The 72,089-nt window shown below is 47.8% G+C and overlaps 1 protein-coding gene and 1 long non-coding RNA gene across 2 annotated transcripts; one reads left to right on the top strand and one right to left on the bottom strand.

Moving 5' to 3' along the window:
* The first annotated feature begins 15,896 nt into the window (after window positions 1-15,896).
* On the top strand, window positions 15,897-44,451 carry LOC123180742 (pentatricopeptide repeat-containing protein MRL1, chloroplastic). Its single transcript, XM_044592869.1, has 19 exons — window positions 15,897-16,318; window positions 19,551-20,232; window positions 20,323-20,545; window positions 20,678-20,741; window positions 20,815-20,959; window positions 21,041-21,156; window positions 36,785-36,913; window positions 37,229-37,420; window positions 37,516-37,680; window positions 37,778-37,918; window positions 38,119-38,218; window positions 38,701-38,809; window positions 38,884-38,975; window positions 39,145-39,235; window positions 40,388-40,619; window positions 40,699-40,791; window positions 42,969-43,017; window positions 43,752-43,845; window positions 44,066-44,451. The coding sequence occupies exons 1-19, from the start codon at window positions 16,001-16,003 to the stop codon at window positions 44,292-44,294; spliced, it is 3,264 nt and encodes a 1,087-aa protein (XP_044448804.1). The 5' UTR covers window positions 15,897-16,000; the 3' UTR covers window positions 44,295-44,451.
* A 1,151-nt stretch (window positions 44,452-45,602) lies between these two features.
* Window positions 45,603-46,720, bottom strand: LOC123180743 (uncharacterized). Its single transcript, XR_006491208.1, has 2 exons — window positions 46,393-46,720; window positions 45,603-46,267 (listed from the first exon to the last, which is right to left on the bottom strand). It is a non-coding gene; the product is annotated as an uncharacterized lncRNA (long non-coding RNA).
* Between the last annotated feature and the right edge of the window lie 25,369 nt (window positions 46,721-72,089).

Consider the following 72,089-nt stretch of genomic DNA (forward strand, 5'->3'; position numbering starts at 1 on the left):
GATGTGATATAATTTGTTGTATGAGATGATCATGTTTTGTAACCGAGTTATCGGCAACTGGCAGGAGCCATATGGTTGTCGCTTTATTGTATGAAATGCAATCGCCATGTAATAGTTTTACTTTATCACTAAGCGGTAGCGATAGTCGTAAAAGCAATAAGTTGGCGAGACGACAACGATACTACGATGGAGATCAAGGTGTCGCGCCGGTGACGATGGTGATCATGACGGTGCTTCGGAGATGGAGATCACGAGCACGGTGCTTCGAAGATGGAGATCACAAGCACAAGATGATGATGGCCATATCATATCACTTATATTGATTGCATGTGATGTTAATCCTTTATGCATCTTATCTTGCTTTGATTGACGGTAGCATTATAAGATGATCTCTCACTAAAATTTCAAGATAAAAGTGTTCTCCCTGAGTATGCACCGTTGCGAAAGTTCTTCGTGCTGAGACACCACGTGATGATCGGGTGTGATAGGCTCTACGTTCAAATACAACGGGTGCAAAACAGTTGCACACGCGGAATACTCAGGTTAAACTTGACGAGCCTAGCATATGCAGATATGGCCTCGGAACACGGAGACCGAAAGGTCGAGCGTGAATCATATAGTAGATATGATCAACATAGTGATGTTCACCATTGAAACTACTCCATCTCACGTGATGATCGGACATGGTTTAGTTGATTTGGATCACGTAATCACTTAGATGATTAGAGGGATATCTATCTAAGTGGGAGTTCTTAAGTAATATGATTAATTGAACTTAAATTTATCATGAACTTAGTACCTGATAGTATCTTGCTTGTCTATGTTAATTGTAGATAAATGGCCCGTGCTGTTGTTCCGTTGAATTTTAATGCGTTCCTTGAGAAAGCTAAGTTGAAAGATGATGGTAGCAATTACACGGACTGGGTCCGTAACTTGAGGATTATCCTCATTGCTGCACAGAAGAATTACGTCCTGGAAGCACCGCTAGGTGCCAGGCCTCCTGCAAGAGCAACACCAGAAGTTATGAACGTCTGGCAGAGCAAAGCTGATGACTACTCGATAGTTCAGTGTGCCATGCTTTACGGCTTAGAACCGGGTCTTCAACGACGTTTTGAACGTCATGGAGCATATGAGATGTTCCAGGAGTTGAAGTTAATATTTCAAGCAAATGCCCGGATTGAGAGATATGAAGTCTCCAATAAGTTCTACAGCTGCAAGATGGAAGAGAATAGTTCTGTCAGTGAGCATATACTCAAAATGTCTGGGTATAATAATCACTTGATTCAACTGGGAGTTAATCTTCCGGATGATAGCGTCATTGACAGAATTCTTCAATCACTGCCACCAAGCTACAAGAGCTTCGTGATGAACTATAACATGCAAGGGATGAATAAGACAATTCCCGAGCTCTTCGCAATGCTGAAAGCAGCGGAGGTAGAAATCAAAAAGGAGCATCAAGTGTTGATGGTCAGTAAAACCACTAGTTTCAAGAAAAAGGGCAAAGGGAAGAAGAAGGGGAACTTCAAGAAGAACAGCAAGCAAGTTGCTGTTCAGGAGAAGAAACCCAAGTCTGGACCTAAGCCTGAAACTGAGTGCTTCTACTGCAAGCAGACTGGTCACTGGAAGCGGAACTGCCCCAAGTATTTGGCGGATAAGAAGGATGGCAAGGTTAACAAAGGTATATGTGATATACATGTTATTGATGTGTACCTTACTAATGCTCGCAGTAGCACCTGGGTATTTGATACTGGTTCTGTTGCTAATATTTGCAACTCGAAACAGGGGCTACGGATTAAGCGAAGATTGGCTAAGGACGAGGTGACGATGCGCGTGGGAAATGGTTCCAAAGTCGATGTGATCGCCGTCGGCACGCTACCTCTACATCTACCTTCGGGATTAGTTTTAGACCTAAATAATTGTTATTTGGTGCCAGCGTTGAGCATGAACATTATATCTGGATCTTGTTTAATGCGAGACGGTTATTCATTTAAATCAGAGAATAATGGTTGTTCTATTTATATGAATAATATCTTTTATGGTCATGCACCCTTGAAGAGTGGTCTATTTTTAATGAATCTCGATAGTAGTGACACACATATTCATAATGTCGAAGCCAAAAGATGCAGAGTTGATAATGACAGTGCAACTTATTTGTGGCACTGCCGTTTAGGTCATATCGGTGTAAAGCGCATGAAGAAACTCCATGCTGATGGACTTTTGGAATCACTTGATTATGAATCACTTGGTACTTGCGAACCGTGCCTCATGGGCAAGATGACAAAAACACCGTTCTCCGGAACTATGGAGAGAGCAACAGATTTGTTGGAAATCATACATACAGATGTATGTGGTCCGATGAATATTGAGGCTCGTGGCGGATATCGTTATTTTCTCACCTTCACAGATGATTTGAGCAGATATGGGTATATCTACTTAATGAAACATAAGTCTGAAACATTTGAAAAGTTCAAAGAATTTCAGAGTGAAGTTGAAAATCATCGTAACAAGAAAATAAAATTCCTACGATCTGATCGTGGAGGAGAATATTTGAGTTACGAGTTTGGCCTACATTTGAAACAATGCGGAATAGTTTCGCAACTCACGCCACCCGGAACACCACAGCGTAATGGTGTGTCCGAACGTCGTAATCGTACTTTATTAGATATGGTGCGATCTATGATGTCTCTTACTGATTTACCGCTATCGTTTTGGGGTTATGCTTTAGAGACGGCTGCATTCACTCTAAATAGGGCACCATCGAAATCCGTTGAAACGACACCTTATGAACTATGGTTTGGCAAGAAACCAAAGTTGTCGTATCTTAAAGTTTGGGGTTGCGATGCTTATGTGAAGAAACTTCAACCTGATAAGCTCGAACCTAAATCGGAGAAATGTGTCTTCATAGGATACCCAAAGGAGACTGTTGGGTACACCTTCTATCACAGATCCGAAGGCAAGATATTCGTTGCTAAGAATGGATCCTTTCTAGAGAAGGAGTTTCTCTCGAAAGAAGTGAGTGGGAGGAAAGTAGAACTTGATGAGGTAACTGTACCTGCTCCCTTATTGGAAAGTAGATCATCACAGAAATCAGTTTCTGCGACACCTACACCAATTAGTGAGGAAGTTAATGATAATGATCATGAAACTTCAGATCAAGTTATTACTGAACCTCGTAGGTCAACTAGATCAAGATCCGCACCAGAGTGGTACGGTAATCCTGTTCTGGAGGTTATGTTACTAGACCATGACGAACCTACGAACTATGAAGAAGCGATGGTGAGCCCAGATTCCGCAAAATGGCTTGAAGCCATGAAATCCGAGATGGGATCCATGTATGAGAACAAAGTATGGACTTTGGTTGACTTGCCCGATGGTCGGCAAGCCATTGAAAATAAATGGATCTTCAAGAAGAAGACTGACGCTGATGGTAATGTTACTGTCTATAAAGCTCGACTTGTTGCGAAAGGTTTTCGACAAGTTCAAGGGATTGACTACGATGAGACCTTCTCACCCGTAGCGATGCTTAAGTCTGTCCGAATCATGTTAGCAATTGCCGCATTTTATGATTATGAAATTTGGCAAATGGATGTCAAAACTGCATTCCTGAATGGATTTTTGGAAGAAGAGTTGTATATGATGCAACCGGAAGGTTTTGTCGATCCAAAGGGAACTAACAAAGTGTGCAAGCTCCAGCGATCCATTTATGGACTGGTGCAAGCCTCTCGGAGTTGGAATAAACGCTTTGATAGTGTGATCAAAGCATTTGGTTTTATACAGACTTTTGGAGAAGCCTGTATTTACAAGAAAGTGAGTGGGAGCTCAGTAGCATTTCTGATATTATATGTGGATGACATATTACTGATTGGAAATGATATAGAATTTCTGGATAGCATAAAGGGATACTTGAATAAGAGTTTTTCAATGAAAGACCTCGGTGAAGCTGCATATATATTAGGCATTAAGATCTATAGAGATAGATCAAGACGCTTAATAGGACTTTCACAAAGCACATACCTTGACAAAGTTTTGAAGAAGTTCAAAATGGACCAAGCAAAGAAAGGGTTCTTGCCTGTACTACAAGGTGTGAGATTGAGTAAGACTCAATGCCCGACCACTGCAGAAGATAGAGAGAAGATGAAAGATGTTCCCTATGCTTCAGCCATAGGCTCTATCATGTATGCAATGCTGTGTACCAGACCTGATGTGTGCCTTGCTATAAGTTTAGCAGGGAGGTACCAAAGTAATCCAGGAGTGGATCACTGGACAGCGGTCAAGAACATCCTGAAATACCTGAAAAGGACTAAGGATATGTTTCTCGTTTATGGAGGTGACAAAGAGCTCATCGTAAGTGGTTACGTTGATGCAAGCTTTGACACTGATCCGGACGATTCTAAATCGCAAACCGGATACGTATTTACATTGAACGGTGGAGCTGTCAGTTGGTGCAGTTCTAAGCAAAGTGTCGTGGCGGGATCTACGTGTGAAGCGGAATACATAGCTGCTTCGGAAGCAGCAAATGAAGGAGTCTGGATGAAGGAGTTCATATCCGATCTAGGTGTCATACCTAGTGCATCGGGACCAATGAAAATCTTTTGTGACAATACTGGTGCAATTGCCTTAGCAAAGGAATCCAGATTTCACAAGAGAACCAAGCACATCAAAAGACGCTTCAATTCCATCCGGGATTTAGTCCAGGTGGGAGACATAGAAATTTGCAAGATACATACGGATCTGAATGTTGCAGACCCGTTGACTAAGCCTCTTCCACGAGCAAAACATGATCAGCACCAAGACTCCATGGGTGTAAGAATCATTACTATGTAATCTAGATTATTGACTCTAGTGCAAGTGGGAGACTGAAGGAAATATGCCCTAGAGGCAATAATAAAGTATTATTTATTTCCTTATATCATGATAAATGTTTATTATTCATGCTAGAATTGTATTAACCGGAAACATAATACATGTGTGAATACATAGACAAACAGTGTGTCACTAGTATGCCTCTACTTGACTAGCTCGTTAATCAAAGATGGTTATGTTTCCTAGCCATAGACATGAGTTGTCATTTGATTAACGGGATCACCTCATTAGGAGAATGACGTGATTGACCTGACCCATTCCGTTAGCTTAGCACCCGATCGTTTAGTATGTTGCTATTGCTTTCTTCATGACTTATACATGTTCCTATGACTATGAGATTATGCAACTCCCGTTTACCGGAGGAACACTTTGTGTGCTACCAAACGTCACAACGTAAATGGGTGATTATAAAGGTGCTCTACAGGTGTCTCCAAAGGTACTTGTTGGGTTGGCGTATTTCGAGATTAGGATTTGTCACTCCGATTGTCGGAGAGGTATCTCTGGGCCCACTCGGTAATGCACATCACTATAAGCCTTGCAAGCATTGCAACTAATGAGTTAGTTGCAGGATGATGTATTACGGAACGAGTAAAGAGACTTGCCAGTAACGAGATTGAACTAGGTATCGAGATACCGACGATCGAATCTCGGGCAAGTAACATACCGATGACAAAGGGAACAACGTATGTTGTTATGCGGTTTGACCGATAAAGATCTTCGTAGAATATGTGGGAGCCAATATGAGAATCCAGGTTCCGCTATTGGTTATTGACCGGAGAGGTGTCTCGGTCATGTCTACATAGTTCTCGAACCCGTAGGGTCCGCACGCTTAACGTTACGATGACAGTTATATTATGAGTTTATATGTTTTGATGTACCGAAGGTTGTTCGGAGTCCCGGATGTGATCACGGACATGACGAGGAGTCTCGAAATGGTCGAGACATAAAGATTGATATATTGGACGACTATATTCGGACACCAGAAGTGTTCCGGAGAAGTTTCGGATAAAACCGGAGTGCCGGAGGGGTTACCGGAACCCCCCGGGGAAGTATTGGGCCTTAGTGGGCCTTGAGGGGAGAGAGAGGGCAGCAGCCAGGAGGTGGCGCGCCCCCTCCCATGAGGAGTCCTATTAGGACTAGGAGAGGGGGGCGCAGCCCCTCTTTCCCTCTCCCTCTCCCTCTCTTTCCTTCCCCCTTCTCTTCCTAGTTGGACTAGGAAAGGGGAGTCCTACTCCTACTGGGAGGAGGACTCCCCCCCTCTCCTTGGCACGCCTAGGGCAGCCGGCCTCCCCCTTGCTCCTTTATATACGAGGGTAGGGGGGCACCTCTAAACACACTTGATATACGATATTTTAGCCGTGTGCGGTGCCCCCCTCCACCATATTACACCTCGATAATACCATTGTGGAGCTTAGGCAAAGCCCTGCGTCGGTGGAACATCATCATCGACACCACGCCGTCGTGCTGGCGAAACTCTCCCTCAACACTTGGCTGGATCAGAGTTCGAGGGACGTCATCGAGCTGAACGTGTGCTGAACTCGGAGGTGCCGTGCGTTCGGTACTTGATCGGTTGGATCGTGAAGACGTACGACTACATCAAACGCGTTGTAATAACGCTTCCGCTGTCGGTCTACGAGGGTACGTGGACAACACTCTCCCCTCTCGTTGCTATGCATCACCATGATCTTGCGTGTGCGTAGGAAATTTTTTGAAATTACTACGTTCCCCTTCAATCCTTCCCAAGGACAAGCAGAGCATGATATCCATGACAGGATATAATGTAGAAAATCCTTTTGGTAAGGGGAGGGACATTTCATGACGTTACCCATACAGCGGTGTTTGGATAATTGAGCAAGAAACATTTAGCATTGTGCTTCAAATGTTTTTATTGAAGATCGGAGTAACACAGACATGCTTCGAGATAGCATTGACATGGTCATTAGGTAAGATCAGGCTATGGATACACAAAGGACTTATTAGGAACAACTTATAGAATAAGTCTTACAATTTCCTCATGGAAGAATGGTTAACCTTGCTAAAGAGGAAACTATAATAATAGGTCCTCCGGCCAGGTGTGCTAGGCATGACATAACCTTACCGGGTCATATAAAGACCAACATTATAACTCTTGGAAATATGTTCCAACCATCACATCTGACAGAGATTCAGATCTGATTGGTGTCACGATACCTCAGACTTAGGATGCCTGAGAAGAAAAGGTGCGGCACAATTTGACGAGATGACATTGTAAGATTCTCGGGAAATGAACTATGGAAGCGAGTTCCGAAACAAGAGTCCATCAGTATACCAATGAGAGGATGAGGAGGTGGCTGATGGAATCAGCGACAATTCATCGAGATTAACAAAAGATGGATTTCCACAACTATGTGAACAAGGAGATAGCTTTTGTCAGTTCAAATGATATAATGAGGTATGCTCGAGGAAACATACGCGATTGAACATTGGTTGACGGTGCACCCGAAATATGGGCTAGGCGGCACAATCAATGTTCGAATGATAATTCAACAAGCCATAGACGTAGAATGAAACTATAGACCAATAACTTCAAAGCAATAGGGTTGCTAGAAGTTTAGAATTTACACATCACAAACCATTTGTCGGTATTCCGGTTAGAAACAACACGGGGACCAAGAAAAGAATGGTGATGTTAAATAAGTATCACTTGTATCAAGAATTCTTAAGGGTGCTGAATTTCCCATGACATTCTTGACATAAAAGATAGCAATACTCCAAGGTAGAACATAACATAATTTGGATAGCAAGGATCTCAAGGTACAACACAAAACATGAACAAGTTTGTATTGAAGGGAAAGCAAGAATGTTGCCGATGATAACACAAATCATCGAGGGGCAAGGATGGTATTTCTCATCATGAATTCAATTGATATCCTGGAGGAACTCAGAATGTTGATGATGATCATGACAAATTTTGTCGAGAGGTTTCATGGAGATGTAATCGGTCGGCGATGACATCAAGTCAAAGGAATGATGAAGCGAAATGTTCTTGGGACCATGAGTACGACACAAACTCGAATTCAAGCTTGTCGTTCAAGGTGGAACGATAAGACGAGGAAATCGGCGTAAGCTTAGCTCATCATCTAAGGTTGCGCTCCGGAACTAAGGACCCGGTAGCACAGCTAAATTAGCACGATAATGATGTAGCCGATCAGGCTAGGAGTGACGTGATGGAGTATTAAACTTCTCAACAACAAAGTACTGGGAGTACCGAATCTCAGTGTTGATTTGATTCACAAATCGGAGTTCTCGGTTGACGACAACCCAGAACCCGTGGAGTGACTATGATGGGGAAAGGTACTACTTCATCAGAAACTCATAAGATGAAGTGCAATGGGTTGATATCCTCGAGATACCAGGGGGTAATACTCGAAGGTAGAACAAAATAGAGGTTGGGAAGGCGTACTGATCTGCAGAAGGCAAGTACTTTAACTTGTCCGAGAAATAGAATCAAAGGAGAACAATCATGGTCGGAACCACGGTTGCAAAGGATCAATTCACAGATACCACATGATATTTATCAAGGAAATACTTATTATTACAAGAAGCTTCCATGATAGGATCTACATCGTGTCCATGGGCATGAACACAAAGGTTCAAGTTCGACTCCCACTTCTCCAATGCATAACCTTTCATTCACTTCTCATTTTTCAAAGAAGTTGTAGTGTTGAAATTTTATCTGGCAAAATACCAGAAGAGTATGACTTGTGAAAACCTTCGGGTTCATACAGTTTTTAGGGAAGGTATAGGTTCAACCCATCAGGGCATCTTAGGAACATATACCACAAACTTCGGAGTAAATATTACAAGCTCGAAAGTAGAGCATTGTTCAAAAGCAGATGATACAATTTACCAAAGGCATTATATACCCATGGAAAGGCTCACAAGGTTATTCAATATGAAGGACACTGTCGGATAAAATCCAACAAAGGAACCGATGGTCCACAAGGGATCTCATGTGAGCATCGGTACTCAACCAGAGGAAGAAGAATGCAAGGAGATCTGATTATAAAAACAACTGTCTAATTCAAAGTTCAAATGCAAAAGAATCATGATTTCCAAATGAGGGGATCAGGAGCAACGCTTTGATCAAGGATGGATAAGTTAAGTAGGCTTAGGGGTACAATCGATGGCAAATTGATTGGCCGAGATCCAGCTCACGTTTAAAATGACGTCTGAGCCAGAAGGATGAATTCTAGGATCTGATTGAGGATTGCAGCATTCACAACAAATTGAATCAATGGACTCAAAATGATAATGACAAGAGATGCCAATAAGATTACGAGCCTTAAGATTAATCATAATGCAAGTAAGCAAGAATTTCAAGAGCAAAAAGGCTCCTGAGGATTTTCGGAAGATCGAATGGTATTTTGAACACTTTTGTGAAATACTTGAATCAACTGGGGATGAGCGGATACTCGGTAAGTGCGAGAATTATCCGTATGGGTATTCAGGTGACAAAGAACAGCAAGGCAGTAAGCTCAAAGGATTCTCGGAATAACAAAGAGAATTTTGGGGTATCTTGTAATAACAAGATCAACTGGGAAACAATGTATGAATGGCGAGTATACGTGGTTATCCATAGGAGTTTATCGATGAAAGGGAATTGCAAAAGCGATGAACACAAGTTCTCGGGTTATCAGCGGAGAGTATCTTCAGGGTCTTCACGTGCAGCAGACGATCATCAGTAATAAGGGGCTCTCCGGGTGAAAGTGATAACGAGATCCTAATGTTAGATTTAGCAAAATTCATTTAACCCGAATAGGAGAGAGATCAGAGTCCCAGAGTAAAGGTCGAGGAGTAAAAGATCCTAGTACCACCCATTGGCGACGTGGGCCCGTAAGACACACAGCCATGTTAGTAAAAACTTTTCCAATGACTAGACTCGACTTCGGCCAAGGAGTTGGAAAGGGGGATTCCTACAGGCAGTCGGCTCTGATACCAACTTGTGACGCCCCCGATTTGACCGTACACTAATCATGCACGCAAATGTGTACGATCAAGATCAGGGACTCACGGGAAGATATCACAACACAACTCTACAACATAAATAAGTCATACAAGCATCATAATACAAGCCAGGGGCCTCGAGGGCTCGAATACAAGTGCTCGATCATAGACGAGTCAGTGGAAGCAACAATATCTGAGTACAGACATAAGTTAAACAAGTTTGCCTTAAGAAGGCTAGCACAAACTAGGATACAGATCGAACGAGGCGCAGGCCTCCTGCCTGGGATCCTCCTAACTACTCCTCGTCGTCGTCAGCGGGCTGCACGTAATAGTAGGCACCTCCAGTGCCGTAGGAGTCGTCGTCGACGGTGGCGTCTGGCTCCTGGACTCCAGCATCTGGTTGCGACAACCAGGTAGAAAGGAAAGGGGGAAAAGAGGGAGAGAAGCAACCGTGAGTACTCATCCAAAGTACTCGCAAGCAAGGAGCTACACTACATATGCATGGGTATATGTGTAAAGGGCCATATCAGTGGACTGAACTGCAGAATGCCAGAATAAGAGGGGGATAGCTAATCCTGTCGAAGACTACGCTTCTGGCCACCTCCATCTTGCAGCATGTAGAAGAGAGTAGATGGTAAGTTCACCAAGTAGCATCGCATAGCATAATCCTACCCGGCGATCCCCTCCTCGTCGCCCTGTTAGAGAGCGATCACCGGGTTGTATCTGGCACTTGGAAGGGTGTGTTTTATTAAGTATCCGGTTCTAGTTGTCATAAGGTCAAGGTACAACTCCGGGTCGTCCTTTTACCGAGGGACACGGCTATTCGAATAGATAAACTTCCCTGCAGAGGTGCACCACATAACCCAACACGCTCGATCCCATTTGGCCGGACACACTTTCCTGGGTCATGCCCGGCCTCGTAAGATCAACACGTCACAGCCCCACCTAGGCTCAACAGAGAGGTCAGCACGCCGGTCTAAACCCTATGCGCGCAGGGGTCTGGGCCCATCGCCCATTGCACACCTGCACGTTGCGTACGCGGCCGGAAGCAGGCCTAGCCCCCTTAATACAAGCGCGAGCTTACGGTCCAATGCGGCGCGCGCCACTCAGTTGCTGACGTCAAAAAGAGCTTCGGCTGATACCACGACGTCGAGTGCCCATAACTGTTCCCGCGTAGCTGGTTAGTGCGTATAGACCAAATGGCCAGACTCAGATCAAATACCAAGAACTCGTTAAGCGTGTTATTTTGAAGTAACCGCGGACGCCAACCAGGGCCAGGCCCACCTCTCTCCTAGGTGGTCTCAACCTGCCCTGTCGCTCCGCCACAAAGTAACAGTCGGGGGCCGTCAGGAATCCCAGGCCCACCTCTACCGGGATGGAGCCACCTGTCCTTTCAGCCCCCTCATCAGAATCACTTGCGGGTACTCAACGAGCCGACCCGACTTTAGTCACCACATGTGTCATGTATATAAAGTATATAGTATATACCCGTGATCACCTCCCGAAGTGATCACGGCCCAGCAGTATAGCATGGCAGACGGACAAGAGTGTAGGGCCACTGATGGAACACTAGCATCCTATACTAAGCAGTAGGATAGCAGGTAAGGGTAACAACTGTAGCAACAATGACAGGCTATGTAACAGAATAGGATTAACCAAAAGCAGTAACATGCTACACTACTTTAATGCAAGCAGTATAGAGAAGAATATGCGATATCTGGTGATCAGGGGGGGCTTGCCTGGTTGCTGTGGCAAGTAGGAGGGGTCGTCTTGGATGTAGTCGAACACACGAACATCGGCAGCGGTCTCGAAGTCTACCGAAAAGAAGTAACGGAGGGGGAACACAATAAATAATAGAGCAATCAAATGTAACACAAAGCAAGACGCGGCGATACGTTGTGCTAGGGGTGACCTAACGTAGGGATAGGTGATACCTGCGAAAGGGGAAACATCCGGGAAAATATCTCCGGTGTTTCGCGTTTTCGGACAGATGAACCGGAGGTGAAATGTTGCAGGTTCGCTATGCTAGGGACGCGTGGCTGGCGAACAGGTTGCGTATTCGGATTCGTCTCGTCGTTCTGAGCAACTTTCATGTACAAAGTATTTTCATCCGAGTTACGGATTATTTTATATGATTTTTATAAGTTTAAATGATTTTCTAAATTTCCAGGATTTATTTTAATTCGAAAATAAAAGAGAAATTGCTAAATGTACCCAGTCCTGTGTACACAGCAGTTTACACAGGGGCTGACATGTGGGCCAGGAGGACCCAGTTGACCAGTCAATGTTTGACTGGTCAACAGGAGGTGGGGCCCCCGTGTCATTGACAGATTAGGCTAAACAGGGTTTAATTAAGTTAACCAGTGATTAGGTTATTCTAATTATGATTAATTAAGTTAATTAATTCTTTAATTAATTAATTAATATTTTTATTATTGTTATTATGTTTTTTAAATTTTTTATTATTTTTTTTATAAAAATGTTCTGGGCAGTGGGCCCCGTTTGTCATAGGCCCGAGGGGCCTTGGCGGGTTTGATCGCTAGCGGGCGTGGGCGCCAGCCCACCCGATAGGGCGCTGCGGCCAGCGGTGAAGGGGGCCGGCGCGAGGCCCAGCGTCGGCGACCGTGGCCGGAGCGAGGCGGCGCGGCAAGGCCAGCCGGAGCGAAGGGAGGCGCGGCGGCGTGCGCGCGGGCCGCGCGGGCGCAGGGGGTTGCGGGCGGTGCGGTGGCGCGGAGTAGGATGCGCGGGGGCGAGGCACAGGTCGCGGGCGGGCAGGGGCGACCACGGTGAGGCATGCGAGCGGGGAGACGCGGGGAAAGGTGGCCAGCAGCGGGGTCCGAACTCGGCGGAGGTCGATCTGCAATAGCACGCACGGTGGAGGCAAGGCGAAGGGGAGGCTCACATCGCAACGTGTAGGGGGCCCAGGGGAGCCGGAGGGACCCTGCCGGCGAGGTCCGGCGGCCGGACGGGCTGGCAGGCGCGAGGGCGAAGTAGAGGTGCGGGTTGAGGGAGGCCGTCATGCGGAGGAAGAGGAGCCGCGGGGACGGAGCCGACGAGGAAGGCGCAGGAGGAAGGGAGCTGCGAGGAGGAGGCCGGGGAGGCGGCGGCCGTCCTCGGGCGCGGGCGCGCCGAGAGGAGGGGAACGAACAGGGGTGCCCCTCCTCCGTGCGTCAGCGTGTGTATGTGGGTGACGGCGCGGGGAGGGAGCGAGGGAGAGTGGGGGTGTCGGTTAGGTTTCCCCCGAGTGGGGGGATATGGAGGAGGGTGTGGGCGCCGGTTGGGCCGGTGGGCTGGCCTGGTTGCCACCTGGGCCGGATGGCCCAGTGGGGGAAGGGTTCTTTTCTTTTGTTTGTTATTTTTATTTATTTGCTTTGTATTGTTTTAGTTTAACTTCCTATTACTTTTAGTTTTAGTAAAATATACACGTAGCATCTAAATTCACATTTCAACTTAGTCCATAGTCACAAAAAGACTAGTCCTCAAATAAATTAGTTTGACATTTTATTAATTACAAACGGTATTTAAATAATTGTTTTTACCGAAGTTTTATTTATCTTATAGTATTAAAACATTTTATAAAGGTGTGGTTTCTCCTCCATAATTAGCTATGTAATATTTGGTTCACTCCGAACATTATAGTTTTAATATTTGAAAACGTTTATTGTTGCTTGATTTTGAATTTGAATTTGGAGCGGTTTCGAACTAACGCGAGATTAGCAACAGTAATCGAAGTGACATGGCATCATTAGCAGAGGGTTACTGTAGCTCAATTATCCGGGCGTCACAGTTTTCCTTGTCGTCACCGCTATTATCTTTTGGTGTATCTACCATGTATAGGTCATATGAGGAAGTGGCCGTCCATCGTCCCGTGAACGGCGGGTTTTGGGCCTCCTCTTCTCCGGCATCGCCGTCCATACCGTCAATGTCTTCGGAGTCATAGTCGAGCGTGTCGGTTAGGTCTTCGACAGTGGCTATGAAGTGGGCGATGGGTGGGAAACGAGATTCTCCATCATCAGCCTCGAGTTCAAACCGGATACAATTCGACTGTGAGTCCTCCGCCAAGGACAGGTTCTTTAATGAGTTTAGCACGTCGCCGAAGGGCAAGTGTTGGAAGATGTCTGCGGCGCTGAACTCAAAGATCGATAAACGATCGAGGTCGGCGTCCGCGGACTCACATGGTTCGGAAGTTATAACCGGAGATGAGTCCGGAGTTCCGGTAACACAGATATCATGTGAGGTTAAGTCCATGTGCGGCTCCAACGCCGAGGAGTCTGTGGCCTCCGTGTTGGGGTTGAGCCTCCCGTCCTTGGATGGCGTAGTCTGCTCTGGATCTAAAGCCAGAACGGTTATAGGAGTTGTCTCCTGGATGCGACCCGATGACAGATTTAGGTCATGTTCATCGGGGTGACCAGGAGTGGTTGCCGCGGTCTCGAATCCAGCGAAGATCAAATCTCCACGGATGTCCGCAACATAGTTCAAGCTCCCAAATCTGACCTGGTGGTCAGGGGCGTAGCTACCGATCTGCTCCAGATGGCCAAGCGAGTTGGCCCGCAGTGCGAAGCCGCCAAACACGAAGATTTGTCCAGGGAGGAAGGTCTCGCCTTGGATAGCATCGTCGCTGATGATTGAAGGGGCCATCAAACCTTTAAGGGACGACACAGTGGAACTCTCAATGAAAGCACCAATGTCGGTGTCAAAACCGGCGGATCTCGGGTAGGGGGTCCCGAACTGTACGTCTAAGGTCGATGGTAACAGGAGACAGGGGACACGATGTTTTACCCAGGTTCGGGCCCTCTCTATGGAGGTAATACCCTACTTCCTGTTTGATTGATCTTGATGAATATGAGTATTACAAGAGTTGATCTACCACGAGATCGTAATGGCTAAAACCCTAGAGGCCTAGCATGTATGACTATGGTAATGTCCCTCTCCCCTCCAGACTAAGTCCTCCAGTTTATATAGACACCGGGGGGATCTAGGGTTACACAAGGTCGATTACAAAGAAGGAAATCTACATATTTGGTCGCCAAGCTTGCTTTTCACGCCAAGGAGAGTCCCATCCGGACACGGGTGTAGTCTTCGGTCTTCGTATCTTCACAGCCCATCAGTCCGGCCCATGGCTAACAGGCCGGACGCCCGAGGACCCCTTAGTCCAGATCTCCCTCAACAACCGCCGCCGCCCCCTCCCGGAGACCACCGCCACCACCACCCACATCGACCGCACGGGCGATGCCGCAGCCACCACCAGATCTGCAGCCTCCGCGCCCATACAGCTATGCCCCGCCACCAGCGCACCAGCCGACACGCCTCACCATGCTAGAGGCCGGCCCAGCCTAGCCGGACACCGCCCCCAGCCCGCGACCCTTGTCGCCGGGATCTGACGAGGAAGCCTCGAAGCAGCCAGCCACCTCGCCCGCCCCACGCCCAAGCCCGCGCCTCCAGAACCACGCAACCGCCGCCGCTCCGCCGCACAGCCGCGCCACCGGCACGCCGCCCGGGTCGCCGCCGCGCCGTCCCGCGCGAACGACGCGCTCCTCACCGCGGCCCTGCGTCCCGCGCCGCCGGAAGCCATGGGAGAAGGGGAAGAAGGCCCCGCCGCCGCCCACGCCAGCCGGGCTTCGCCCGGCGACGCACGCCGGTGGCGGCAGGTGGGAGGGAGGGATGGGGGAGGGTCGTTGGCTGGCGGCGGCTAGGGTTCGCCTTGCCGCCCGCGAGAGCGGCACGGGCGAGAGAGAGGAAAGGGGAAAGAGGAAGTCCTCCTATTAATTACAAAGCCAGTGTTCACTACGGTGGACGCGGCATCGCCAAGAGTTCTTTATTATTCTCCTATTAATTACAAAGAGGTGGAATTGAGGCTTTTATTGACACCTCTAATTACCTTGATATTTTAGCCTTTATAACAACAGTAATATATTTTGTGGACGGCGGAATACTGAGTGGGGCCTTCACACTCATGAAGGCTATTAAACCAACAAATTCAACAAAGAATATCGTTGTTAAAAAGAAAAATGGGTCGCCTTGGACTAATTTGAAGGACTTCCTCCGCACCACAGACGCGGAGCGCCTCGCAAACTCTGGATAAAACTCATCATCTCATCATCATCCTCGATCCTAAACCCCGCCGTTCTCCTCTGCTCCTTCCCCATTCCCCATGGAGGTCTCCGCCTCCGCCTCTACGCCTCAAGCTCTCACCCTACTCACTTGCCCCCCTTGCTTCCTCTCTCTTTACCCTTCCGCTCGCCGGCACGGCCGCGCCGGCGGGGGAGGGCTCCTGCTGCGGCCTCCGCCTCAACGGAGGCTGGAGCTGGGGTACCGTGCCCGCCGCCCGGTGGCATGCTCTCTCAGCGGCTCGTCCTCCACTGCGCTGGACGTGTTAGGCGGCTCGGTGGTCGCCGCGGCCGCTCTCCTCGCCGCGTTACAGCTGGTTTGGCTCAGGTGGCGCGGCGCAATGCATAGGGAATCTCCGGAGGTGTGCTTCTTCTTGATACTGGTTTTCTCCCTCTTACCTTAGTTCTGCTCGTTGAAGAATGATTTGAATTGAACTCAGGCTCCTCTTTAGTATATATGCATATGCACGGTACTCCCTCCATTTTTGTATATAAGGCCACAAACTCGGATTACAGGTACCAATGTAAAATTTAATGCCTGCTTTACAAGTCAACTTTTTTTCTTGTTTATTGGGATCATTAATACTTCGCATGCATGCAAAGAAACTGAGTGGAGGAAGTAGCTGACTGTCATTATGACTGCATGCATGCAAGTGTTAAACAGGTTGTTAATACGAGAAAATATCATTAATTGTGTCTCGATTACTGTTGGTGGTCTTGTATAGATGCAAAATGTATATTTCATAGTGGCCTTGTATATAAAAATGGAGGGAGTAACTTAGATTATCGCGCATGCACATTAAATAAAACGGATTTGCTAATTCTCCAAAACATTCAGAGTACTAGAGCATCAAAGTGCATGTAAATTTTTGTACAAAGACACGATCATACAAGAAAGAGAAAAGATTGTACCCATTTTTTCTAATATGTGTGTTTTCTGTACAGTACACAAGTGGTCGTATTTTTTAACAGAATAAATAGAATTTTCTTGACTTTAAAACCAATTACATCCATATTAGAAAGATGCCAGTTCTGGGCCATCTAAGTACAATTCGAGAAATTTTAGTTTTCCGATGTTTACTCCTCGAAGACAGGAAAGTTTATTGGGGATAAGTGTTGGTGATGTCAATGCTATCGGTAATGTCTTAAGTCCAAAGGTTGGATCCAAATTTGCCAGTGCTGATTCCTTTTTCTATAGATATTGGTAATTCTGAGGTTAAGGCATTAGACCAGTTGCTATCCCTTGATTGAAGACTTAGGGATATTTTTGGAGATAATGGAAGCTTTATTACCCCGACCTCTACATCCGATATGCATACAACCCAATTATTACACGTTTATTATAAATTTACCAAACAATGGCCTCACCAGAAACGGTAAAACCAAGACAACGAAACATCCCAACTACAGTTGGTAGAAACATGTAAATCAAGACAACTCTAAAGACTAAGGAGCCTATCAGTCGCATGCCATCCGAACCGGGACATAAACTCCCTGGTAATCTATGTGAGCTGCTTGACGTGAAGCCACATCAGCTCCTTATGTTGCACCTTCTATAACAACACCCATGACTGTAGCCAACTGGTACACGAGAGTAGCACCTGCATACAACATTGAACTTTCTTTTTGTCAAAAATAAAATCAATTCTGCATAGCCAAATAGACCAAAACACCATTGCAACCCCCCGCCACAATTAGTGTTCCTAGAGATTTGTCACCCCCCTGTAACCAAGAGCCAAATATATTAGAAATACTACAATGTGGTGTGATATTAAAGGCTGACTACATAGCATGCCGTGCAATTTGTGCGAAACTGCGATCAAGTAAAAAATGTTGTATACTTTTCTGCTTGTAATAAAAACTACAATGAGTGCCCCCTTGTCATTTGCGCTTAACCAATTTGTCCTTCATAAGGACTACTTGTCTGCAAAGAAACCAGATGAATACTTTGATTTCCGTTTTCATCGGAACCTGACCCACATATCCATTAGTGCCGCATACATGGAGTATACAGAAAACACCCTTGGCTGTCTGAAGAAGATCCCACCTAAAGGGTCCTGTTCCAGAGTTAGTAGCATCCCTAGAACTCTCAGTACGATCTCATTTCAGTTTATTAAATTTTGGCGAATGAGAGCCTGACGGAAATCAATCAGCGGATTAGGCACTCCAATGACAGAGGCAACTGTGCGGAATAGCTGTGGGTACATATCTGAAAACTGCATGTCCCCGATACGTTTATCCTCCCCAATCTCAATTATTCACTATTCTCCACACTAAATGAGCCCAGTTGTATAGAAGTGTCTTTTACTCCCATTAAGCCCTTCCATAACGAGAGTCCGTTAGTTAAGCTTAGGGATATTAGAGTCATTGGTAAGATTTACAATTGGCAAGACTATCCTCATCACGCTTCTCGAATCGGCATAGGCTTATAAAATTACTGGAAGCCTAATCACTTGCATTATCCATCATTCAGCGTTGTCGGATAGCGAGTAATCAGCATGAGGAGTTTTGGGCCGTGGTGTGGTCGTCGTGTTGCTTGCAAAATGACGATGTAGCCATCTTGGCATTTCTCTTCTATGTTACTGATACGTCTACCATAGACGTATCCTTGAAAATTAAGCATTGCTTGCTATTTCTCACAAATAAAATGAAATTGTGTTCATTGATTGGATGAGGTCAGCTTTGAGCCCTTATCTTTTTTGCTTTGGTGATGGATGGCTCACAAGGGATATACAAGGAGATATCCCATGGTGTATGCTCTTTGCGGATGATGTGGTGCTAGTCGATGATAGTCGGACGGGGGTTAATAGAAAGTTAGAGCTATGGAGACAAACCTTGGAATGGAAAGGTTTTAGGCTTAGTAGAACTAAAACTGAGTACATGAGGTGCGGTTTCAGTACTGCTAGGCATGAGGAGGAGGTTAACCTTGATGGGCAGGTGGTACTTCAGGAGGATACCTTTCAATATTTGGGGTCAATGCTGCAGAAGGATGGTGATATCGATAAAGATGTGAGCCATCAAATGAAAGCCGAGTGGATGAAGTGGTGCCAAGCCTCTGGGCGATTCAACCCGCCATGTTGTATGGCACTGAGTGTTGGTCGACTAAAAGGCGACATGTTCAACAGTTAGGTGTAGCGGAGATGCGCATGCTGAGATGGATGTGTGGCCACACAAGAAAGGATTGGGTCCGGAATGATGATATACAGGATAGAGTTGGGGTAGCACCGATTGAAGAGAAGCTTCCAACATCGTCTGAGATGGTTTGGGCATATTCAACCTAGGCCTCCAGAAGCTCCAGTGCATAGCGGACGGCTAAAGCGTGATGATAATGTCAAGAGAGGTCAGGTTAGACCAGACTTGACATGGGAGGAGTCCATAAAGAGTGATCTAAAGGACTGGAATATCACCAAAGAACTAGCCATGGACAGTGGTGCGTAAAAGTTAGCTATCCACGTGCCAGAACCATAACTAGGTTTCGAGATCTTGTTGTTGTTGTTGTTGTTGTTGTAGTTAGTCTTAATTTGACGAATGAAATGTGATTCACTATGTCTGGTAGTTGTTTTCTAACTTGCAGTCATCTTCAATATTTGTCAGGTTTTACATACACAGGTCAAAAGCAATGTAAACAAGGCCCTCGGAACAACAACACAATCCGTACATGATAGTAATGATGCATGTTGTGCAACTCATGAAAATAGCTTTTCAGAGCTATCTATTTCTGAAGGAATGACTATTAATGAATTGGAGTGCCGGGCTAGTATTTCATGCATATACCCTGTAAATAAGACAACGCAGGCGGTTTCTGTAACTAATCCAGGGGCAATGTTACACACATTAGTTGATGTATCTCGGCAAGAAGAAGTTGGTTGCTCAACTTCAGCAGAAAAAAGAAATTCTACAGAAAATGTTATGGATGTTCTTGCAACGCCTTATTCCGGTCCACCAGGACAACATAAAAGCAAGTATGTCTCTAACAGAATTGGCTGGCAAGGTGGGCTCTCATACCAATTTTTATCCCTTTCAGAACTACAGAAAGATGCTCAAAATGGCAATGGTCTTGGTGACAGCCAAACAAACAGCAACAATGCTCATTTACTTCGATGCCATCAGAGTAATGATGATGAAAATATTGATTTGACATCTTTTTCATCCTTCAAAAGAACAGTGGAATGCCCTCTCAATTTTGTTCCGCAAGTCAGTATTGGAAATTTGTTCAGACCAAGAAAAGGAATTGAGTTTGCTGATTCATATGTAGGGGGCTCTCATCTGACACCAGGTTTGACTTTGGAATTTAAGCACTCTTCTTGGCACTTCTGCTGATATCCGTGATTTCTTCCCTTTCCTTATGAGCATACTCTATATTCAGGGAAATTAGCTCTATTTGCATGCTTAAGGGAGGGTCCTGCCAGCAAACAACAGAAAGCAGTGAAAGACCATGATGATGCAAAAACTATTGGCTGGAGTATTTCTGATATACTGAACAAAGAGAATCTAGATAAATTCATTCCAGCGACAACAGCTGGATTAAACGGCACAGTGGATTCATCAGATTACATGAGGCGGTACAAGAGTTCTTTAACAGATGGAAGGTATAATATTTGGTAGATGATTTTAACATATTGTCCCAGAGCAGGCCTTAAGTTACTGTATGTTATATCCATTCAAATGTAATCTTTCCACATATCAGTTTTTCAGTTGACACATCAATTTGGTATTGTCAGGTTGAAGGACTGTGTGGATTTGTTGGAAAGCATGGAGCAGAAGGGATTGCTTGATACGAAGAAGGTGATTAATTACCAGTTACGGTTTAGCTTTTGTAATGTACTCTTCAAATTTCTCATTTACATCTGTTTCTTAGATCCACCATGCCAGCTTTTTGAGTGCATGTAAAAAACAAAGGGCTGTTATGGAAGCTGTTCGCTTCTGCCGATTGATTGAAAATCCGAAAATGAGCACCTTCAATATGCTTTTATCGGTTTGTGCTAATTCAAAAGATTTTGAAGGTAACTCATCAGCTTTTCTTGTCAGATGTGCTCGAGTAGAAGATGAGAATTGAGTATGACCAAATGGTTTTACCTTTACAGGGGCCCTCCAAGTTATGGTGCTCCTAAAGGAGGCTGGGCTAAAACCCGATTGTAAACTTTACACCACATTGATATCAACTTGTGCAAAGTGTGGAAAAGTTGATGCGATGTTTGAGGTAAGCACATAAGACAATCAAATTCTCACCCTTATTAACAGTGCCAGCTCCTGTTTGTGACCATGAGGGGAAGGCGGCCATCATTTGCTCTACCTTTTCCAACCTCATGGGGATTACTATTATTTTGATCTTAGCACCATTGTTCAGCAGATTGATGATCTTGAGGCTCTCTCTGTCTCTTTCTCGTTTGAGGAAACTTATTGTACGGTTTGCTAGCAATCCAGTTGATGGTTGTAACGGTCTCTTCACCAAAAAATATTGGGATATTATAAAAAATGACTTTAATAAACTAGTCCAAGACTTCTTTGATGGGTCGGTCAACCTGCAAAGTATTGATGATTCCTTCATCACCCTTGTTCAAAAATTCCAACTCTGAGGGTCGTGGTGTTTATCTCCCTATCTCCCTCCTGAATTCTTGTATTAAGCTTATCACCAAAATTTGTTCCAATTGCCTTTAGAAAGTCATTCTCTCTCTGGTTTCATTAAATGTTGCATGATCAAAGACTGCCTCGCGGGGAGCTTCGAATTCCTTCACAAGTGTCATCAGTCTAAGACATACATTTGTTAAGCTTCATGCACTAGCCAACGCAACCAAAAGTCCGAACTGATAGAAAGGGCTAGGCAATCCACATATACACGTCAACACCCCCTCTCACGTGTGACGCGGGAAGTCAACACATGGATAGATTCAAGAGGTATGGCTCAAGAGGCCTATACATGGACACAAAGGGGGGCAGCAGCAATTTTTAGATAAATTGCGAAAGCCAGGACTTGAACTCAAGACCTTAGCTCTGATACCATGTCAAGCTTCATGCACTAGCCAACACAACAGTCCGAACTGATGGAAAGGCTAGGCAATCCACATATACACGTCAACAACATTGTCGTTTTTAAGCTCGACTTTGAAAAATCTTTTGACACGGTGGAACACTATAGGATCATCTCCATGCTTAACAACTATGGCTTTGAGGATTGGATGGATCAACTCTCTCCTCGGCTCTTGCACTTTTGCTGTGCTTCTTAATGGTGTTGCCGGCAAGAAATTCTGCCAGCATGGCTTTAGGTAAGGGGGGACCTCTTTCTCCCCTCGTCTTCGTGTGCTGCTGATCTTCTGCAAGCAATTACCAGCAAGGTTTTGTACCTCGATCTTCTGCATTTCCCGATCCCTATGGCTGGTGAGGACTTCCCTATTGTTTTGTGATGCAAGCATGTTCTGTTCAACTTCTATGTCTCAAATGCCTTCTGGAAAGCTTTGGTCGATCTGTTGGCTTCGGGTTAACTTTCACAAGTCATTCATCCTTCACATCAATTCCGGAGGATAAATTAGCCAATTTAGCTGGGCTGATTTTCTGTAAAGGGGGCAACTAATTGTCGGTCAACCGCCCACCAGAAGAAGTGTGGTCGGTTTCAGACACAATTTTTTCCCGTTTTAGCAACTTTCTACATTTGGCACTTTCTGTATATTGCAACTTTCTTGTTCTGGTAACTTCCAGAAAATGCATGTTTAACCTTTCAGAAAAGTTATCTCTTAAACCATTAAGCCGATTGATGATCCTCCCATGTCAGCATGTTTTGACAACTTTTTTTCGTTAGTACTTGCCAGATTCTTGTCACTTAGGTACTTGCCAGGTTATTGCCACTTAGTTGCAAGTACTTGCCAGGTTAGTAAAACTTCAATATACACATGTATAGATATTGCTTCATGGTACTTGTGTGGGTTGATGCCGCCCTCTTTTGTTGGTAACACCTGAAAACAAACTCTCTTGCTATGCGTAAATGTTGCATTGTATAAAAACACACACAACTATTGCCTGGTAATTGTACATAATTATCGTGACAACTGTTCACCACTAACATGCCAGCTATGTTGACATACCCTGAGAACTAGCGTCGACTATTTTTTTTCACCGAAACATGATAACTGTTACAATATATGTGGATTGCACTAGCCCTTTCCATCAGTTCGGACTTTTGGTTGCGTTGGCTAGTGCATGAAGCTTAACATGGTATCAGAGCTAAGGTCTTGAGTTCAAGTCCTGGCTTTCGCAATTTATTAAAAATTGCTGGTAGCCCCCCTTTACCGAAAAAGGCTTTCGCCCCGCTTTATATATAAAGCAAACCGCCCAAGCCACAAACAGACAAACGAGTTCAGCCACAGCACGCCCAAGGCGCGGAGGTCCAACACACACACACACAAGCACGGCACAAGGTACAGGGTTAATGCTGAGGGCACAGCTCAACAAGCCCAAAGAAAGAAAAGAAAAAGGAGGCCGGCACACCGGAGACATCTGGACGCCTAATCTGGCTCTGGAGGAGGCGGCGGAAGCGGAGGCGCCACACGGAAGGCCATCGCTCGAAGGTCAGAGATGAGAGTGTTGATGGCGTTCCGATCCTGGATGCGGCTAAGCGGCCGCCAGAGCTGCAAGAAACCACACATTTTAAAAATGGCGTCAGTCACACGACGAAGAGGAGAGCGTTGTATGACAAGCCTATTGCGAACGGTCCAAAGGGTCCAGGCTAGCACCCCAACACAAAGCCACCTAAGGTGGCGGTGACGGGGGGCAGAGGCCTGAATCTCCGCCAGCAAGTCGGGGAAGTTGGTGTTACACCAAGTTCCCCCAACCACGTCGCGGAAGCAGGACCAAAGGAACTGGGCGGTCACGCAAGAGAAAAAGATGTGGTTAGCATCTTCGGCTACGCCACAGAGGGGGCACAGGCCGTCGCCAGGCCCGTTGCGCTTTCGTACCTCAACACCAGAGGGCAAGCGACCATGGATCCACTGCCAGAGAAAGATCCTGATCTTCAAAGGGAGGCGGATATCCCATATCAAACTAAACGGCTCTGGAGCCGTAGATGGGGCAATCGCTTGATACAGGGACTTGGTCGAGAAGCGGCCCGAAGACTCAAGTCGCCACGAGAAGGAGTCCTCAGCGTTGCTCACGTCGAGAGGCTGAAGGGCGATGACCTGAAGGAGAGCGTCCCAAGCTGCGACCTCAAGAGGGCCAAAAGGTCGACAGAACGCGAGGCGCCCTAAGTCAATAAGGGCCACCTCCACGGAGACCCGAGGGTCGACCGTGATGGCGAAGAGCTCGGGGAAGCGGGCGGCAAGAGGGAGATCGCCAACCCAACGGTCGAACCAAAACAAGGTCGAGGCACCAGAGCCCACAGTAATGGACGTGCCGATGCGGAGGACTGGCATGAGTTGGACCACGGCTTGCCAGAACTGGGATCCTCCCGAGCGCTGGCAGAAGGCAAGGGGCTGGCCCCGAAGGTATTTGGAACGAATGATGTCCAACCACAGGCCCGCCCTCACCATTGGCAATCCGCCACAGCCAACGGGTCAGGAGAACAATATTCATACTCCTGGAGGCCATGATCCCAAGACCTCCCTGGTCTTTGGGTTTGTAGATGTCTGGCCAGCTGACCATGTGGTATTTCTGCTTGTCTCCCTCGCCCGCCCAGAAGAATTTGGATTGGTACTTGGCAATCTCCTGATGCAAGGTCTCATGTAAGCTATAGAAGCTCATCAGGAACTAGAGGATGCTGGAGAGGGAGGAGTTGATGAGAATCACCCGAGCAGCCTTGGATAGCCACCTGCCCCTCCAAGGTTCCACCCGGTGCTGCAGGCGGGTTACGGTCGGCCGCAGGTCCGCCACCGTGAGCCTGGAATCGCTAATGGGAATCCCCAAATAAGTGGTGGGGAAGGAGCCTAGTCTACAGTTAAGACGATCGGCCATCCCTTGACACTCCTCCTGGGAGTAGCCAAGGATCATCACTTCGCTCTTGTCGAAGTTGATCGTGAGCCCCGACATCTGCTGGAAGCAGAGGAGGAGGAACTTAAGATTGGCGATGTCCACATCTCAACCCTCGATCATGATGATGGTGTCATCCGCGTACTGAAGGAGGGAGACCCCTCTCCCTCCCACCAGATGGGGCACCACCCCACGGATATGGCCAGCAGCCTTGGCCTTATCGAGAATAGCCGCCAGGGCATCAACCACCATGTTGAAGAGGAACCGGGAGAAGGGGTCGCCCTGGCGAACCCCACACAGGGTGGGGAAGTAGGGTCCAATCTCGCCGTTGATGTTTATTGCGGTCCGACCGCACGAGACAAGCTGCATGACGCGGGTGACCCAACGATCGTCGAAGCCCTTGCGGATGAGGACTTCACGAAGTAAGGACCACCGAACCATGTCATACGCTTTATGGAAGTCTAGCTTCAGAAATACCGCACGCTGGCGCTTTGCGTTGACTTCATGGAACACCAACACCCCATCGATGATGAACCGGCCTTGGATGAAGGCGGATTGGTTGGGGTGGGTTATGGAGTTAGCTAGGAGGGTCACCCTATTGGCGTACCCTTTCGCAAGAATCCGAAATATCACGTTAATCACCGTGATAGGACGGAACTGGCGGATATCCGAGGCACCCGGGACCTTAGGGATTAGAGTGATGATCCCATAGTTAAGGCGGCCAAGGTCCATGGATCCCACGTAGAACTCGTTGAAGAGCGCCATAACCTCGGGCTTGATAGCCTGCCAGAAGGTTCGGAAGAATTTCACCGGCAGGCCATCTGGTCCCGGAGCGGAGGAGGGTTCATGCCCTTAATCGCGGTATGAACCTCTTCCTCCCCGAAGGGGGCCATAAGGGCCTCATTGGCCGCAGTTGAGACCAGCTGATAGCCCACCCAAGTATCTATGGCTAGAGGCGCCACCCCTAGGGGAGGGGGAAAAGAGGGCTCTATAGAAGCCGTCGACGTGAGCGCAGATCTCAGCGGGACGGAGGAGGATGGTGTCCCCATCCCATAGGCAGTGGATGGAGTTGCGACGGCGCCTACCGTTGGCGATAACCTGGAAGTAAATGGTGTTGGCGTCCCCACGGAGCACCCACTGTTGGGTGCCTCGTTGGCGCCAATAAGCCTCCTCGTCTGTGTATATGACCGAAAGCTGGTCTTCGAGATCATAACGCAACATCCATTCATCGGAAGAGAGCCCGGAGGAGTCTGCCCGGGCGTCTAGAGCTTGTATGGACGTAAGCAGAGCAGATTTTCGCTCCCTAAGATCCCATCCAAGGTTGGCCCCCCCAACCCTTCATGAGCTGCCGGGTCAGTTTAGCACAAAACTGCCAGGTGTCAATCGCGGATAGGACCTGTGCGGGCGTCCCCGGGCCTCCACCCACCTAGCGGCCACCGCGTCCACAAATCCCGGTTGGTATAGCCAGAATAGCTCAAACCGAAACCTGGGGGGTATGGCCGGGCATTCGTCAGACATGGAGAGCAACAGGGGGACGTGATCCGACCCAATGCGGGTAATCGCTCTAAGTGAGGCGAGTGGGCAGCGGAGCTCCCACTCCGGAGATACTAGGACGCGATCCAGAACGGATCGCGTCGGGTCAGCTTGTCTATTGGTCCAGGTAAATCTGGCACTAGTCCGTTCCAACTCGCGGAGCCCCAGATCTGCAATACAGTCGTTAAACATCTGCATGCGGGGGAGGTTCACCAGGGTGTTATTCTTGTCATCAGGGGATCGCAAGAGATTGAAGTCCCCGCCGACCACTACAGGCAGCTGGCTGCCGTGACCTTCCATCGAAGCCCGTCAAGGAAAGTCGCCGAGCGACGGTGATCGGCAGGGCCATAGACAATCACAATCTCCCACTTGAAGTTGAGCGAGCGCTCAAACACTTCCATTCTAACGAAGAACCCCCCCTGTCCATTCCGCCCACCTCAAAGGTGTCATCCTTTACGCCTAAAAGAATGCCACCTGAATGGCCGACGCTCCCACTAGAAGGGAGCCAGTGCTAGGCAAACAGGTGAGAGCTCAGCCGTTCAAGCTCTTGGAGGGAGAAGTCCGTTTGCATGGTTTCTTGGATGGCTACAATATCAATGTGTTCGTCTCGCATGTACTCGACTAACTGGCGACGCCGGCCGTCTTGGCCGAAGCCGCGGATGTTCCAAGATAGGGTCCGCATCAAGGCGCCATTGGGGGGCTGCTTGACCCCAAGACGGTGGAGGCGCTATGGGCCCTGAGGGTAGAGTGCGGGAGCGAGTGCGGCTGCGGATTTCCTCGACCGGCACCACTGCGGGTGGCTGGGGTGCCGGCGTACGTAGGAGTCGGGCCCGGGTCTCCGCAAGTTTCCCGTCTAGGATCTCGCAGGGCCGAATCGCCGGAATCTGCTCTTAAGGGGGGGGGCTAATTCCCCCCTGAAAACGATGGACGAGTCTGCGACCACCTTGGCAAGGTGGCCGAGCGGAACAACCTCAAGTGGAGAAAACGAACAACTGGAAGAACTGGAGGGAATGTCGGTCGCACCTGGCTCGAGGTTCCGGGCCGCCGCCCGGAGCTCAGCACGCTCGGTGATGGACGGCGCCGGGAAGCCGGACGGGCGGTCTGCATCGAGACGGGCACTGCGGCGGGAGGCAGTCACCGGAGTTGAGGAGGCTCGGGTCCGTCGGGCGTACGACACCGTCCGGGGCGAGTGGGAGGCGACGGGGGTGACCACATCGTCGGTGGCCCCTAGGAGCAGCCGAGTCGGTGAAGCGGGCGCAGGAGTCTCCAGCGGGGCGACGGGCCCCGACTGAGCGGGGGAGGGCGGGTCCGGGGCCGGCGAGCTGCCCTCCAGCATCACCATGGGAGCGGAGTCCGGGGGAATGGAGGAGGGCAGCGGCGAACAGCCCCCAGGAGGCCCCGGTAGGGGGCGCCATGGGGGGGGGCTCGGCCGTCCGTGGAGGCGCCAACATTGGGGCCTGCTCGTCCGGGACCGAAGGCGAAGCGTCGGGCGTAGGGATGGAGCAGGGGGGGGCGCCGAAGATGCCGGGAGAACGAGGAGCCCGACGCTGGAGATGTCGCTCATCACGGCAAAGGAGGTGGGAGAGGCAGCCGGCAGCGTGGCGGGCACCGTCCCATCAGAGGGGGCCAGTGCGCGCGACTGTCCGGCGCCCGCACCCCTGCGGCTCGGAGGAGGGTCGGAGGGCTCCCGCGAGGGGGAACGACTGTGCCCCGAGCGCTCGTCGTCGTCCGGGTCCTGGTGGCGGGAGGGACGCGGGCGGCGGTAGTGGGAGTCGTTGCGCTTGTCCGCACCACCCCCACCAAAGTGTCCATCATCAGAGTACCGGGGGCGGCCGACGTGGTTGGGAGGCTCGGGGTAGATCTTGAGGTCGAATCCCTGGTCGTTGAAGAAGACCCGCACGGTGGCGCGGAGCTTGGAGGAGTCTAGGCATTTGACCTTGACCCGGACCTCCTCCTCTTTGCGGAGGGAGAGCTCATCCACCACCACCACCTTGCCGAGGATCTTGGACATACTGGGAATCACCCTCTCAGAGCGGGCAATGTCGGGGAGGCCCGATATGAGGATCCAAGCCGTGTCGAGGACTGCCACCGCCTTGGGGTCCACCAGAGGCTCAGGGATGTTGACGCCGAGCTTGTCGAGGGCTAGAGTGATGTCGTTGCTGCGGGTGCAGAGGCCCATGGTGATGGCATCCGGAAAGATCACGGTGAAGGAGTTGTCCGCGGTCGGAGTCACTTGCTAGTCCCAGACGCGCCGACATAGGTGGTTGAGCTCGGCCTCGGTCATCTCCGGGGAAGCGACACCCGCCCCCACAGTGGTGACGATCGCAAGGAACGACGGGGAGGGGGGATGTCCTCCACCTCGATGTGGAAGAAGCCGAGACCCTCGATGCCGTGTCCGTACATCATGAGCTCCTCCGACACCGGTCGATCCGGGCACATGGCCGCGTGGTGGCCCGAGTCCTTGCATAGGTAGCACATCGGGGGGTTGGGGCACTCGACTTGGTAGTGACCCGCGATCCCATAGTTGAAGCACGGAGGCGGATCGCGGGGAGCACCAGAGGCAGGCGCGGCCGAAGCCGTGGGAGTGGGGGCCGAGGCATTCGGGCCGCGGGTGGGTCCTCTCTTCTTCTTGGCACCTTGACGCCCCCGCACCCCGCCGCCATTGCCCGGCGGCAGGCTGGGCTGGTTCTGAGACGGTTGGTACCGGCGTGTGTGTGTGGGGGGGGGAGGGCGGCGTCGGGCGCCTGAGCTTGGGGGCGGGGAGGGGACGGAGAGTGGCCACGGCGGCGAGCAGGGGAGGGGGACCGGCGCCGGTCCGAACGCCGCGAGTCCGCAACGGGAGAGCGGGGCCGGTCCCTACGGTCCTCCCGAGCAGGGGAGCGGCGGGCGTCGTCGCGGGACGACGAGCGGCGGTCGGCGCGGGCCGACGAGCGTCGGGCCTCACGGGGGGCGGGGGGGGGGGGAGGGAAGAGCGGCAAGCATCCCGGGAGGATAGTTGGCGACGCAGGTCGGCCTCTCGGCGCTGGCCCTCCAAGGAGGCGCGGGCAGGAGCCCGACGGTCATCCAGCGAGCGCTTGGGGCGGCTGGCGCCGTCGCCCAGTCGCGCGGCATGGGGGAAGGCGGCGGGGGGGGGGGGGGCGGCGAGGGAGGAGGGGAGCCGCGGAGTGAGGTGTCGGGAGTAGGGGAGCAGGATCACGACGAACAGATGTGGAAGTGGGGAGGAGTGGCGGCTGGAGGGGAAACCCTCGCGAGAGCCATATCCTCCCACGCGCTGCCGGTGGAGGCCGCTAGGCTGCCGTCCGCCGTGGGCCATCCCGGCCCATCAATCACAGGAATCCCAGATGGGCCTGCAACTGATAGTGGCGCGGGAGGTAGGCCCAACAGCACCCAGCTAGGGTTGCTCCAGCCGCCGCCGGCGGAGACGGCGTGGCCGTCGGCCAGCGAGGGGGACTCCACGGCCGGCAGCGGCTAGGGACGGGGGAGCAGTAGAGTCTGGAAGATCCGAAGAACGCGATGAAGGGCCGGAAGGGCGATCGGCGGGAGATCACCGGAGTGCCAACGGCCCCAGACGGCGGCGAAGTGGACGGTTCCGCCGGAGCGTGGGCGCCGAGCAGCCTCCACGACGAGCGGGCGGGGCCGAGCTCGGCCCGGCCGGCGACCCCCCAACCAGCAGGGCGCCGGCGGCGACGGGCACCCCCAGCCCTCAAGGCGTCGCCTTGCCCCGCGGCAACCCGAGGTGAACTCGGCTGCCGGCGGAGGTGCCGAGCACGCGCGCGGGTAGCCGAACTCCCACCCCTGGGAGTAAGGCCGCCGGCGGCACGGGGCTGCGGCTGGCGCGCCGGAGCGGGAGGGGGCACGCGGTCGCGGCAGACTACCGGCCCGCGGCGAGGTCGTCGGCCTTCGCCACGTCTGCCCAGACGACCCGGGCAGGGGTCAAAGGGGACGGGGGGAGGGAGCAGGGGCCGGGGGGAGACGCCAGCGAGGTCGGCGGCGGCCAGGGACGGGGGCGGGGAGGGCGGAGACGGCGCAGGTGAGGACATGTCGGGCGCATCGCCCCGCGGGTCACCGCGGTTGCCAGAGCCCTCGGCCATCCGTGGGAGCTTATTCCAGCATCCTTGTTCCAGCATCCTTGTTTTCACCGTAGCCCCCCTTTGTGTCCATGTAGAGGCCTCTTAAGTCATACATGAGTTTCACGCGCCGTCGCTCTCTTCTGGTTGCATGTATTGACTTGCCTTTCCCGTCACACGTGAGAGGGGGTGTTACAGTATATGTGGATTGCACTAGCCCTTTCCATCAGTTCGGACTTTTGGTTGCGTTGGCTAGTGCATGAAGCTTAACAACAACATGGGATCTTGTTTTGGCGGCCCCGTCGAGACGAACTCACTGGTGAAGAAGGCTAACCAGATTAACAGTTTGTGAGATGATCTTGAAAATTGAAACTTAGCAATTAATGCCTAAGTGTTAGGTGGGAGATTAATGCATGCATGCCTTTGCTCTCTATTAGGAAAAAATGCCAATGGGATGCGGCAGCATGGGAAGACAAGGATGCATAAGTAAAATTGAACTTGATGCCGCCCTTAGATTTTCCGTTCAGAAAGATCTGGACTCAACTTTTGGGATTTTAAACTTTCAGAAATTTCAAATTTGAACTTCTGAAAAAATGAATTTTCAGAATTTTTGAACTTCCAAAATTCAGAAATCATTAACTTTTGAATTTGGGGGGCTTACCTACTTAATAAAACTCATCCAATTTCAAATTTGGAAAGAACTTTCAATGCACAAGGGGAAAACGTTAAGAAAAAAGCCACAATGTGTGGGCCCCACTCTAGGAAAAGAGGGGTTGAGAGAGATAGAAATTGGTGCCCTCGTGCGCGTCCCGAAAGGGGAGCGGTCCACCTCAGCGCATGCGCAAGGCAGGCTTTTTGCGATGTAAGGGTAGACAGTTTTTTTTTGTAGAACAATAAGGGTAGACAGCTAGGCGGGCGCCGACCATCCACGCTAGCACTCAAAATTGCCGCAGAGTGCAACATCTTCAATATAAATTAGATGTTCAACATTACATTTGGCAGACAAATAGATAGACTAGAACCAATCGGTGATCACCACGGCCGGAGCCCTGGAGGATACCTACCTTGGACACATCAAAGAGGACATCCTCGAAGGCGGCTACTAGTGCGGCTGGTGCGGATGGGGCGACGGCTTCCTCTGCAGCATAAAACAGGTGTCGTGTTGGTTCTTCCTAGAGATTGCCTACTGCTGCTCCGCTCGATCGTGAGCATCACGGGCCTTCCACTTCTCGTACTTGGCTCTGGCAAAGTGACGGGCAACGAGCACCTCCTCCTCCTTTGCATGGGCGCCGTGATTGGCGGAGTGCACCTCTGCCTGGTGTGGAGCGGCGAGCGCCTCCTCCTGCTTGGCTTGGGCTACAGTGGCCTTCTCTCCCTTGGTAGTGGTGGCTTGCTCTTGGCGACGGCATGACGGACACCTGATGATATAGACATCGCGATGGTTGCTCCACACCATTGCTGATTTCGATCCAAAGTGCATTAGGCGGCTAGGGGAGGTGATCAGCATCGGATCAAAGTAGAGGGGAAGGGGCTGGTGGGGAACATCTTTGGGAAGGCGAGGCGGCTGGCGGGAAATCCTGGGACTCCTCAAGGCAGTCTTCCTGAAACTGGATTTCCACAAGGCCTATGACACGGTCAGTTGGGCCTTCCTTCGGGAATGTCTCCTCCATAAGGGCTTCGACGACCGGTGGGTGACCAGGGTGATGCAGATGGTTTCCTCGGGTCGCACCACGGTGAACATTAATGGGGAGATCGGCCCGTTCTTCCCCACATTTTGTGGGGTGCGTCAGGGCAACCCTTCTCCCCGTTCTTGTTTAAGGCAAGGTCGATGCTCTGGCGGCCATCCTGGATAAGGCCAAGGCAGCAGGCCGCATTAAGGGGATAATACCGCATCTGGTTGGGGGGAACGGAATTTCCCTGCTCTAATATGCAGATGACACCATTATCATGGTGGAGGGTTCGAAGAGTGATATCTACAACCTCAAGTTCCTCCTGTTGTGCTTTCAGCAAATGTCCGGCCTTAAGATCAACTTCGACAAGAGTGAGGTGATGGTCTTGGGCTACACCCAAGACGAGTGCCAGAGCATTGCAGATCGACTTAACTGCCAGCTCGGGTGGTTCCCCACCACATATCTGGGGATCCCCATTAGCGACTCCAGGCTTACGGTGGCCGAGCTGCGCCCCACAGTGGGAAAGCTTCAGCACCGGATCGAGCCCTGGCAGGGTAGGTGGCTTTCGAAAGCGGCCCGTACGGTGCTCATTAACTCGTCCCTCTCCAGCCTGCTATTATTCATCATGAACTTCTACAGCCTTCCCGAGACCCTCCATCATGAGATTGCCACCATTTAGGGGCGGTTCTTGTGGGCAGCCATGGGGGATAAGCAGAAGTACCACAGGTTAGGTGGTCTGAGATCTGCAAACCTCGCGACCAGGGCAGACTGGGTATCATGTCCTCCAAACGCATGAACATTGCCCTTCTGACTAAGTGGCTATGGCGGATTTGCTAATGGTGATGGTGGCCTGCGGCTCCGGATCATTTAGCAGAAATACCTTCGCGGCCAGCCTCTCGCCTTCTGCCAGCGATCTGGGGGCTCCCAGTTCTCGCAGTCCATCATTCAGCTCCTCCCTGTCCTTCGGATCGGGACCTCGATCGAGATTGGCTCCAGCATCGCCACGCTGTTCTGGTTCAATAGGTGGGCTGGAGACACGCCCCTTGCGGCCCGCTTTCCGGACCTTTTCTCCATCGCGGTTGCACCACAGATCTCCGTGGCCGCCGCCCTTATTGACTTAGGGCAACTAGCGTTCCGGAGACCTTTTGGCCCGGCTGAGAACGCGGACTGGCAGGAGCTGCTCGACTGTATTGCACTCCACGAGCCTGATCTCTCGACGGACGATGACCGCGCCAGATGGCGGATAGAGCCTTCTGGGCAATTCTCCACCAAATCTCTATACCAGGCCATCGCCCCATCGCTTGGCCATGAGGCGCTCTCCTCCATTTGGGAGATCCGCCCCCCCCTGAAAATTAGGATCTTCTTGTGGCAATGGATTCGCGGCCGCCTCCCGTCTGGCGTTGAGGTTTTGAAACGCAATGGCCCTGGGGATGGGCGCTGCCCGCTCTGTGGGCCTGAAGAAGATTCGAACCATATCTTCTTCACCTGCGTGTCCGCGCAGTTCCTTTGGAGCTGTTTCCGCGAGATTGTGGGTGGAAACTGGGACCATAACAACTTCCCCGCTCTCTTTGCCGAACTCCAGGCGATCCCACCCGCGTTGCGCCACACTAGGTGGCTGACCATTGGGGTCCTGGCCTGGACGCTGTGGACTGTTAGGAATAAACTTGTGATTCAGCATATCCCTCTCCGTCGTGCTACTGACGCTTTGTTCAAATGGTCTGGCTACTTGCAGCTTTGGCGGCCGCTTAGCCGTCCCAGGGAGAGAGACGCCATCACCTCCATCATCACCCAGCTCCGCGCGATGGCTCTTCGGTTGGCGCCACCGCTTCCCCCACCACCTTCGGAACCAGATTAGATCGTCATGTCGTCGCCCCCGCCACCGCCGTCTTGGGTTGTTTCGTCGTGCATTTGTGTTGGCTTGTTGTGCTGTGCCCACAGCGGAACTTGGGGCTGTTTGTGTCTGTTTGTGCGTGTGAGTGTTGGACCTGACTTGCGGTGGCGTTGTGTGTTGGTGTGTGGTGTGTTCTGTTGTTACCTCGGTACTTTGTGCTTGGTGGTTGCTTTATTTATAAAGCGGGGCGAAAGCCTTTTTCGGTAAATCCCATTGGGTGGCGATGCGGTTGTCCGCGGTCAAAGTGGGTGGGTCCAGGCTGTCAGAGTCCCTACTTTGCCCCTTGATTTGGAGACGGCCTTGGAGCGGACGTCCAGACGCATCTGACCCAAAGTAGAGGTCTGCATTGGAGGCCTAAAAGTGTTGGAGTAGGGATCCGTCGATTTGCCCTAAAATTGCCTACTTTCCTTTCACCTACATGGGGCTTCATTCCTGATGGGCTATCTAAGCATCTCCAAATGGCCCATGGGCTCCAAGAGAGGCTGGTGGTGCGGCAGCAGGCCCAAGCGCAGGTCCGGCCCAACAACAGAGGCGGAAGCTGGGGGCCCACTAAGAGTCAGCATCAGCCGAGACCAGAGAGGGTGCAAGTTTTGCGGACAGCGGCGAGCTTGCCATGTGTGACGCCGGTGTGAAGAGGCCGAGCTCGGCGACTAGAGCTTGTGTGCGCTCCATGAAAGCAGCCACCTGACACATCCATTCTCGCATGGTGGAGGATTCCTCCCGGAGAGGCACGATAGCCACGTCCAGGTTTGTGTGCAACTCGCTGCGCCTAGTCACAACTGCCTGCTGAAAGCCAGTGTCAGTGACAACTAGACGGTTGGCCGCATCAGCTTCATGTGCCTGAACATCGGCGTTAGAGGCGGGGTCCCGGGTAGAGGGGAGTGTGACGTGAGAGGCAGCGATGGAGATGGGCGTTGACTGTGCCCACCAAAATTGCCATCCGGTCGGCTCGAAGACCGGGTGAGGTCCCACAGCATGTCCCCGTTGCCGGAGGCCTAGTCATGACCGTTGTGAACTCTACCGCCAGTGTGAAACCCATTCTCACGGTGGTCCCTATCGTGGTGGTGCTGCGGTATGTAGCGAGGATGTCTATTGCCACCGGGACCTTGACGACCTGAACCACTCGCACGGGAGGCGGCGGCGGTCACAGCTGTCAATCCAAGAGGCGGTGGAACACCATCAACCGACCCCAAATGCCGGACAAATGGGGCCGCCGACGGGATGAACGGGGCAGTGCCAACACTGGTCGTGTAGCAAGTCAAGCGATGCGTTGGATAAATCCTCCTCCTAGATCATGATGGATCTGCAATAGCTGAGATAGCGTTTGGGAGGAGTGTGGCTGTTGAGTGGTTGGCTCGGCTCGGCGGTGGTGGGGATTGGCTGGAAGGAGTAGAAGTTTCGGTGGTGTATTTCTTCCTATTGGAGGAGAAACTCGGCCAGGACGGCGTGGAAATGGAAGGCTAGCTCATTTAGCTGGGCAACATAGAAGTCATGAGCTTTACCGCTGCATGAAGCTTGAAGAAGAGCAGCGATGGGGGCAGAGTCCAGTCGTATTTTGGATGCGGAGAAGGAGATACATAGGGGGTATGATGTAGGGTAGGGACCCTAGATGGCCTAATCTTTCACAACTTGGAGGGGGACTCAATAGGAGCACACAAATCACACGAGGAATACTCTCAGACAAGTCCAAATCACACATCCACTAGATCAACAATCACACAAGATCTACAAGAGTACAAATCAACAAAGGGAATTTGGAACAAGAGTATGGTTCATCTCAAATCCAAGACGAGATGAGGGTTTGACAATCCTACGATGGGGATTCTTCTCCACAAGAGGAGGTCTTGATGATCCACTAGGGATTCTTCTCCAAAGGAGAGAGGTAGATATGAGCAAAGCTCTCTCTAGTTCTTCATCTATGCTTTGCTAACCCTAAAACGGACGTAGAAGACGAGTATTTATAGTCTAGGTTGGTGGAAGGGGTACATGGGTCGTGGTCCTACTCACTGCGCATAGGTAGGCCGGAAGTTCCGGGCTATCCAGAGAGTTGGCACGCCTTGGGGTCATCGAGGCCGGAAGTTCCATGGCAGGCCCAAAGTTCCGGGGAGGTTCCGGACTATCCAGAGAGTTTGCATGTTCTGGTGTTGCTTCGGGCTGGAAGTTCCAGGGGCTTCAGAGGCCTTCTTCTTAGAGTTTGCCGGCATCTCCTCGTCCGCTCCTTCTCCTTCAACTATCTGTTGTTGCGGTGTTGGAGGTTGCTGGTGGTGGCTTGTCTGAGTCATGAGGGGGGTGGGTTGTTGCACCAATGATGGACGTCGGAGCTGATGAGCTGTGTGTGCGTGGGGGGGCCGGGGGGAGGGGGGGGGGGCGCTTGGCCATGGCAGGGGCCGGGCAGGAGGGCGCCGGCGATGGGGCGGGGGCTGGGGCTGGAGGGGTGAGAGGAGAGGGGCCCATCCAACAACCCTCGGGTTTAAGCTTTTCTTCTGGCCTCTCTTGTTCAATGTAGCATGTAGCACTGGGAGGTGGGAGCCTCTCTCTGTTATTTTCTTGCCGTGTATACATCCTCGTAAATATTCTCTATTTTCATGAAATTTTACTGTCGGGGCCTCCCCTACAGTTTTCGCTCATAACAAAAAACAAATTCATATGTGGGGGTTCCATTTATATCTTGATACTGTACCTCATGTTATCCCTTCTTCTGCACTTATATTTTAGGTCTTCCATGAGATGGTTAGTGCTGGAATAGAGCCAAATGTTAACACATACGGTGCACTAATTGATGGCTGTGCTAAAGCTGGGCAAGTAGCAAAAGCATTTGGTGCTTACGGGATCATGAGTTCAAAGGTGAATTGTTCTATCTCATGAATTTTTATGTTTTCTTGAAGGGAAGTGGTAAGGGAGGCCCATACAGTTTTTTTTTTTGAAATAATAAGAGCCCGAACTCCCATCTGTGAGGACTTGAACCTGGGTGGCTGGGTTCACTCTCCTAACCAAGTGGCTCACTTAGGAATTTTTATGCTAGATGTGCTTCATTTCACTTGTGCTGTAGATGTTTTTTTTTCGAGTCGTTGTGCTGTAGATGTGAAGAAATTGTTCAATTAATAAGCCTCTGCAAGCATCTTCATGCTTGATGAACTTACTCGGTCGTACTTGCAGTAGAAGGTGAAGCCAGATCGAGTTGTCTTCAATGCTTTGATCAGTGCATGTGGTGAATCTGGAGCTGTTGCTCGAGCTTTTGATGTTTTATCAGAAATGACAGCAGAATCCTCAGAATCGAAAGGATGCAAGCCAATTCTTCCTGATCATGTCACAGTTGGAGCACTCATGAAGACATGTATTCAGGCTGGCCAGGTGTTTTTTACAGACTAATTTCTTTTCAGAAATGCAAAGCAGAAAATATGCTTCCTATATTGAAAATCAAGTTCTGGAAACATTCTGTTGTGTAGGCTGATCGAGCTCGTGAGGTTTACAAAATGCTTCAGGAGTACAGTATAAAAGGTACTCCAGAAGTTTACACAATTGCACTGAGAAGCTGTAGCTTGACTGGCGATTTAGGGTTTGCATTGAAGATCTATGAAGATATGAACAAGATCGGAGTTCAACCTGATGAGGTGTTAATGTTTAGTGGAAACATTAAGGGATATGTAATGTGCTCCCCCCCCTACAGCCTATTTGACTTTTCTCTTTGCTTAATGCCATGTACTACAGATGTTTCTGAGTGCTCTAGTTGATGTAGCCGGCCACGCTAGGAGGGCTGATGCTGCTTTTGAAATAATCAAAGATGTAAGAGCAAAGGGATTTCATGTTGGAATCATGGCATACAGTTCCTGTATGGGCGCTTGCTGCAATGTAAGTTCTTTGGCAAATTGTTCGATGGAAAATTACCTAAAGGATTGACTTTTGACTTTTGTGTCTATAGTAGTCCTAGAAGTTGTACATAACATACTTAGCTCTGTATTCAGCTTGCATCCATGTACTTTTGATCTGAAACCATTTCTATTATCAGAGTTTTTCTTTTGCTCATCCTGATCTGATCGCCATTGTATCAGGCCAAGGACTGGAAAAAGGCACTGCAGCTATTTGAGGAGATCAAGGCTATCAAATTAATTCCAACAGTCCCGATGATGAATGCTTTAATTACTTCCCTCTGTATGTGTACTCTTAGAAGGAAATGCAAAATATTTGTTCACTTACTACCTATTATTTTCTTAAAGAGAAAGTTGCACCAGATGACCCTACACTTGTAGCAGCTTGTTACCACTAAACTTGAATGTGAACTTGGTATGGTCCCAAATATGTCAACTGTCACATACACTATCTTATTTAAGTGTTATATGTCAACTGTGACAAGATCAATTCACAAGTTTAGCTGAATCAGAATTTCTTAAATGATTCAATTTGAAAATTTAGGCATGCTAGTGGCACTCCACAATGAGTTTGCAAACCTGCCAAGTTAATTTTCGAATTAAGGGACCTAATGTATTATACTTCAAATATAGGTCTTCATGCAATTCTTTCCTTGAACACGCATGTATTTCATTTCCCCCAACTTCTTATTTTGTTACTCCTATCTTTGAACTTGGAAAGAACAATGATTTCAGGCTTTAATTAACTACATGATGAAATTGCAGGTGACGGCGATCAAGTTTTAAAAGCTGCGGAGGTCCTTAATGAGATAAAGGAACTACGTGTCCGTCCAAATGAGATAACCTATTCGGTCTTATGTGTGGCTTGCGAAAGGTAAAGTATAGCAAGCACTGGTCGTTTCAGACTATTCTCATGATATTCTTGAGATACTAACAGTTGACCTGCAGAAATGGTGAAGCACAACTAGCTCTTGATTTATTTGAGCAACTAAAAGTAGATGGTATTGGCCTCAATCCCACCATTGTCGGTTGTCTTACTGGTAAGTTTGTTGGTTGGTACTGTATGGAAGAACTGGAATTTTCATTTTGTGCTGAACTGACCTGTTTTTACCTTTCTTGTGTCTACTGCTGCTAGCAGTTATTTTTCATCTGTGTACTGTTTTTTCCTTTTGGTGGCAATCGTTCATAATGGAATACCTTTTTCTTCAGGTTTATGTCTACAAATGTTTTCCTATGATCTTTCACTTGGCAACATCATTGTCAGATTCAACCAAGGGAAGCCACAGATTGACAATAAATGGTACACGCATTGCTGGACTCTATAAATTCAAATAAATTTGCATGCCAAGATTCTTTGTTAATATGTAGTTTATGTTGTAACTTTAGTCAATTCATTTTTATTAAGTAGTATTCTATAGCTCATGTTTACAGATACACGTAAAATTGCAACTTAGCAATACATTCAGATCTTATAGATGCAAGCTTTACCATAGGAATCCACTACTAGGAAAGACTGCATTTTTTTAAAACGTGAACTGAATTGCAAGGTACATCTTAGATTAATTTGTTAGTCATGCTTTAGTTTGAGTATATTGATCTCCTACCTTTACCCATGAGGTAAAGCGTTGAGAAGTTATTATTGGTTAGTGGTACTAGTATTACCCGAGCCCATTAAGTGTCTGGTTTGTTGTTTAGAAGGAGTCAGAGTTGGTACAGTTCTAAACTTGTAATCTTGGTGGTTGACATTATAAATGAGCGGTGTGGGATCCTAAGGGCACACTGTTTACCCTAATCTTTATCAAAGCCTCGTTCATATTTGTTAGAGTTGTATATATTTTCTGTGTAATATCCAGCTGTATAAGGGGTTTTCTGCATATAGTCCACACCTGTACATGTGTTTATATCAGGCCACCTGGAAAAACAAGTTGCTTATTCCCTAACATGGTATTACCGCCCTATGATATTTTTTCTGCACCTGCAACTCGTGCTCCCGATCGAATTTTTTTAGGTCCCTGATCTGAGCAAACTGCTCATTGTCTGCTCTATCCCATAGCTAACCTCCAGCTCGCATCCAAGCTATATTGTCCCCTCGTACTATCACCCTAGATATTTCCCCGCATGTGGGAAACTGTTTGCGAGCATGGAGTTCTGCTCCACTGACAAGATACTGGAGAGGAACACGGAGAAATATGGGTTGCCGCCGAGTCTCAGTCACTGGACTGCTGTTCTACTACTGGTTAGGCCTATGCATGCTATGGTATGGAGGGAACATAGAGGACAATCTACGGCTTGAATCCATATCCAATCAGGAAAGAGGCATCATGCTATGGAGTACAATTGGGTTCTAATATGGAATCAATAGATATAAACTTCAATTATTACTGGTACCATATATATAATCAGTTCTGTAGTTTTCTTTGTCAGAAGCTTATATTTGTTGATTCCTTTGTAGGACATCCTCAGCAATTATGGTTTTCCGTCAGGCAATCACCGCTGGTCTGCTACCCTCAAGCGATGTTTTATCTCAAGTGCTGGGTTGTTTGAGGTTTCCTCATGACAGTTCATTGAAAACCACTTTCATTGATAATATGGGAATAAGTTGTGATATGCCACATCACCCCAATACAAATTCACTGTTGGAAGGATTCGGTGAATATGATATCCGTGCTTTTTCAGTACTGGAGGTAGAGATGCTATCTTTCTATGAAACCATGATTCCATTTCAGTATTCTTTAGGTATTAAAGCAGCATTTATTGTCACAGGAAGGTGGCTTGTTAGGAGCAGTTGCAAGCACTTCTACAAAATATAGTCAAATTGTCATTGATGCAAGAAAGTCAAACATCTACACAGCCGAGGTTTCTTTTTTCTTATTACATGTTACTTTCATGAAAACTACTTTAGCACTCTTGTTTGAATTTATGCAATTAGGCCATTGTGGAAAGTAGACGGAGAAGCAATCTTTGATAACGAGGTTCAACGATTAATTTTTACATCCCCAGGACAATAGACGCATGTGCTAAATCTACAACAATTAGACGCATCTCGACCATCCCACCACGGCCGGTCCAGTCCCCCTACCATGGACACTCGGACCATCCCCTTCATGATCTTGTGTCTAGCTTACTAGTTTTGTCTAGTTTACTTTGGCTACCCCAGGGTGCCTTTATATATTATTAGGCCAGTGTTACACCTGTTCGATTCAACACCCAACCTTTGAAATATTGAGCTGTGGTGTGCGTGTATAATTTTAGCGCTGAGATTATGTGTACATACTTACTACTTAGTGCTTGTGGTAGAAACAACCATAAATATTAAGTGCATCGTACGTACGTAGTTGATTTCGGAAGCATAGTATAATCCTTTTTTCTAGGCACTAGAGTATGTAGAATATACAGATATTTCTGGGATGGAGATTTTTGCAAACATTATGGATAACGTCATATGCATGAGTATGTTTATATGACAAATATAAATATATACTCCCTCCGTCCGAAAAAGTTTGCCCCAAGCTTGTCCCTCAAATGTATGTATCTAGCACTAACTTGATGCTAGATACATTCATTTGAGGGACAAGCTTTTTCGGACGGAGGGAGTACGTATGTGCTGCATATGTGATGTCATACATGCATCATAGGGGGGTTAGCAATCATCGATCTATGGATGTTTGCATGTAGCTCACCAATATGGAGTATACTACTCCCTCTGTCCGGAATTACTTGTCGCTCAAACAGATGTATCTAGCACTGAAATATGTCTAGATACATCCATTTTAGCGACAACCAACTCCGGACAGAGGTAGTACTATCCTTATAAAAGGTACTAGTACGGTGTATAGCAGTACGCTTATGAAGTATATATACTTTGAATTGTGATATTAAATAGGGAGTATATGTACTTCTAATCGAAGCTAGTAAGGAGTATATATAACTATATAAGCACTTTTAATTGCTGTATCAGAGAGAAGTATATGTTAATATTCTTATAGATAGCCAGGAAAAAGATGGCCGTGATGTCAGCCAATGCATCATGCATAGTTCATATTCATACATTCTACATATTACATTACGTCTCAGCAAGTAAACGATGGAAACTAAGCAATATGTTCTTCTGGACGCATATCGCTTGTCGAAGGCGCAATCGACAAGCGGTGGATTATTGTGACATGTAATACAACCTTTTTTTATACTTCCTCCGTCTGGAATTAGTTGACACTCAAACGGATGTATCTAGCACTGAAATACGTCTAGATACATCCGTTTGAGCGTCATCTAATTCCGGATGGAAGTAGTATATGGTAGGAGCTCTGCGCATTCTATTTGAGAGGGAGAGAGTATACGGTGAGAAAGAGAGGGGGGAGGGAGGGGAGGCTCTTGGCACAGTGGTTTTCTTGACTAAGCCAACCTCTCGCCGGCAGCCTGCCCATGAAGAGAATTCGCCTCCTGGTGAGAAGCCACAGAAAGAACCTGCATTTATTCTCCGACAGCCTTCAAGATGGCATCCAAACATATTGGGACCGGAGAAAACGAGCCCTGAAACTGGATGGCATATGCGGAGCTAGCCGTGTATGTGTCATCCTCTGTCCACTGCCACGTGACCACGTCCTTACCCTCAGGTGAAAGGGGTATATCCCGACTTCCCGAGTCAACATCCAAAGATGGATAAACTCGTGAACCTGCTGAGCCGTGCAAATGCTCCCGAGTGGATGAACCTGCCTACTACCCTGAAGCACCCAGGCAACCGAGATGCTTTTGCGCCGCAGCATCTCGAAGAAGCTGGGAGCGATCTAGCTGGTGTCATGTCATTCAGCCACCTAGACATTATTGAAGCATGCACATGCAACAATAATTTGGAAGGTTGCCAATTGTTGCCTGGAGAGGCTTGCTAACGGGTTATAGAAACCAACAACCCAATATGAATTGGATGGATCATGGATTGATCCAACGGCCGGCGCTCCGGGTGCCCAGGCACCTAAGTGCCCCAGATATTTTACCTATATAATATATAGTACATACTTATAGTTCACTTTTGTCAGGTTTCTCTTCTATCGACATTGAAGTCTTTGAAGCATCGACTAGCTGCAGGTGAATCCGAAAGTATTCCTTGATGCCTAAAATAGTTTACTTTGTCTACAATAAATTTGTTGTAGAACTGTTTGAAGAATAATAAATACACATTATATTTCTAATATTTGTTGTTAAATCGGCCAAAGCAGATATGTAGAATCTGAAACTGTTTTACACAACATTATTGGTAAACTAAGATATTTATTCTGACATAATCCAATTTATCCCAATCTTTTTGTCTGGTTCCGAGTTGCTGCGGCTTAGATGACTTGTGCTGAATCAAATCTATCTAGGGAATTATAAGGAACTTGCAACTTATTGATAAACTTTGTACTCGCCCCGTCCGGAATTACTTGTCACTCAAACGGATGTATCTAGCACTGAAATACGTCTAGATACATCCATTTCAGCGATAACTAATTTCGGATGGAGGTAGTATTAATCACCAGTTTCTAGTTCTAGGAGGAACCCTCCAAGTAACTACCAAATACTCCCTCCGTTCCCAAATATAAGTCTTTTTAGACATTTCAAATGGACTAGAACATACGGATGTATGTAGACATATTTTAGAGTGTAGATTCACTCATTTTGCTCCGTATGTAGTCACTTGTTGGAATCTCTAAAAAGACTTATATTTAGGAACGGAGGGAGTAGTAGTGTGATTTCCATGTGCAAATAGAAGAAGACTTAAAAATATATAGTGTAATTCACATCTTGCTCCCTTAGTTCTAATTACACGTTATGACATGCAGGTGCAAGGTTACCAAATGTTACAATTCTATTACCCACCGAAAAGAAACAAGTTGATCTTGATGAAAGGGAGAAAACACTTAAACTTGCTGGAAGGTGAAAATCACATTTAATTCCTTGAATACTTGTCCTGTATATCAGAAATTTTCGTCTAATAATTAAGTTAGTCTCAGCTCTGATGATTTCATTTGCTTGAAAAGCTACTGTGCTAACATCTACAAATATCATAATCTGCTGAGTCAAATAGAATTTCTCTTTTGTGCCTTGCACATTATCCAATAAACCTGAAGAGACTAGTTTGGGTTGTGACATGCAGAGTCGGCCAAGCAGTTGGCTCCCTGCTGAGAAGATTAGGAATTAAATATCAAGGCGAGGAGTCCCACGGGAGGATGAGGATCAACGGCCTCACATTAAGAAGGTGGTTTAACCCAAAATTTACAAGCGCACCCTCCACAGGAGCTCCAGTTGAGTTGCTTCCACTGCCCTCGCGGTTAGCCAAAGGGATTGCTGATCAGCAGCGTGATATCAGAAGCCTTTCTCTATAGTGCAGGTCTTACCTTTCCTATGTCCCGATTGTTGTGTATGCCAAGAAGGCAATTACTGTACAATCAGCAGATAGCAGGGCCGGTCTTGGCTCTTATTTTTTTTGAGAACGTTGACACTTTATTAATTAAGCAACAAAGTTACATAGTCTTGCGGATACAGCCCGGAGCGGCAGAATGAAAAATACAAAGACTAACAAAGTTTATACAAGACTTGGTACATGGGCCAGAAAATTAAAGTGTTGGCTCACATTGCAGGTGAGAGTGGGACTAAGACTACTCACAGTGGGGAGTAACTTAGACTAGTAACATGCATATGAGACGCGGATTTGTGGCACCTAGGTGCTCCACCCAACGAAAATCTTAGGCAGCCGTTACTCTCCCCAGATCAAGCCATTAAATGATCGAATCATTTTATCGGGATAGATACGTTGGACATACAAGGAGGTAATACAGGAAAGCGGGCCCATGGATTTATTGACCTATGTACGGAGCAGAGACTGCTGGAAATAAGATGACCTGGTTTCCAATCAATCAATGCCATGGCATTGAATATTGCAATGTACTTCCACGTGAAATTCTGAAGAGATTGGTGCAGGCAGAAATAAAGATTATAAAATTTGAAAACAAAAGAGAGGTCAGCACTGACGGTGTATTTGGTCTACAACACACTTCTGTAAACCAAAGATTACATGGGTCAATAAGATAGAACTGACAGTACATTGCGTCAGCAACACATTTTCACATTTAAGCCTAAGAAATTCATCAGGTCTCATACATAGTACTCCCTCCGTAAACTAATATAAAAACGTTTAGATCACTAAAATAGTGATCTAAATACTCTTATATTAGTTTACAGAGGGAGTACATTTTAGGGGGCAATCTTACAGGATCGTTAATTAGCTATGACCTGATCTTAAAACTGACAATACATCGACAGCTACTTAACAACTAACTACAGACAATATAGGTTCAGTGAGGAAGTGAAAATTAGAAAAAGAAGCTTACATTAGCGATCATGCTTCCTGGGTAGTTAGTTACCTACTAATTAAACTGGGAGTTAACGCTTCGAATGAGTACTGACAAGTACAGGCAAGAGCAGCTAAGTCGGCGCTAGCAAGAAAAATCCACTGCCTAATTTTTATTACCTAGAAACAACTCAGACTCATCCATGCGCAAAAAAAAAAAAAAATATCACTGCCCCATCATACATGATTCACAAAAATAATTTGACAATGAATCTTGATGCACTGATTAACCATCATCACATACATTTCAACCATCATCACATACATTTCAACCATCATCACATACATTTCAGATAACATGGTTTGTCAGCAAATACATTCCAAGGGAGTAGATCCATCAACAAATTTACAACATTGACAGTGATAATACTTGATGACATTGTTCTATGATGCATAAAAATATAATTACAATTATAGATCCATCAACGAACTCAACAATCGGGCAATATAACTACTCGAAAAAGCACTCCGTGGAATTTCATTGATAAAAATGCACTAATTAATCACCCAAAATTTTAGAAGGTGGAAATTGTGATTCACAGTCCAGGAAAACCTACTAATTTCCCGGATTTGTCCCCATTGAAAAAAAGAACAGATTTGAAAACAGATCTGATCTCATACAAAAAAAATCAGGAAACTTTCCAGAGAGAAAAAACGAGGAAAGAAAATGGCTTGGAGAAGAGCTCGCTGGAACAATCTGATATCGTACAAAAAAAGTTCCAGGAAACCTGGACAGAAAAATCGAGGAAAGAAACTTTCTCAGAGAAAAAACGAGAAAAGAAAATTCCAGGAAACTTGATTGATTACTTAACTAATAATTAAAGGTAACTTCAGCGGTGGGCGATAGCGCGTCATTAGTTCTTGAGGTAGAGATGGAGAACCCCTGCTAGGTGGAGGATGCCGATTACGAGGATCCATCTGAGGGCGCCCAGGCTGTAGCTGGTTTGACTTGGTGCGTGGATGAACAACAGGAACAAGTAGTTTTGTTATAGGAAAGAACTGGATGCAAACCTCAAGCGGTGGATTCAAGGAGGTGCTTCGATTGAATAGAATGGGTAAAGGGCTGGACTCACATGGTGATGCTCGCACTTGTAGAAATGTTTGTCGGGGTTCTTCTCGGTCTGGGAGACCCACCAGTGCACTGCACGTCGCCATTGTTGCACCACGGGCAGCGGATGAGAGGAAGAGGAGCCTGCTCCTGGAAGTAGGGTGCGAGTGACTGGAAGGAGGAGGAGGCACACATGTCGCCGGATCTAGTAGATCGCCTGGTTTAGATCGGGAACGAGCAGAAAAATGGGGAACGGAATGACCTTTGAGGAAGAGGAACAGTGCGAGGTAGGAGGAAATATCAAAGACTACGGCGTGGTAAATGAGAGAGCAGGTGGGGCTTGGTGGACCAGCGTCTCCCCTCCTGATAGGTCTAGCTTGTACTCCCTCCGTTTTAAAATAAATGACTCAACTTTGTACTAATACGAGCAGTTTTGTTCCAGGTATTTTAGGGATATAGAGCTAAATACAGCGCATTTAAACCAAGTGATCCGAATCTATATGCAAGGGAACGATGGTGATGTGGGTGGGTGGAGCACCTAGGTGCTCCAGTGCATTTTCCCATGCATATGTTACTACTCTACTCTATGTTACTACTTCCTCCGTTCCAAATTACTCGTCGTGGTTTTAGTTCAAATTTGAACTAAAACCACGACGAGTAATTTGGAATAGAGGGAGTATATATATGGGTGTTATGCGACTCTTCATTTATTAGGTTGTAGACTCATCTTTCTTGGTATGTGTGATGTTACTCAGGCTGGTTGTAATGGGGAGTATCATATACGGTACCATGATATGATACCATACCCTCTCTTTCCTCATTTAATTGTGTGCCACTTGTAACGCCCACGATGCGGCTATATCTCCCACGTGTCGAGGCACGACTTAGAGGCATAACCGCATTGTGGTTTGTCGCAAGAAGGGTCATCTTCACACAATCCCATGTAATGAACAAGAATGGGATAAAGAGTTGGCTTACAGTCGCCACTTCACACAATACATAAATAAATCATACATCAATCAGAGTACACACATAGACCGACTACGGTCAAAGCCAAAAGAAAAGAAGATAACCCAACTGCTAGATCCCTGATCGTCCTAACTGGGCTCCACTACTGATCAACAGGAAACGAAACAACACAACAAACAAGATCTTCATCGAGCTCCCACTTGAGCTCAGTTGCGTCACCTGCACTGGTATCATCGGCACCTGCAACTGTTTTGGAAGGATCTGGTGAGTCACGAGGACTCAGCAATCTCACACCCGCGAGATCAAGACTATTTAAGCTTATAGGAAGGAAAGGGTAGTGAAGTTGAGCTGCAGCAAGCACTAAGCATATATGGTGGCTAACATACGCAAATAAGAGCGAGAAGAGAAGCAACGGAACGGTCGTGAAGCTAGCAATGATCAAGAAGTGATCCTGAACTCCTACTTACGTCAAACATAACTCAAAAGCCGTGTTCACTTCCCGGACTCCGCCGAAAAGAAACCATTACGGCTACACACGCGGTTGATGCATTTTAGTTAAGTCGAGTGTCAAGTTCTCTACAACCGGACATTAACAAATTCCCATCTGCCACATAACCGCGGGCACGGCTTTCGAAAGATAATACCCTGCAGGGGTATCCCAACTTAGCCCATTATAAGCTCTCACGGTCAACGAAGGATAAACCTTCTCCCGGGAAGACCCGATCAGTCTCGGAATCCCGGTTTACAAGACATTTCGACAATGGTTAAACAAGACCAGCAAGACCACCCGCTGTGCCGACAAATCCCGATAGGAGCTGCACATATCTCGTTCTCAGGGCACACCGGATAAGCTAAGCGTACAGGTACCGACGTAACCCAAGTTGCCAAGGGATGGTCCCGCACGGTGCTCTAGTGTGGACCAACACTCAGAGGAGCACTGGCCCGGGGGTTAAAATAAAGATGACCCTTGAGTCTGCAGAACCCAAGGGAAAAAGGCTTAGGTAGGCAAATGGTAAAACCAAGGTTGGGCCTTGCTGGAGGAGTTTTATTCAAAGCGAACTGTCAAGGGGGTCCCATAAATCACCCAACCGCGTAAGGAACGCAAAATCAAGGAACATAACACCGGTATGACAGAAACTAGGGCGGCAAGAGTGGAACAAAACACCAGGCATAAGGCCGAGCCTTCCACCCTTTACCAATTATATAGATGCATTAATAATATAAGAGATATTGTGATATCCCAACATATCCATGCTCCAACATTGAACAAACTGAATCTTCACCTGCAACTAGCAACGCTATAAGAAGGGCTGAGCAAGAGCGGTAACTTAGCCAAACAACGGTTTGCTAGGAAAGGATGGTTAGAGGCTTGACATGGTAACATGGGAGGCATGATATAGCAAGTGGTAGGTAGCGCAGCATAGCAATAGAGCGAACAACTAGCAAGCAAAGATAGAAGTGGTTTCGAGGGTATGGTCATCTTGGCTGAAATCCCGCTAGGAAGAAGAACGAGTCCATGAAGAAGACAAACGGACATGGTCGAACGAATCCTCACAACTCCGGAACGAAACCGAAGCTAACGAGAGAAGCCAACCGGAAAGAAACAAACAACATAGTAAACAACCACCACATACACATGGCATGATGCACAAACAAGTATGATGCATGTCCGATTTAATGAGGCATGGCATGGCAAAATGCACAAACAATACTACAAATTAAGTGGAGCTCAATATGCAACGAGTTGCTTATTGACGAAACACCACATTCAAGTTATTTAGTTCTCTCGGTTATGTACCCAACAATGTTAAATGTTGATTAACATGGCAAGAGGTGAAGCATAAGTAAACTACACATTTTAGGCAATTTAAATGAGGCCGGAAACAATAAACAACTATTCCGAAAAATCCTCATGTCCATATTTTAGATTTGGTACTGTTCTGCCTAAAACCATATTTTATTGTTGTTAAACAGGAAAATAAGGTGCAACATGTTAATCTATGCATTTTTCCACCCCATTCACATATTAAGTTTATTAAATTAGGAGCTACGGTTATTTAGTTATGGAATAAATCATTTTAACATGGCATTTGAGCAAAATTAAACAAACAACATTTTAAACATTTTAAACATGGATGAGAGCAGCATATTATGAAACTAGATGAAATTCTAAGCATTTTTCATATATAAACCATTTTAATATGATGCATGGTTAATTAATTATTAATGCATGAACATGAGGGGTTTTTCTGTAAAACTGCAGTTCTCTGGATAAATGCGAAAATCGCAGCAGTAGGAAAAAAACACTACGGGCCGAAACTGGAATAGGCAGCCCAGCAGAGGAAAGGCCACGGGGGCTGCTCATATTGGGCCTAAAGGCCGAGGCAGAGGAGGGCTCGCGCAGGCTGGTGCTAGAGGCCGGTGTCTTGGCGCTGGGCCTTGATGAGGCAAGAGGAGGGTCAACGAGACCGCTCGGGGCAGAGCAGCTCGATGCAGAGAAGGGGACTTGGTGTTGTGGCTTCAGACGAAGCAAGGCGCGACTGCCGCAGCACGGGGTGCGAAGCAGAGGCAACAGCGGTGGCTGGCGGCGGACGTGGCGCGAGGGGAACCGAGCGGAGGCGACCCGATCCGGCGGCAGGGAGCTCCTGCGGGGTAGTCAGAACGGCGGCGGCGGCCATGGCCTCCACCTGCGAGAAAGAGAAAGGCGGGGTGAGGGAGAGGGGAAGAAACAGAGTTGGAAGGGAAGGAAGAGGGGCGGAGGTGCTCATCTGCCGGTCACCGGCCACGCGAGGCGGAGCAAGACAGGGGTTCGGGCATGTGGCGCACGGGCGCTCCTGGCATCCATGGCGGAGACCTACTGGAGTTGCCGTCGGTGAGGAGGATCGGGCGGCGCGGCTACCGACGGCACTAGTGTTGCGAGAATTGACGAGGACGAACAGCAGAAGGCCGGCCCTGGAGCGCTGGTGCTCGACGTGAGGAGAAGGAGGGATCCATGGGAGAAGAGACCGGGGTAGAGGAGGCCATCGGGGCGGGTGCAGAGGCGAGGCGCTTGGATCTGCAGCAGCTCGGGGCTCCGGTGGCGCGTGCTGACAGAGTGGAGGCAAGGCAGTGGCTTGGGGAGGCCTCGGATCCGAGGAGGCTGGCGCTTGGTGGTTGGCTGGGCGAGGGGATCCAAGGAGATTGGGCGAGGGGATCCCGAGGTGGGAGATGAGTGCGACGGCGGCGGCAGGGACAAATCCCCTAGAATTTAGGGTTGGTCTATTTAAATAGGTAGGGGATTAGGGTAGGGATTAATCCGGTCCGTCCGATTATAATCGGGCGGTCGTAAATAAATAGGTTAGGTAGCCCGAATAATAAAATGGAGATGTTTTATAGATGTTAGGAGATGATCTGAATGCAACGGTGATGACTGAGCGGGTCGGGTTCGGGACAGGTTTCGGACGCGCGCGAGAAGGGGTTTGAGTATTGTGTAGAGAGGGTCAAACGGTCGGGCATCAAACGAATGACGGTCTCGAGAAAGGTCAACAGAGACGAGGAAGAAGCGGCAACTATCAACGGGTGCAAGTTTTATGAAAACATGAGAATGCAATGCTCATGATGACACGATGAAATGCAACAAATAAATAAATACACACAACGATAACGAAAAATATGGAAGCCGTCTGGAGCGTCGGTCTCGGGGCGTTACAACACTCCACCACTACAAGAGGATCTCGTCCCGAGATCTAGGATGGCACCGGAGAGAAACGGAAGGGGAAGAGGAGAGGTAAAGCTAAGTTGCTTCTTTGACAAACGAGTGAAACCACGAACCTTGTGTAACACCCCGCATGTAACTTGCCATATTTGTAACTCCGACTCTTGCCATTTTCGGCTATGTGTTATGATATTCCCTCCGTTGTCGGGTTTTGTCTTTCGTTTTGTATTTTATCATGTCATGCATTTTCATATCATGTCATCATGTGCATTGCATTCGCATACGTGTTCGTCTCATGCATCCGAGCATTTTCCCCGTTGTCCGTTTTCCAATCCGGCGCTCCTATCTCCTCCGGTGCACCCCTCTTGTTTCCTTTCGTGTGCGTGTGTAAAACTTTTTCGGAATGGACCGAGACTTGTCAAGTGGTCTTCTTATATCACCCGAAGACTACCGGTCAAGTTTCGTTCCATTCGGAGGTCGTTTGGTACTCCAACGGTTAACCGGGCATCCGCAAAGTCCATTTGAGTGTCCAGCAAAAAACCCCTCCAAAACCAGCCCAAAACCCACCAAACTCTCTTCCATGCTCTAGGTCGTTCGATCACGATCGTGTGGGCGAAAACCGCACCTCATTTGGAGTCTCCTAGCTCCCTCTACCTATAAATATGTGGGCATCCCGAAATACAACCGCAGTCTAACCCTAGCCCTCGTCCCACTCCGCCGCCGGACACGTCCGGGCGGAGCCGGACACGTCCAACCGCCCCGCCGCCGCCACGTGTCGCCGCCGGGTCCTCCCGCCGCCGCCGGCCCGCAGGCCCGTCCCCGGCCCCCTCGGCCCGCTCCACCGCGCCGCCTCCCCGCGCCCCGTCCGACGCATCGGGCCCGCGCCGCCGCGGCCTCCCCGCCGGCCGGCCCCCGCCGCCGCGCCTCCGCCGGCGCTCGCCGCCCCCGCCGGCGACCCCCACCTCCGGCGCCGTTCCGGCCCCTCCTCCGGCCGCTCCCCCGCCGGCCATCTCCCTCGCCTCCTTCCCCGTCGCCGGCCAGGAGCACGGCCTCGATCCGATCTGAACGCATGAGCCCATTGACTTTTCTCGCCTCAAAAATTTCTCTAAGTGTTGAAATTTTATCCGCATGTGCTTCTGTTCCCGATGCTATAACTCTGTGCATGTAGCTCCGATTCGCGTGTGTAATATGTCAAATTGTTCGTCTAGTGATGCTCTTCATTTTGTTAAATTGCACCTTGTTCATTAGAGGTCATCTTGATGCCCAAATCTTCGTTGGAAGAGGGCTAGTTGCTGTTATTCTCTGGTTCTTGACAGAACTTGGAGATTTGTCATTTTTGTATCATTTAATCTGTGCATCTTTTGAGCATGAGCTCTACATGTGTTTTGTAGTATGCCATGCCATCTTTCCATTGGTGTAGTCCTTGTATTTTTGTGATCTATGTGGTGACTAGCACAAGCATGCAAAGTAGGCCCCGTAATATTTCTGATTTCAGGGACTTAGTGATTTCTCTGTCTTTGTCTGCTGTAATTTTGTTGCCATGTAAACTTGATGCTACAGAGAGATCCATGCATATTTTGGAGATGTTCAGTAAGGATGTTTTGTAGATATAGTTATAATTGATCCATGCCTGCAATTGTTTGCAATTATGGGGTGCCATAGAATGACTCAATCTTGCTCTACTTTTGCTATAAAATATTTCTGGCAGATTCTTAACATGATATGCATTTTTGCCAAGCTTATTGTAGTTGATCCATACATGCTATGCTTTTGTTCTTGCCATGGATAGCTTCATAAACATACCATCTTGCTGTAGGTATGATTAGTTTGTCATGAATTGGTCTGTAGTGAGTGCATCATGCTCACAAAGAGGCCTACATATTAATATTTCTGCCATGCTCTGTTTTCTGCTAAGTCTGAAACCTGATAACGAAACTTGCTATGTTAACATGCTTGCCATCATATCTTCTGGTCCTTTTTTGCTTATCATCAGTAAGGGACTTTTGTCATGTGCATTTAGTAGAACACTACTCTGCCTTGTTTTGCTATGTTAATTTCCTGTAGCATGTTGATTTCATGCTCTGAACATTGCTACCTGATGATGATTTCTGCCATGTCCAGTTTTTCACCAAGTCTGTGAACCTGTAATCTTTTGCACTTTTTCCATGCTTGTTTGAGCTTGATATGTTGTGAACTAGCCGTAGATCAGTGTTCATCTTTTGTCAAGCATCTCCTGTAGATTACTGCCATGTGCTTTGTTGCTATGTTGGGGTGCTGTAGCATTGTTTTTTGTTGCATTTTAAGTGCTATCTTGCTGTTTATCGCAGTTTAGTGTCATTCTTGTTTTGCTTGCCATTTGCAAACCGTGCATCCGATTCCGGTGATCTTTATATCGATTTCGACCGAAATCATCTCATCTTTCCAGTGGCATGCTTGGTTTGCCAAGTTACTGCCATGTTCATCTTTTTCCCTCCGAAGCACGCATATGCATCGCATATCATATCTTGCATATCATACATGTTTTGCATCATGTTGCTTGCGCATTTCTCGTTGTTGATTGTGGTTCCGTTTGTTGTGTTCTTGTCTTGGGTAGAGCCGGGAGACGAGTTCGTGAACGAGGAACCTATCGAGTACGCTTACGAGGATCAAGCTGTCGACAACTCTGAGAATCTTGCAGACAAGATGACCACCCCTCGAAATCACTTCTATCTTTGCTATGCTAGTTGTTCGCTCTATTGCCATGCTCGCTACCTATCTTTTGCTATATCATGTCTCCCATTTTAGCCATGTCAGCCCTAATCATCCTTTCCTAGCAAACCGTTGTTTGGCTATGTTACCGCTTTTGCTCAGCCCTTCTTATAGCGTTGCTAGTTGCAGGTGAAGTTGAAGTTTGTTCCATGTCGGAACATGGATATGTTGGGATATCACAATATCTCTTATTTAATTAATGCATCTATATATTTTGGTAAAGGGTGGAAGGCTCGGCCTTATGCCTGGTGTTTTGTTCCACTCTTGCCGCCCTAGTTACTGTTATACCGGGATTATGTTCCTTGAGTTTGCGTTCCTTACGCGGTCGGGTGATTTATGGGACCCCCTTGACAGTTCGCCTTGAATAAAACTCCTCCAGCAAGGCCCAACCTTGGTTTTACTATTTGCTACCTAAGCCTTTTCCCCCGGGTTTTCGCGAGCCCGAGGCTCATCTTATTTTGACCCCCCCACCCCCGGGCCAGTGCTCCTTCGAGTGTTGGTCCGAACTGAGCAGACTGCGGGGCCCCCTCCTGGAAACTCGAGGTCTGGTTTTACTCGTAGGATGTCTCATCCGGTGTGCCCTAAGAACGAGATATGTGCAGCTCCTATCAGGATTTGTCGGCACATTCGGGCGGCTTTGCTGGTCTTGTTTTACCATTCGCTCTCATTTGCGCAAGTTAGCCACCATATATGCTTTTGCCGCTGCAGCTCCACCTCTTTGCACCTCCTTTTCCTATAAGCTTAAATAGTCTTGATCTCGCGGGTGTGAGATTGCTGAGTCCCCGTGACTCACAGATACTTCCAAAACAGTTGCAGGTGCCGACGATGCCAGTGCAGATGATGGTGTCGATCTCAAGTGGGAGTTCGACGAGGAACGTGGTCGTTACTATGTGTCTTTTCCTGATGATCAGTAGTGGAGCCCAGTTGGGACGATCGGGGATCTAGCATTTGGGGTTGTCTTATTTTCATCTGGATTTTGACCGTAGTCGGTCTATATGATTGTATTTTGGATGATGTATGATGATATTTATGTATTGTGTGAAGTGGCGATTGTAAGCCAACTCTTTATCCCATTCTTGTTCATTACATGGGATTGTGTGAAGATGACCCTTCTTGCGACAAAACCACTATGCGGTTATGCCTCTAAGTCGTGCCTCGACACGTGGGAGATATAGCCGCATCGTGGGCGTTACACCTTGAGAGATTGAACGAACGAAAAGAGAGAATACAAGGGAGATGAACGAGATTGAAAACACTCCGTTATCAAAGAGGAACAAGTAACATTGCGAGAACCTTTGTAGGTTGAAGAATATGAAACAAGAGCTTAACGGATCAAAAGGAATATGAAAGCACACCGGTAGAAAAGAGAAACATGGAACACCATGTGAACCTTGGAGTTTGCAAAGCTATGAATGACGAGAACAATGGACGAGAAGTACATGCGAGCACTCCGATTAAAACAAGATAAAGAAGGAATAAGAATGATATAATTTGGACAGCACTCCGACTGTAAATGGAAGGAATTGAACATGATCTTGACAAGATGAGAGGATACTCGATGAAATTAACAACACATTGCCTCCGGAACTAATGAAAGAATGGCACAAGGGGTAAGAAAGACTTCAGACAGCACTCCGGTTGAGGAAGGAGACAAAACTTGATAAGATGAGAGAACTCGAATGAAAACACGACACTCCGGCTAAACGGATAAGAAAGGAAAAATTACATGATCTTGACAAAACAAGATGATGGGTCGAAGCGAGCAACATCACAATGCCTCCGGAAGAAATAATAGAAGATAGTTGGAATGAATAGAACGAAGAATGAAACCAACATCTCCTACCATAAATGAATTTTAAAGAGCATCCTTACGAAGTAGGATTGAACGGAGTTGTTGGAAAACCAACAACGAAAAGAATAAGCTTGTAATGGGTTATGGAAACATCTCAACATTATGAGGTGACAAATGGCCACTAAAGGAAGCCATTGGTTTGAGTGAGAGCACCAAGGCGATGAAAAACTTCTTTCACCAAGAGGATAGGAGAAAACTTGGATCATTGATAAGCACCATAATAGCAACATTCCTTAGGGAAGGCTTTAGGTGAAATCTATACCAAGATAACTCCAACAAAGAGATTGGTGGATTTAAAATATCTCATTCTTGACAACATGTGAATCATGAAACGCGAACTCAAATTGTCAAGAATGACATAACACCACCTCAAATGATAAGGTAGAAATAATTGCACTTCGGAATGCAAGATGAAGAATGCTTGAACTCCTCAAAACAAAACATGTGTAGAACACCACGTTTATCTTTGAGTATAGCTTGGAGGATCATAACTTGGAGAGAATTCTTGAAGAACAATTGAAGAATGAAAGGAATCCTTGACGAAGCACCATGTAGAGCCTCCATGAAGAACTCCGGTAAACAAAAGGATGATAGAAAGAAAGAGAAGTTGACAACACAAGGTGAAGCCTTGCAATGAATTTAGGTGGAGCTTCGCGACGAGATAATGCAGAAAGCTTGGAACTCCGAAAAAGAAAGATGAACAAATGAGATCAAGAATTTTGATGAATCTCCGGAATAAGGAATTAATCACTTGGATGAAACAAGAATAAGAATTACATTATGCTCATCCTTCACCAATTAAATTGATGACAAGCAATGGATTTGGCATACTACTTATTCTCGTAGAAAGGATTAAGATAGATATGGCGCAAACTTGAGAAAAGTCTTCAACGAACCACCGATAGGATTGAAACAACGAATAAATTGATATGATAACGAAGGAAGAGAACTCTTGAACGAACCACCGTAAGAATATGAAAATCAACGAAGATAAGATAAATAAACATCGGGAAGAATTAGAAAATGAACGAAGATACTTGAGAGAATTTAGATACAAGTGAACGAAGAGATCACGAGCTGACTAGAGAATACTTGAACGGTGCACCGGAATAATATGGAGATGAACAAAGAGACATCAATTTAGAATAATTGGAGAACGAGGCTGAAAACTTAGAACGAAGAAATCTTCTGAAATGATGGCCTTCGGAGAATCAAACTGAAAAGACTCCTGAAATGCTCCGGATGGGTGAAAAGAATTCTCACAATCAAAAACAATTATGAGAGGATGGCATCAAGCTAGAACCATGAATCTTGAAGAGAATGGAGCAAGATTTGAGAGAAACTCTTCTTCGGTCTTCAAATGTTGAGAATGACGATGAGAAACACCACCATGAATTGTTGGCACTCCGGAATGAAGAATAGAAGGTTGAACCAACGATGAAAGATCTTGGAGAAAGACATATGACTGATGAAAACTCATTCTTACGTCAAACTTTGAAATGAATTTGAGAATAACTCCAGAAAATTAGAAGAGTCAGGTAAGATCCTGGAAAAGACCTGTGGGTTAGGGCCCACTCAAAAGATACACCGTTGAATGATTACTTGAAAAGGAGATTGCACTGGTTGAATTAAATGGCTTGAATGAGATAACAACCTCAAGATAGCTTGAACGGATCTTGAATGAAAACACGAATCTCTTGAGATATCTTCAACACTCCAGATAAACATGAATAGCAAGAGGTGGATGATTAAGAGGTGCACCGGCATGAGAAAACATTTGAAACAAGGAAAGGAATGTGATTAACACTGAAAACTTGAATTGAATCTACCGGAAAAGAATACGAGAATGAAGAATGATAAACTTGAAGAACATCTTCATGAGAACCACCGGGTAAGAATATTGATTGAAAAGAATGAAGGGACTTCACATGAATAAAATGGATACTTGATTAAGAAATCTGAGTCCTTGAAAAAAAAAGGGTGGGAGGTCGGGAAAACAAAGACAACTTGGGACGGATGAAGCAAACACCATTGCAAAGAACTGAGAATTGATCTCGCGAATGTTGAAAATGATCGGATCCACTTGAAGAGAAACACACCGGTTGGAAATAGAATTGGGATGACACTCTTGATGACCAAGAAGGATTAACACTCCCATAGAAACATGAGAACACCACTTGGAAAAGGTATGGAATCAACACTTGGCATTGAAGCAACTCGAATACCACAAAACAAACAAAAACAAAGGATTTGGCTTGCAGAATAAGCCGGAACAAACATATGATAGAGATTTCGTCCGAAGTTTTCATGGTGGGCCCACACGTACAGCACCATCATGTACAAGGCAGTGCACATGACATACGAAGCATCCCCGAGTCGGCATAGCCAAGGACTCTTTAAGACACTACGAGACCACTGTAAAACCAACCGTGGAAAGGCGGACCACTAGACGTCGAACCCCAATCTCATATCATGCATCTGTCGGAAAGATATCCTAGGAGCTACTTGAATTCCCACTTATAAACTCCCGAAACTTTCTGGTTATGCAATCAGGTGTTGGGGATACAGGGGACACAATATATCTCACCCAAACTAACAATACCTAGATCCAGCTGTATCCATCCTTCAACACATAACCAAGAAACCTTCGGAAATCATTTACCTCAACCTTCGAAAAGCATCCGTTATACGAGTTATGGCAATACTCTCGAACTCCCGCCCCAGTACTGGGTGGCGTCGAGGTGATCTCACCAACAACTGCATAAAAGAGATTTTCGATGTCGGCAAAACTCAGGTATTCCAAAACTGCAACGATAAAATTGTGACGACAACACCTCGGAGCTCAACTCCCCGGGACACTGCCACAACCCCTAAATGTCAGGAGGCACCAAGAACAGTGTTCTCGTCACAAAACCATCGGAACGATTCCAAGATACCCGCGTGATCCTAAATTTTTTTAGTGAAATTTGAGGAGAGAAAAGTCAAAACTTCTACGTCAGGAGACCTCACCAGAGCGACGAAGGGACTGAGGAGTAAAAAGAATCCTACTCTTCGATATATATAATCCTAAGACTCAAAACATTTTTGTTCTAGACTCAACAACGTCAGCGATTCAATCAAGCAGGGGGCTCCTAAGTCGGGGATGGCTCTGATTACCAACTTGTAACGCCCACGATGCGGCTATATCTCCCACGTGTTGAGGCACGACTTAGAGGCATAACCGCATTGTGGTTTGTCGCAAGAAGGGTCATCTTCACACAATCCCATGTAATGAACAAGAATGGGATAAAGAGTTGGCTTACAGTCGCCACTTCACACAATACATAAATAAATCATACATCAATCAGAGTACACACATAGACCGACTACGGTCAAAGCCAAAAGAAAAGAAGATAACCCAACTGCTAGATCCCTGATCGTCCCAACTGGGCTCCACTATTGATCAACACAAAACGAAACAACACAACGAACAAGATCTTCATCGAGGTCCCACTTGAGCTCAGTTGCGTCACCTGCACTGGTATCATCGGCACCTGCAACTGTTTTGGAAGGATCTGGTGAGTCACGAGGACTCAACAATCTCACACCCGCGAGATCAAGACTATTTAAGCTTATAGGAAGGAAAGGGTAGTGAGGTTGAGCTGCAGCAAGCACTAAGCATATATGGTGGCTAACATACGCAAATAAGAGCGAGAAGAGAAGCAACGGAACGGTCGTGAAGCTAGCAATGATCAAGAAGTGATCCTGAACTCCTACTTACGTCAAACATAACTCAAAAGCCGTGTTCACTTCCCGGACTCCGCCGAAAAGAAACCATCATGGCTACACACGCGGTTGATGCATTTTAGTTAAGTCGAGTGTCAAGTTCTCTACAACCGGACATTAACAAATTCCCATCTGCCACATAACCGCGGGCACGGCTTTCGAAAGATAATACCCTGCAGGGGTGTCCCAACTTAGCCCATTATAAGCTCTCACGGTCAACGAAGGATAAACCTTCTCCCGGGAAGACCCGATCAGTCTCAGAATCCCGGTTTACAAGACATTTCGACAATGGTTAAACAAGACCAGCAAGACCACCCGCTGTGCCGACAAATCCCGATAGGAGCTGCACATATCTCGTTCTCAGGGCACACCGGATAAGCTAAGCGTACAGGTACCGACGTAACCCAAGTTGCCAAGGTATGGTCCCGCACGGTGCTCTAGTTTGGACCAACACTCAGAGGAGCACTGGCCCGGGGGTTAAAATAAAGATGACCCTTGAGTCTGCAGAACCCAAGGGAAAAAGGCTTAGGTAGGCAAATGGTAAAACCAAGGTTGGGCCTTGCTGGAGGAGTTTTATTCAAAGCGAACTGTCAAGGGGGTCCCATAAATCACCCAACCGCGTAAGGAACGCAAAATCAAGGAACATAACACCGGTATGACGGAAACTAGGGCGGCAAGAGTGGAACAAAACACCAGGCATAAGGCCGAGCCTTCCACCCTTTACCAAGTATATAGATGCATTAATTAATATAAGAGATATTGTGATATCCCAACATATCCATGTCCAACATGGAGCAAACTTCATCTTCACCTGCAACTAGCAACGCTATAAGAGGGGCTGAGCAAAGCGGTAACATAGCCAAACAACGGTTTGCTAGGAAAGGATGGTTAGAGGCTTGACATGGCAATATGGGAGGCATGATATAGCAAGTGGTAGGTAGCGCAGCATAGCAATAGAGCGAACAACTAGCAAGCAAAGATAGAAGTGATTTCGAGGGTATGGTCATCTTGGCCTGAAATCCCGCTAGGAAGAAGAACGAGTCCATGAAGAAGACAAACGGACATGGTCGAACGAATCCTCACAACTCCGGAACGAAACCGAAGCTAACGAGAGAAGCAACCGGAAAGAAACAAACAACATAGTAAACAACCACCACATACACATGGCATGATGCACAAACAAGTATGATGCATGTCCGATTTAATGAGGCATGGCATGGCAAAATGCACAAACAATACTACAAATTAAGTGGAGCTCAATATGCAACGAGTTATTTATTGACGAAACACCACATTCAAGTTATTTAGTTCTCTCGGTTATGTACCCAACAATGTTAAATGTTGATTAACATGGCAAGAGGTGAAGCATAAGTAAACTACACATTTTAGGCAATTTAAATGAGGCCGGAAACAATAAACAACTATTCCGGAAAATCCTCATGTCCATATTTTAGATTTGGTACTGTTCTGCCTAAAACCATATTTTATTGTTGTTAAACAGGAAAATAAGGTGCAACATGTTAATCTATGCATTTTCCACCCCATTCACATATTAAGTTTATTAAATTCGGAGCTACGGTTATTTAGTTATGGAATAAATCATTTTAACATGGCATTTGAGCAAAATTAAACAACATTTTAAACATTTTAAACATGGATGAGAGCAGCATATTATGAAACTAGATGAAATTCTAAGCATTTTTCATATATAAACCATTTTAATATGATGCATGGTTAATTAATTATTAATGCATGAACATGAGGGGTTTTTCTGTAAAACTGCAGTTCTCTGGATAAATGCGAAAATCGCAGCAGTAGGAAAAAAAACACTACGGGCCGAAACTGGAACAGGCAGCCCAGCAGAGGAAAGGCCACGGGGGCTGCTCATATTGGGCCTAAAGGCCGAGGCAGAGGAGGGCTCGCGTAGGCTGGCGCTAGAGGCCGGTGTCTTGGCGCTGGGCCTTGATGAGGCAAGAGGAGGGTCAATGCAACCGCTCGGGGCAGAGCAGGTCGATGCAGAGAAGGGGACTTGTTGTTGTGGCTTCAGACGAAGTAAGGCGCGACTGCCGCAACACGGGGTGCGAAGCAGAGGCAACGGCGGTGGCTGGCGGCGGACGTGGCGCGAGGGGAACCGGGCGGAGGCGACCCGATCCGGCGGCAGGGAGCTCCTGCGGGGTAGTCAGAATGGCGGCGGCGGCCATGGCCTCCACCTGCGAGAAAGAGAAAGGCGGGGTGAGGGAGAGGGGAAGAACCAGAGTTGGAAGGGAAGGAAGAGGGGCGGAGGTGCTCATCTGCCGGTCACCGGCCACGCGAGGCGGAGCAAGATAGGGGTTCGGGCATGCGGCGCACGGGCGCTCCTGGCATCCATGGCGGAGACCTACTGGAGTTGCCGTCGGTGAGGAGGATCGGGCGGCGCGGCTACCGGCGGCACTAGTGTTGCGAGAACCGACGAGGACGAACAGCAGAAGGCCGGCCCTGGAGCGCTGGTGCTCGACGTGAGGAGAAGGAGGGATCCATGGGAGAAGAGACCGGGGTAGAGGAGGCCATCGGGGCGGGTGCAGAGGCGAGGCGCTTGGATCTGCAGCAGCTCGGGGCTCCGGTGGCGCGTGCTGACAGAGTGGAGGCAAGGCAGCGGCTTGGGGAGGCCTCGGATCCGAGGAGGCTGGCGCTTGGTGGTTGGCTGGGCGAGGGGACCCAAGGAGATTGGGCGAGGGGATCCCGAGGTGGGAGATGAGTGCGACGGCGGCGGCAGGGACAAATCCCCTAGAATTTAGGGTTGGTCTATTTAAATAGGTAGGGGATTAGGGTAGGGATTAATCCGGTCCGTCCGATTATAATTGGGCGGTCGTAAATAAATAGGTTAGGTAGCCCGAATAATAAAACGGAGATGTTTTATAGATGTTAGGAGATAATCTGAATGCAATGGTGATGACTGAGCGGGTCGGGTTTGGGACAGGTTTCGGACGCGCGCGAGAAGGGGTTTGAGTATTGTGTAGAGAGGGTCAAACGGTCGGGTATCAAACAAATGACGGTCTCGAGAAAGGTCAACAGAGACGAGGAAGAAGCGGCAACTATCAACGGGTGCAAGTTTTATGAAAACATGAGAATGCAATGCTCATGATGACATGATGAAATGCAACAAATAAATAAATACACACAACAATAACGAAAAATATGGAAGCCATCTGGAGCGTCGGTCTTGGGGCGTTACACCACATCATCCAAAAATTCTAGTTGACATGCATGATACCGCTTATGATACTCTCATTACGACGAGCCTCATAGTACTAGTAACTAGCTATATTACTACATGTCTCTCTTTCATCATTAATTACTTGTCATGTCATATATTTGTCTAGATAAGTGTGATGTTACTACCTATGTTACTCCCACTTTGGCTAGTCTAAGTGGGATTACCATCCCATCCCACTTAAACTGTTCTAATGGGCTCACATTGGACAAGAAGAAAATTAGGTGGGCTAGCTCTATTATCCCATTAGAATCTGACTTAATCCCGCCGCCAATGGCAGTATTCAGCAACAGCTTCTCAGCGCCAATGGCAGCCACGATCTCCCCCGCTGCAGTGTCGGCGTTGATGTTGTAGGTGATGCGGAGCATCCTACGATCATCCCCATGTACACTCAAGCCTACGCCATTGGACCTAAGGTGAACCCGCTCCTAAATGCTTCTCCTTTCCATTCATGTGAGACATGGTTGCTACCTAATGCAAGGACACTACACATGCCTAGGTACCAAGGAGACCCTCTCGGAGATGCTCGGAATGATGGATAAGTCCCCAAGTACAAGGATGAAGGAGCACGACGAGAGGAACCGGAGAAAGGCTACAGGACCCGGACATCCGGCCCCGGCCCGGACATCCGGCCCCTCCCGCAAGCCCGGACATCCGGCACCAGCCCGGAAATCCGGCGCCCATCACAGAAGACACCCGAAGCTGAACCAAGTCAGCCCGGACATCCGGCCCCCAGGCCCGGACATCCGGCCCGTCGCGAACCGCCGGACATCCGGCCCAGCTCCCGGAAATCCGGCGCCCCATCACAGAAGCTGGACCCTGCCAGCCTGGACATCCGGCCCCAGCGCCCGGACATCCGGCGTCTCGGGAAGGCCCGGACATCCGGCCCGTCGCCCGGACATCCGGCCCCCTCTGCCTGTGTGCAGCGCATCTGGGCCGAGGCCCATGTACCCCTTCGTCCCTTAGACTATATATACTCCCCCACCTCCTCCTAGTTAGGGTTAGCATTGGTTTAGCTCATATGTGAGATAGAGCGTTGCTCATCCATACGGATCTCCTCCTCGAGAGAGACTGCGGCCCCTCTTCGGAGACGATCCACGTTGGATTCAAGACCCCCTCTTGGGTGGCCCCCCTCAAGACCTCCTTTCGGAGAAGAACCGGTTACCTATGTATCGTCCCTTGTTGGATTTGGATCGTGTATCTCTTTGTGTTTCGAGGATCTAGCACATGTGTGATTGTTCTTGTTGGTTTGAGTGATCCTCTCGTGTCTTCCCCTCGTGTTTCCCCTCGTGTTCTTCGTGTTCTTAGTTGGGATCCGCTCCTTTCGTGAAAGATCGGCCATCTAGGGTTCCACCCTACATCATCTTGGATCAGAGCCAGCTTGTCTCATGATATCATCTTGGTATCATGAGCCACGTTGATCACGATTTCGAAGCCTCTCCGTTGTGTTTTCTAGCCTAGTTTTGTTGATTTTGTCCCAAAATTCGAAAATCCCCACCAAAAATAGCCCCAATTTTTTTTTTGTGATTTGTTGGTTCGATGATGTTTTGTTGATTTTGATCCTTGGATTTGCTTTGTTACTTGTGGATCTAGCTTTCCCCCAATTTTCCCCACTTTCCATCCACGAAATCTCTCCAATTTTGCCCCCGAAATCATCAATTTCCGCCCCCAAAATCGAGTTCCTCGAGTTCATCCTCGGATTTGGAGCCCGGACATCCGGCCCGTAGCCCCGGACATCCGGCCCGTGGCCCGGACATCCGGCTCCTGGAGCGCATTTTCGCGCAAGGTTCTGGGCATCAGGTCCCGGAAATCCGGCCAAAGCCCCGGATGTCCGACCCCTGTACATTTCAGCTTTTCCTTTTCACCGTTTTGTGCATAACTTCCACATCCGGAGTCCGATTTTCGCGTTCTTTAGCTCGTTGAGTAGCTATTGACATCCTCTATCCATCTAGATAGGTCCCATCCCCATTTGACTCCATCAAACTTTTGGCACTTTGGCATCTTTGCCTAGGGCTTCCACCATAACTTCCGCATAACCACCACCGACTTCCGCAACCTAACCAATTTTGTTCCCCTTAGCATTTGAGGTTGTTTGTGTTGTGAGTTGTGTCTCCTAAGGTGTTTCGGCTACTTAGAGACCGTGTTTCGAACTCCATCACCGTGTATAGTCCATCCACCTTACCCTTGACTTCCGCATTGCGTCTCAAAACCCATCATTGCATTTCCGCAACCCCATTGAGCTTCCGCAAAAGCACCATCGCTTACACTACCACCGTTTGACTTTTGTCTTTGAGATTTTGAGTTGTGATTTTTCCGTTTCCTAAGGTGTTTCGGCTACTTAGGGACGAGTCTCCATCATGTTGGTATCGTGGTATCCCTCCATTGTATATTCCCTTGCACATTGCATTGTTAACCCCTAGCCCATTTTGCGTCAGTTGCCTATCGAGACTAGCCATTTGAGTATTGCCGGCAATGGTACTTGTGCACTTTAGTGATCTACACTATACATTGCATACATACCATATCATATTGGTATCATATCATCTCGTGTGCCTCAAGTTTGTTCCCGCATATACACAATTGCTATCTTGGTTTGTGCATTGTACAAAAGTGGCCATACATATATAAAAAAAAGAAGAATAAGCTTTTAAGCAAAAGAGAAGAGCAAAGAAGCTTGTAAGCAAGTGCCATAGCATCATACCACATTGCATATAAGATTGTCATATCCGATCATCTTGGATCACACACCGGGAACCATACATACATAGCATACGTGGGATAGAAGTTTATCCATTTTGCATATCATAGGTTGTGCACAAGTGTCGTATCCGCCTATAGAGCAATCGTGCTAGCGTCTCTCTTGAGTTGTGCAACACGAGCGTTTTCCGTGGACTCCACATTTTGTGCTCATTCCTTGGTTGCACGACCCCATTTATCTATCCGTGTGTGTGTTTCCGTGTACCATTCTTTGCTATTGGTCTACTTGTTTCACTTGCGAATTTGTGAATCTCTTTCAACATTATTGACTCTTGCTAACATTTTGCATCAAATTTTTGTGCCACTATCCTCACCGAGCTCCACTATAAGCCTTACTTGTGTAGGTGCGAGAAACCGACAAGAATTGGTACCAATTGTGCTATTTCCTTGTTACACATTGAGTGATCATTGATCCATTTTCAACATCGGTCAAGGTACATTTGGTATAAGTTCTTCTCTTTCTCCCACTCATATTTGCTCGAGTCTTGTGATGGATAGGCAAGGCATTTCATCTCCGGTCTTCGACAACAATGACGGCGTGAACAACTACATCACCAATGAGTCCATCTTCGATCTACAACGACAAATGCAAGGCACACAATCTACCTTGCGAGAGCGCCTTGACAACCTCGCCATCGACATACACCACTCCGAAGCAAGGAAAAGGGACTACATCGACACCAAGTTGGGCGAGCTAAAGGATCAACTACGAGACATGGTGGCCGACTACAAGTCTTCTTCCCCTTATCATCCTCAAGGCGGCGGCGAGCAAGTCGATCATCTTCGGAGCGCCCACGCGATGCAAGCGCAATTCGTCCACGTCCACATCTCCATAGCGACCATCGCCAACATCGTCATGAAGGGCAAGACACCTCCAAGCATCATGTGCACAACGACGACGAATGGCATCTACTACGAGCTCAAGTGCGACAACGACACCATCAACATGAAGATGCTCCACAAGCACAACGACACCTAAGGTGAACCCGCTCCTAAATGCTTCTCCTTTCCATTCATGTGAGACATGGTTGCTACCTAATGCAAGGACACTACACATGCCTAGGTACCAAGGAGACCCTCTCGGAGATGCTCAGAATGATGGACAAGTCCCCAAGTACAAGGATGAAGGTGCACGACGAGAGGAACCGGAGAAAGGCTACAGGACCCGGACATCCGGCCCCGACCCAGACATCCGGCCCCTCCCGCAAGCCCGGACATCCGGCGCCCATCACAGAAGACACCCGAAGCTGAACCAAGTCAGCCCGGACATCCGGCCCCCAGGCCCGGACATCCGGCCCGTCGCGAACCGCCGGACATCCGGCCCAGCTCCCGGAAATCCGGCGCCCCATCACAGAAGCTGGACCCTACCAGCCCGGACATCCGGCCCCAGCGCCTGGACATCCGGCGTCTTGGGAAGGCCTGGACATCCGGCCCGTCGCCCGGACATCCGGCCCCCTCTGCCTGTGTGCAGCGCATCTGGGCCGAGGCCCATGTACCCCTTCGTCCCTTAGACTATATATACTCCCCCACCTCCTCCTAGTTAGGGTTAGCATTGGTTTAGCTCATATGTGAGATAGAGCATTGCTCATCCATACGGATCTCCTCCTCGAGAGAGACTGCGACCCCTCTTCGGAGACGATCCACGTTGGATTCAAGACCCCCTCTTGGGTGGCCCCCCTCAAGACCTCCTTTCGGAGAAGAACCAGTTACCTATGTATCGTCCCTTGTTGGATTTGGATCGTGTATCTCTTTGTGTTTCGAGGATCTAGCACATGTGTGATTGTTCTTGTTGGTTTGAGTGATCCTCTCGTGTCTCCCCCTCGTGTTTCCCCTCGTGTTCTTCGTGTTCTTAGTTGGGATCCGCTCCTTTCATGAAATATCGGCCATCTAGGGTTCCACCCTACATCAGTAGGCCTGCCTAGTCTTGTCTGCGGCCACGGTGGCGATGAGCGGGATGTGGCCGGGTGTCAGGACCCGATCTATCACTATATGATTTATATGGAAGAACAACAGAGTTTGGGGCAGAGAAACTCTCAGATCTAGATGTATTTGCTATTGATTTATCTATAGAGTATCTGATAAGCCATCGAGGTGAATTCTGGAAGAAAGAATAGCTGAATACGCCAGCCAAAACCCGGCTGGTTGTATAGGCGAAAAGTAACCGACAATAGGTGAAAAGTAACAGTAACCACCGTCTGACGTTACTTTAAGGGATCAACGGCTCTCGATGAAGCGGTACGCGAGGAGGCATCCCAATCGTTGGTTAACTAAATCTCCTTGACACTTGCAGGTTCAGGCCTGACATTGCCCCCTTCTAAGCAATGACATGCCCTCATGGCGTTTGGTTTGCGTCCCTCCAGGCTTGAGATGTCGCCTTGAAGAACTCCATAAATGTATATTTGACAAAATCTGCATCTTCCCATGTAGCTTCTGTTGGTGACAGATTTTCCCATTGAATGTACCACTGCACAACCGGAAGATTGCTCTGAGGCACTTGCCTGGCCTGTAACACTGCAGCTGGTCCCGTTTTGATAGTGCCATCTCCATTGACCATAGGCAGATGGGGACTGGGTATTGCTTTGCTTCCAATGTGCTTCTTGAGTTGGCTCACATGAAAAACTGGATGGATTTTAACATGGCTAGGAAACTGTAGTTTGTAGGCAGCCCTTCCCACTTTCTGTATCACCAGAAAAGGTCCATAATACTTGTTGTGCAGTTTGAGCGCTCCTCTGAAACCAAAAGCAGCTAGTCTGTAGGGTGCCATTTTGAGATATACCAAATCCCCAATCTCAAAGCTTCTTTCCACTCTTTTCATGTCAGCAAATCTTTTCATCCTGTTTTGGGCTTGAGATAGATTTGCTTTCAGTTGTTCCAACATATTTTGCTTTGCAGATAGGAAATCCTGAGCCACTTCCTCCTCAGGTCCAGGTTTTGCTAGCTCAGCAATCATTGGAGCAGGAAACCCATACAATGCTTGGAAGGGAGACATCTTGATAGTTGTGTGGTAAGTAGAGTTGTACCAGTATTCAGCTAAAGGTGACCAAGGACACCATTTATTTGGTTCTTGAGTTGTCATGCGCCTGAGATAGGTTTCTAAACACCAGTTAACCCTCTCAGTCTGTCCATCAGTTTGTGGATGATAAGCTGAGTTGTATCTTAACTCCACTTTTAGAGCTGCAAATATGTCTTTCCATAACTTGCTTGTAGAAATCATATCCCTGTCTAAAATGATCAATTTAGGAGGACCATGTAACTTGATTATATTGTCCACCACTGCTTGAGCTACTGTCAGCACCGAATAAGGATGAGATAAGGGAAGGAAATGTGCATATTTGGTGGATTTGTCCACTACTACTAGTATCACTTCCTTGCCCCCAAAATTTGGCGATCCTGCAATAAAATCCATTGATATGTGCTCCCAGGCCAAGTCAGCAACAGGTAAAGGTTCTAACAACCCTGGTTGTAAACAGTGTTCATTTTTAGCTCTTTGACAAGTAGGACATGCTACAATGAATCTTTCTACATCAACTTTTAACCCATGCCAGTAGAAAATCCCTTTAACTCTATGGTATGTAGCTCTTACACCAGAATGTCCTCCCACAGGTGAGCTATGCAGAGCTGTGAGTAGCTTGTTTCTAAGCTCAGGCACCTTGCCTACTAGGATTTTCCCTTTAAACCTGATAATACCAGCTGTCATGGTATATTGATCCACAGTCTGGTCTTTGTGTAATAACAACTTTTCCTGAAGTGCTTTACTTGTAGGATCTCTCAGATAACTGTCCACTAACTCTTCAGCCCAAGCTGGTACAGGAGAAGATATTGCCAAACACTTAGGTAGTGATACGTCTCCAACGTATCTATAATTTGTTATTGTTCCATGCTATTATATTATCTGTTTTGGATGTTTTATATGCATTAATACACTATTTTATATGATTTTTGGGACTAACCTATTAACCTAGAGCCCAGTGTCAGTTTATGTTTTTCCTTGTTTTAGAGTTTCGCAGAAAAGGAATACCAAACGGAGTCCAAACGGAATGGAACTTTCACGATGATTTTTCTTGGACCGGAAGACATCCAAAGGGCTTGGCGTGCACGTCGGGAAAGCCACGAGGCGGCCACAAGGTCGGGAGGCGCGCCCAGGGGGTAGGGTGCGCCCCCCGCCCTTGTGGGCCCCTCGTGACTCCACCGACCAATTTCTTCCGCCTATATATTCTCAAATATCCCAAAAACTTTCAGGGGAGCCACAAAACCGCTTTTCCATCGCCACAACCTTCTGTACCCGTGAGATCCCATCTAGGGGCCTTTTCCGGTGTCCTGTCGGAGGGGGATTCGATCACGGAGGGCTTCAACATCAACACCATTGCCTCTCCAATGAAGCGTGAGTACTTCACCACAGACCTACGTGTCCATAGCTAGTAGCTAGATGGCTTCTTCTCTCTCTTTGATTCTCAATACAAAGTTCTCCTCGATGTTCTTGGAGATCTATTTAGTGTAATACTCTTTTGCGGTGTGTTTGCCGAGATCCGATGAATTGTGGATTTATGATCAGCTTATCTATGAATATTATTTGAATCTTCTCTGAATTCTTATATGCATGATTTGATATCTTTGCAAGTCTGTTCGAACTATCGATTTGGTTTGGACAACTAGATTGGTTTTTCTTGCAATGGGAGAAGTGCTTAGCTTTGGGTTCAATCTTGCGGTGCTCGATCCTAGTGACAGAAGGGGAACCGACATGTATTGTATTGTTGCCATCGAGGATAAAAAGATGGGGTTTTCATCATATTGCTTGAGTTAATTCCTATACATCATGTCATCTTGCTTAAGGCGTTACTCCGTTCTTTATGAACTTAATATTCTAGATGCATGTTGGATAGCGGTCGATGTGTGGAGTAATAGTAGTAGATGCAGGCAGGAGTCGGTCTACTTGACATGGACGTGATGCCTATGTTAATGATCATTGCCTTAGATATCGTCATAACTTTGCGCTTTTCTATCAATTGCTCGGCAGTAATTTGTTCACCCACCGTAATATTTTCTATCTTGAGAGAAGCCTGGATGTAGGGTGGAACCCTAAACGGCCGATCTTTCACAAAAGGAGCAGATCCCAACTAAGAACACGAAGAACACGAGGGAAAACACAAGAAGATCTCTCAAACCAACAAGATATAGTCACACATATGCTAGATCCGAGTACACATAGAGATCACACGGTCCAAAACCAACAAGGGACGATACATAGGGTAACCGGTTCTTCTCCGTGAGGAGGTCTTGATGGGGCCACCCAAGAGGTGGTCTTGAATCCAACACGGATCTTCTCCGAAGAGGGGTCGCGGTCTCTCTCAAGGAGTAGATCCATATGGATGAGCAAAGCTCTATCTCACCTATGAGCTAAACCAATGATAACCCTAGAGAAGTGATGGAGGGGTCGTTTATATAGGCAAAGGGGCGAAGGGGTACATGGGCTTCGTCCCAACACGCACACGCAGGTGGTGGTCCGGATGATGCAGACGGACACCCGGATGATCCGGGCTTCAGGGACCCGGATGGTCCGGGAGGTGGTCCGGATGAGGCGAAGAGGCAGGCGACGGCGACGGCGGCCCAGATGTCCGGAGGGGGGCCCGGACGTCCGGCTGGTGTCCGGATGATCCGGGGGTTGCCCGGATGGTCTAGCTTCGGGGTGCAGCTTCGGGTATCCTTGGGTGGATTTGCCGGATCGTCCGGGCGGGGGTCCGGATTGTCCGGGCTTTGTCCGGATCATCCGGGACCTTGTCCGGATCGTCCGACTAGCCTGGGACTTGGCTGATTTCTTCTCCGTCTTCACGCAAGTCTTCCTCTTCCGCTCCTCCTTGCTCCTTAGCTTCTCCATAGCCAACTCCTTGATACCTGAGTATGCACAATGTCTTTGTTTGAGGTAGTAGCCATGTCTCATGTGCATCGAAGTGGAATTGTGAGAGGAGAGATGTCACCCCGGTTTCAAGAGCTCTTGCACGTGCTCGTGTCATGGGTCCACTAGGCACTTGGTGATACGATGGTAGGTCCATGGGGATGACCTTGGGATGCTCCTCATCATCTCCCCTCCCTTGGGAAAGATCCGACCTCAGATCGAAATCTTCATCACCATGGTAGGGCGAGAGATCTTTGACATTGAAGACATCGCTCATGTTGTACTTGTCGCATGGGAGGTCGATCTTGTAAGCGTTGTTGTTCACCTTGAAGGGTCCATCAGCTCTTGGTAGGAGTTTGGACTTGCGTTCGTTGGGGAAGCGGTCTTTGCGAAGGTGTAGCCACACAAGATCTCCAATGTTGAATATCATGGGTTGCTTGTTGTCGTTGAGCTTGGTCGCGGGTCGTTGTACTTGGCGCTCGATGGTGTGCCTTGTATCTTCATGCATCTTCTTGAGGTAATTCACTCGGGCACTCGCGTCCGTGTTGATGCGCTCTTGTAGTGGTAGAGGAAGAATGTCCAATGGGGACAACGGGTTAAATCCGTAGACGGCCTCGAAAGGGGACTTGCCGGTTGTTGAGTGTCTTGCATGGTTGTAGGCATACTCGGCGATCAGTAGGCACTCTTCCCACTCCTTGATGTTCCTCTTGATCAACACGCGTAGTAGAGTGGAGAGCGTACGGTTCGTCACCACCGTTTGGCTGTCGGTTTGTGGATGATATGCCGTGGAGAATAGT

The sequence above is a fragment of the Triticum aestivum genome, chromosome 1D (genome assembly GCF_018294505.1).
Source record: "Triticum aestivum cultivar Chinese Spring chromosome 1D, IWGSC CS RefSeq v2.1, whole genome shotgun sequence".
NCBI classification, from domain to species: domain Eukaryota; kingdom Viridiplantae; phylum Streptophyta; class Magnoliopsida; order Poales; family Poaceae; genus Triticum; species Triticum aestivum.

What these genes read in the sequence shown, in the direction of transcription:
- LOC123180742 (XM_044592869.1), top strand. Translation starts at nt 16,001, where the DNA reads ATGGAGGTCTCCGCCTCCGCCTCTACGCCTCAAGCTCTCACCCTACTC. An exon ending in TAATTCAAAAGATTTTGAAG is followed by an intron (nt 20,960 to 21,040) that starts GTAACTCATCAG and finishes TTACCTTTACAG; the next exon opens with GGGCCCTCCAAGTTATGGTG. An exon ending in CATTGTCGGTTGTCTTACTG is followed by an intron (nt 38,976 to 39,144) that starts GTAAGTTTGTTG and finishes CTTTTTCTTCAG; the next exon opens with GTTTATGTCTACAAATGTTT.